At 40.7% G+C, this 66537-nt stretch overlaps 1 protein-coding gene across 2 annotated transcripts; it reads right to left on the bottom strand.

Annotated features, from left to right (window-relative positions):
- Positions 1–29870: 29870 nt before the first annotated feature.
- RIC8B (RIC8 guanine nucleotide exchange factor B) lies at positions 29871–52266 on the bottom strand. 2 transcript variants are annotated; one of them, XM_029085503.1, is made up of 8 exons: positions 51652–52266; positions 48659–48753; positions 43981–44134; positions 43547–43642; positions 40415–40559; positions 40134–40278; positions 37904–38023; positions 29871–30183 (listed from the first exon to the last, which is right to left on the bottom strand). In XM_029085503.1, exons 1-8 carry the CDS (start codon positions 52126–52128, stop codon positions 30072–30074), a joined length of 1344 nt encoding a protein of 447 aa, XP_028941336.1. In that variant the 5' UTR covers positions 52129–52266; the 3' UTR covers positions 29871–30071. The 2 variants fall into 2 exon arrangements, with proteins under 2 accessions (XP_028941336.1, XP_028941337.1); XM_029085504.1 differs by lacking the exon at positions 37904–38023 and having other exon boundaries at positions 30072–30183; positions 51652–52254.
- Between the last annotated feature and the right edge of the window lie 14271 nt (positions 52267–66537).

Below are 66537 nucleotides of genomic sequence, written 5' to 3'. Positions count from 1 at the left end.
CCTGTACAGATAAACAGTCTGAAGAAAACTGATGTTAGAGGAATTCCCGGCATACCCAGCTGCGTTTTTCCCCTGGGATCATCCTCGACACTGTACTTTTCCCTTAGTGTGTGGACACACCCATTTTCTGATTTTTAGTTACCTCCAGCAATTACTCCACACTCTAGTAACTGAAAATGAAAGGGATTGCAGAGATTAAAATTGCTTTGGGGATGAATAGTGACTTTCAAGTTTGTTAGACAGGGAAGTGTTCAGAGACATGCTTAATTTTTCAAACTCTGAAAGACTTAGGATGGCACTGAAGAACTTGGGTTGGTGAAGTGGTTTGCCAAGCAAATGGAAAGAGCCAACTTCCTCCTAAAACCACAGCCATTGGCGGTGGAGTCTCACTGGCAGGTGTAACAACTGAAATAACTTCAGGCTGACATCCCTGCAAACAACAGAAAACAAATGAGGGGCGTCCCTATTACTTTGCTAAACCAATGTTGCAGCTGAGGAAAAGGTTTTGGTCACAGAGGTGTCATCATTGTGACTATTTTTGCTCTCATTTAATTTTGGAAGCATTGAACGTTTCCTTCATAAATAGTCTCAAAGATGGTCCGCTGTTGGTATATTCAGTAAAGCCTCCTTTAATATTATAATCTTTATGAGAAATAAGAAACCTTGTTTCACTGGAAATAGCATATAAGCAGCTTCTTAGCAATTTTAAAGTGGAAAGAATACAACATTCAGTCTTCCCTCGTGGAGGAGTGGTTCCTTCATTTAGATTATAGGTTTTGAGATTTTGACAGTGAATGCACTATGATTACAGATGCAGAAAATAATTGAAGTAAGGTCAAAATATATACATTTCATATTCCATTATGATGATTGTGGTGACTTCTACTGCTGTAGGAGCCCTGGGGGATTGAAGCCACGGTTGGAGTTTCACTGTGTTGGATTCAATGAAGACCTAAGGAACAGCCCCGAAAGGAGTCCTCTTTCAGTGCAGTACTTAATTTAAAATGTGATGTGTGTCTCCTGAGCTCCTAGGCCTTGCACTTTCATTTTTCCCATAGTAGATAGGCATTTTGAAAAGTCAGGGCTGTAGGGAGAGTGGAGTGGGGTCTATAGGCATGTGAGTGGACAGCAAACTCCAGCTGAACTCCAGCTCAACAGGAGACCTGAACAAGGAGTGCAACAAGAAAGCATGTGAGGTACTGCATGTGCTGTTTTATTTGGTTAATTTCTAGAGATAATGAAGTGGAGCAGCCAAGGGTGAAGGCCGGGGCTGGACTTTATGGGGTGCCATCTCCTAATTTGTATGCCGTGGATGTGAATACCTCCCCATCACAGATCCACGCCCACGGTGTAGTGGAGAGAGATTTAGGCAAGAACCATGCTTTGCAAATTAGAAATGTAAGTCTACCTCGGGGCTTAAAAATGGGTTCCCTGAGTAGATAACCCAGGTTAATAGTGTGCTGGAAGGAAGGAAGGAAGGAAGGAAGGAAGGAAGGAAGGAAGGAAGGAAGGAAGGAAGGAAGGAAGGAAGGAAGGAAGGAAGGAAGGAAAAGGAAGGAAGGAAGGAAGGAAGGAAGGAAGGGATGGAGATTAATATTCAACATTTGTTGGTAGTGAGGCCACTGGCCATTGCTACCTTACTCACAAAACCAGGTTGGAATGAAAGAGCAGTGTACTGCACTCAATCGTATATAAAGTCTTCACTGCATACAAAGAGACATGCTTAATTAAGTGTGATGTCTTACCTGCAGATGCATCTCATTTCATAGAAAATGAAACTGTCTGTCTGATAGGAGTACTGGGTGACTGTATCATGCAAGGGAAGAAAGTCAGAGACATGGGTTGGTTGTACATGTTTGGTTGATGGTTGAGAAACAGATCAAACATACTACTGAATTACCACTACCGTGCTGAGTACCAACAGAAAAGCCAGAGTATCCTCATTCCTTTTTATAATACAGCTGACTGCAGAGTTATACCAATACAAATCTTACTTACGGTGAGGGTGACAGAGCACTGGAACAGGCTGCCCAGGGAGGTTGTGGAGTCTCCTTCTCTGGAGACATTCAAAACCCGCCTGGACGCCTTCCTGTGTAATTTTGTTTAGGTTCCTGCTCCGGCAGGGGGATTGGACTGGATGATCTTTTGAGGTCCCTTCCAATCCCCAACATTCTGTGATTCTGTGAAATCGGGAATAAGCAAGAACAGATTTAAGTCTTAGGCTATTAATTGTTTGGAGATGTCATTTTTTGTTACATATACACACACAAGTTCAAGCCATTGTCACAATATATAATTATATACTTTAAAAAATTATCAAGAACCATAGTTTTGCAGATTGTAGTCAGCTCATTACTGAGCCATTAAAAAACTGGTTCCAGCAGCAGAAATATTAATGAGCGTGTTTCAAGTAGCATGTGCTTTGTGATTACTTGGCACTCTGCCTCAGTTTGATTAAGATTTTAAATTTACATACTGCTATTCAACCATATGTTGCACTAGTGTTTACAAAGGTGAATAGATTTATTGTCCTCATTTTATAGGTCAGGACACGGTGTCATTTTGGGGTCAAGTGACAAGGCTGAAGCCACCCAACCCCTGAAGCAGTCCATATCTCTTGCTCAACCTGCTGGGTGGCATTTCCTCCATACAACTGAGAGAATGATTGGGTGGATGTTGACAAACCTGGAACAAAATAATTACGAGGATATTATTTGGTAGAACTATAGAAACCAGTTTAATGTATTCATTAAGATTTGTTACAAAGATCACAGAAAAGCTTCATATTTGTGGAAGTGCAGCAGCCAATTAAAAATGTACCTTCAATAGGAAAGTGATCAAAATAATTGAAGTGATTTCTCAGAGTCTTAAAGAAAAAAAAAGATAATTGCATAATAAGAAACAGTATTGTTCCTCCTATCACACTTTCTTTGTATTATCAGCAATTATTTGATGTTCCAATCTTGCAAGTCTTATGAATATGAGCAGTCATGAGTAGCACGAACAAAGTTTGCTGAAACAAATGAGCCTGGAAAGGTCAGATCCCTGCCTTGAATAAATAGGTATGGATGGTAATATTGCTGTTTAGCCTCCTAGGGGTGGTGTGCTGCACAGAAGTGCAACAACTTTTCTGTGATGGTTTGGGTTTTTTGTCCAGTTTTAAATAAAATGTCCTTCTTGGTGTTTCCCAGCTGTGTGCTCTACTTATTAGTATATTTCTGTAGGCTTTTTGCTCTGTTTTATGAGGGTGGAAGGTTGACGGAGTTATGGGTTGGGTGTGTGTTCGCCCACTTTCATAGCGTCTAACCTCTGAAGGAAATTGTTGGCATGGGAACCTCCCCCAAGAGATCGACATTTAAAATAACAAGCTGTGCTAAGCTTGAAGTCAATCCTCAAGTCTATCTCTACCATGCCTCCATTTTTGTTATGGAATAAAACATTAACATTTGTAGATTTACAGGTCTACACAGCAAGAAGTCCTTCCATGTTTTTGAGGTTACAAACAAAGGGAAGATAACGCCAGGCCTGAGGGCATGGAGCACCTCTTCCCTTGCCTCCCAAGGGGTCTCTGCAGAGCTGAGTACATACCTCCCTTCAGTTTAATTAGATGTTCCACTCCCTGCTGTGCTTCCTTATTCTCCTCAGTGGACTGATGAGACACCCAAGCATTTGGAAGATCGGGCAGGTATCTCCATAGTTTGTTACAGCTATTTAATTACAGGGTTATAGATAAGCAATGCTTTCATGTACTCTTGGTAACTTCCAGAGGTTGCAGTGTAACAGTAAAACATTCCACAGTCTGTCTTAAGGTCTAGTAAATGGTCTGATCATTGCTAACTGTTAATTAGGAAAGCCAGCAGATTGCCACTGGTCCTCAAGGTGTGCCTATTGCAGTAGTGACGTGCCAGAGACTCTTTTTGCTGTTATTGTGGTTATTCCTACAAATGAAAAGACAAATATGAAAAAAGACTTGTAAAACAGGTTTGGGAATACACAGAAAAAGTACTTTAATTTCAGTTCTGAACTACAAATCACTTACTTCAAATAAGAAGTAAGGTAATATTGACACTGCTAAGAAGTGACCTTAGTCAACCCTGTGGCTTTGTAATGCTGTGTCTGATCTCTTCCTGATCGTTCCCTCCCTATAGCTGGCATATTGCAGGCCTAAAGGAACAGTGAGAAGTAAAGGCAGCCACATGGTTTCACAAACCCTGGACCCAGCCCTCTGGGCACTGTCAAATACAATCCCGTACACAAGTAGATCTAAATTCTGCACAATGGTTTTGTACCCTTCTCTATCATAGAATCATAGAATGGTTTGGATTGGAAGGGACCTTAAAGATCATTGAGTCCCACCCCCCCTGCCATCAGCAGGGACACCTTCCACTAGACCAGGTTACTCAAAGCCTCATCCAGCCTGGCCTTGAACACTTCCAGGGATGGGGCATCCACAACTTCCTTGGGCAACCTGTTCCAGTGTCTGACCACCCTCACAGTGAAGAACTTCTTCCTAATATCCAATCTAAACCTGCCCTCTTTCAGCTTAAACCCATTTCCCCTTGTTTTGTCATTAACTGCCCTTATGTGGAAGAGAGAGTTCTATGTGGAAGAGAGAGTTCCTTCTTACTGTTTTTTTAATCAAACCCTGTACTTCCTTTAATTCCTTTTTCTCTTCAAGAAAAAAATAAAAATAATAACAATGCTGATGATGGTGTAGTTAATTACTTGCATTTTATAGCACTGACTCACTTCTGTAATGCAGTTAACAGTCTGTAGAAGACACAGAACTCCTTTTGCAGAAAGAAGTGATGGGATTGCTGTCCTTGCTTAGGGGACATCCCAGTACAACTCTCTGACATCCCGTGGACCAGACAGAGGCTGGGTGCCAGAGGTGGTGTGTGCGATTGGCCTGAACTCTCGTGGTGGGAGCTGCGGCTTTGCAAGGTCCTGCTATGGCTGGTTTGGCAATTCTTGCTTTGCTCCAGGAAGGGGAGTGGAAGCACAAAAAGGGGGTTGTAGGCTTGGGCTTACAAGGACTGACAGAGTTTTTATCTGCCATGCAGTGCACTCCGTGACTTTGCAGTTCTGCAGTCCTTTTCCCTTCATTAGTCATAGGCCATCATTGACTCATCATCGACTCATCATCAACCACTTCCCATCATTAGCTACAGGTGGGCTCTGACCCTGTTTTAGAGTTGAGGCAATAAATAACGACAGCCTTCTCAGCTTGCTTGGCTGTGGGTCACTTCTGAACAACATGAGGTACCTAGAATAAAAAAAAAGAATAAATTTTTCTGAGTAGAACCATTGAGCAGGTAAAAACCTTACAAGCACGAATTATCCGTGGAAAAATATAGTGTGTCATATTCGCTGTGCATTACAGAGACAGGGAGTGGGAGATGGTGCCATTTGTTAATATGTAGACCCAAGAGAATTAATCAAACCTAAAAAGGGAATGTTCTGACTGCTCAATGGAGTATGAAATGACAATATGGTAATTTTGGTTATAAACTGTAAACATACTCACTAAAAACACCCTAATATTTCTAAGCAAAAGCACCTGAGTCAGTCCCATCTCTATACAAATAAAATTACACACCCTGGTCAGTGCTGTTGCATCCATCTGGAGCAATGCTGTGGACAGAGAATGAGTGGTCTGTAAAGCTTAATAGCTCAGGAGCCAGAAGGCATGTAAGGGCAAGTTAAAGTCACTCAACATTTGGTATTTTTTTAAGTCCTGTGAATTTGGAGGTCTGTGTGAAATTTGGAAAGGTTGTGCCTTGCACAGCTCAGGAGAGAAGGACAAGCAATAGTGAGGACCCATACTTAGTTTTAATTCCTGATTCTTTGGCCCATCACTGTAAGGGTAGATGAGTTACGAGTCTGTGCCACCACTTAAACAAGACATGGGCTTGCCTGTATTCATAAAGAGATCCCCTCTTAGCATCATACTCCAGGGTGAATTATCAGTTTCTGTAGGAGTGTGCTGAGAAGACAGACCCTAAATTATAAACAGAATATTTCTGAAATTCATACTGGTTTAACCCTTGCAAATGATTTGACTCTAGAAAATTACATAGTCTATGGTATAATTTAAAAACACATGGGTTTTGTTGTTCTTTGCTCTTTCAGCCCTAAGGAGAAGTTCACAGAGACTGATCCCTGTAGCCTGTACGAGCTATACAAGCTCCTGCAGAGATGTGGGTTCCTCTGTGCCTGGTTGGGTTGCTCTGTGTTTTACCCCCAGGCCCTCCTGAGCAGCTCATTCTCTCCAGACTCCCTTCCAGAGCAAGCCAGATCGTTGCCCTCAAAAGTAGACCTGGTTTCTCTCAGGTACATTTGACAGGGTAGTTCACTGCAGGATCCACTCCTCACAGACTGTGATGTGACCTGTTCTAACTGTGGCTTAAATCCTAGCCTGGCAGACTTGACATCCTCCAGTGCCTTCATCCCACACCTTGGGGCACACCACGCACCCTTGGCTGTGAAACCATTGCTCTGTCAGGCCATGACAGAGCCCTCAGTACCACAGGCCTTTTGGACTCACAAAATTGGCTAGGTCGAAGCTGGCTTTGCTGTGCAGAGCCCCTTCTGTGCAGCGTTGCATGTATCACCTAAAACTGTAGTCTGTCTAATGGGTGTAAATTTACGTGAGGATTAGTACATGTGAACGTGATGCTCAGCAAAACTACAGACACAGATGCCCTTTTTTTTCCTTGTCTAACTAAGCTCTGATAACATAAAGCATTAAACAAACCTAGTGCGCCAGCACAGACATACACATTAAGGCAGCTTTGGTTTATATATTCTCAGCCTGATTTTTCTTCTATTGACAAGAGTTTAGAGATGGAATAATCTGGCCTTCCGCATCCATCTTCAAAGACAGCAGCAGCAGTTGCTGGAGGGTCATATTTTTTAATCAAGCCAGCAGATGGCATTCATACACTTCGGGCTTCCCTGCTCCACACCTCCTGTTGCAGCAACACAGGATGTTTTCCCTTTATTAGGGGAGACGAGTCCCTTGCACAAGAATATCTCCCAAATTGGTAAAGAACTTTGTTTTTATAAAGGTAGGAGCATTTCCTGTACATTGTCCAACCTGGTAAATTACTGGACTATGAGGATTAGATATATTACCCCAGAGATTTTAAATTAGATCTCACAGAAATAAGCTACTACATACGGTCTGTCATTCCCAAAACACTTTGATGAAAGTTGGGAGGTTTCCAAGCAGCTGCTGTCTCTTATTCTTCCATATTACTTTTTCAAAGCCATTTCATTATTCTGAGTTCTTTGGATTGAGCAGAATAAACACACTATCTAGAAACAGAAAGATTTTGCAAACTGAATAACTGCTTCATTTATCAAATATTACCATGGGCAGTTTTCTCAGAGGAAAGCAGCACGAAGGTGCATTAGAAGTAGTTTTTCAAGCATGAGTGTGAGACCAGAAAAGACACTGCTATGCCCCTAGTTTTTCAAGACTCACCGAAAACAGTAGGAAATACCTGAGGCTTGCCTGTCCAGGTCATTTTAGCTTGCACAGCAATGAATCTCAACAGGAGGAATTAAATACCAAAACAATTCTGACATGACAAGGAATGCTGGTACATACTCAAAGGCAAAATGATTCATGAGCCTCACAGAAACCAAACAAACAGATGCCAAATGCCAAACCAAGGATTTAAAATACTTTCAAAGGAAATACAAGCATACATGTATTTCTGCCTTCTGTTCACCTTCTAAAAGGTATGGTAATGGGGGAGACCTAAGTTTTATAGTAATATTGAACCTAAACTATTCCTGGGTTTGGGACTGGAGATTTTCTGAATGTTAGTGAGTTCAGGATTAGACTTTTTGGAAGCACAGGTCAGAGAATCAAACGACAGACTGGGGGAAGACAAAAGCTCCCTCAAACTTTCAGACGTGTTGGTAAACCCAGTATTATTTGAAAAGCTTTCAATGGAAAACCTGTGACAGAAATGAAACTGAAGTGCAGTACTTGCCTATATAGCTAGATGGCTGCAATGACTCACCAAGAATGTCCAGATCTGCTAATTCATTGCAGCTTCTACTTTTGGTTTATATTTTGCTTCATAAAAAACAATCTTTTCTGTCTTCATTTTCCTGACACTTTTATTATGTACAAACTCCATCTACTTTTGTCATCTGATTCTTCTAAATAAAGTTAATCGGCTTTAAGATTTGCATCAAATTATTTTGGGCAATGGCAATTTTAAGCTGAGATCGTATTTCATTTTTAAGTAAAATGTTCAGTCTTTATTTCCTCTACACATCTGCTGCTTTAACTACAGAAATAAAACAAGACATTAAAAAAAGAATTTAAGGTAACTACACATATTTAGAAAAATATCTTTTTCTAAAATAAATTTTCTGTCAGGCAACCTGTTTTTACCATCATTTTCTAACCTTACATAATATTGTATCTTAGGAACTCTCGCATTACCTTTAGGCAGTAAATTGGCACAAAAGAAAACTCTAGAAGCTGAGAGAAGCATTGGTGGGCGTGGGAGGGGGAACACATCTTAGTAGCTCACACAGGCGTTTCAGAACTTTTTGGGGGGCGGTTCTGTGAGTGTGTTAGTTTAAAAGATTAAAGTTTGCAATCTGCACTGAGAGGAGAGTTCTTGCTAAACTCTGTATACCAAAGCTGGCTGTGAATTGAAGAACTGTTGTAATTAGATTACTGTAAATACAATAAGAAACTCACTCCTGGTGGTCTGGGGAGGGGTGTCATAGGGCACTGGAGAATTGTGTTGGCAGGATTTGGGACAGTTTGACTGAAAGCAGAGAACACAATCTCAAAATCCTTTTAATCTTCCCCCCCCCAGTTCTTTGGGGATTTGTTTGTCATTAAGTAACAGTCAAAAGATTAAGGAAGTATAAAATGACATTAAAGCTCCCAAGTACTTCTATAAAATTATCAGTGCCAGTGTAGTCTTCAGCAGGGATCGCTTCTGCCAAGGCTCTCTAGAGCCAGGCAAAATTAGAGAAAAGAGGCAAGCAGGCACAAAAGCACACCCCAGAAACGTGGGCTGGAACACCGCTTCTCTGCTAGCGCCTCGAGCGCACGGCCTTCCACGGCGCGGCGGCTGTTGCTATGTGTCTGGGCTCAACAAGCTTAAACTTCGCATGGCCCATGCTAAACTAATTTGAGTCAATTTGTCTACATCATTTCAACAATCGTTCTGTGCGTTTTGAATCGTACATACAACACTGCATGATAAAGGCCCACCGAGCAGATGCCGACTGCTCATTCTGCCGTGGTCTAGCGGTTGCTAGTTCTTCACCATGGTTTCTCCATATCCTAGTGACAATGTTAGTTTTTCGATGGTGAGGTTAAGTCTGTGCCTGGCTAGTTAAGACTTTTCTTTACAGAGGACAGCTCCTATAACAACTGCCAGCTCTAAGCATGACCTTTAAAAATGAAATGAGGCAGTGTTAACTGGAGTATTTTTTTTTTTTTAATCTCCCAAGGGAGTTCAAAGGAATACAAGGAGATTTTCAAGTAAAGTTTTAAGCCTGCACAAGAAAGAGACACTAATATCAGAAGCTCTTATCACAAGAAAGCTGATCTAACCTGCTTACAGTTAAATAGTTTCAGTGTAATGGGTTTTGACTCGTTCGTAAACATGCACTTGGTAAGACAGTTTTATTTTGGAAACTGATATCAAACAAGAATAAAGAATTCAAGCAGCTCCACTCTGCACGTAGGTGATATAACGGGGCTGATCTGCAGCTGGTGCAAATCAGTATAGCTGCAGAGGGAATTAGCTGCATTATCCCATTTTCTACCAGCTAAGGATTTAGTCTCTGAGAGTGAAGCATCATGTTTGGAAAACTCCAGTATTTAATGAGTAAAAGAGCAAGAAGGAGCAGTAAAAAAATATACCACATTCTCATGTATGCTAAATCCCTGCAAGGGGCATTAAAATCCGTGTGTTCCGTAGGGAGAGAAAGCCTATAATTAATGTTTTTATTATTCTTGGATTGGCTTGATAGTTTCTCTGCAAGCCACTGCTGAAAAAGGATTACCTGCTGAGTATTGCCAATTTGGAGTCCTGTACAATTCCAGGGACAGGCTGGCTGTTTTCCTCTCTCTCTGACAAACTATTGAGAATTTTTTGCTAAACCCACTACACGTGGCAGCTGTTTTCCTATAGCAAACTCTGAGCTAACTTTCAGTTTTGACTGTGTTTCCAGAACAATAAAACTCTGCACAAAATGTCAAAAACTGAGCTGAGAGTTAAACCTTAGTGTTTTAGGGTTTCCCCCCCTCCCTGTTTTTCCTTCTTTTCTTTTCTTTTTTTTTAAACCTAAGAAAGTTAGGGTAGCCCCTCTGTGTTAATGAAAATTTTATTTTTATGAAAAGCAAACAAGGTTATTGCCTAAAGAGTCACTTTTTTCCTATCACAGGAAAACATCAGTGAAAATCTCTCAGTGAAGTCCAGGTTTTGGGAGATGTTTCAATGCAGAATCTTTTTTTTTTGCTCTCCAGATGGTAAAACTGGAGCAGTAGGAACCATGAGCAGCTCTGCTTACTATTGCTTAGTGGCTCTTTCTTAAATTCACATTCACCAGGCTTGTGTTCATCGCACTCTGATTTGAATTTTAAGGCTCAAAATAAACTTCAGTACTTTATTCAAATTCAAATGAACTGTGCTACACTCTGGCAGCCTCTAAGGATGTGGCAGGCCTGCGACCCCTCAGAAAGTGGAGGGTGTGGCAGGAGCTTGCAGACTAAATCCTAGCTGCCCCAGTGCAAAGATACTCTAAAAATCTCTTTCTGGGGCAAGTTGAGCAGAGCAAAGCCATGCATGAAGACCTGAGCTGGTCCTTCCTGCAGCACTAACAGCTAATAAAGATGCTCTCTGAGTTAATGTGGCAGAGGTCTGGGCGTTAGAAAAGGTGGGTCTGAGTTTTTTTTTTTCCTGCTGATGATGGTGCTGTGGGAGTGCTACAGCATTTTGGTAGTTCCTGAATTTTGGAGGAGGATGGACATGCTGGATGTAAATGCTGCTCCAAAGAGCTGAGCTCTCCTGTGAATCACAGAACTGCCTGGATTGGAAAAGACCTTTAGGACCATCAAGTTCAATCATTAACCTCACACTGACAAGTCCTGGACTAAACCATGTCCCTCAGCACTATGTCTACACCACTCTTAAATACCTCCAGGGATGGGGACTCCACCACTGCCCTGGGCGACTTGTTCCAGTGCCTGAGAACCCTTTCAGTAAAGAAATTCTTCCTAAAAATGAGATTCAGGGGAACAAAGTAGCTGCCACTGTTGATATAGTCGGTCACGCAAATGAAAACAAGCCGATTGCAGCAAGATTTATCAAGGCTTTGAAAAATATCAGGAATAAATCTGAATTTAAACAACATGGGTTTAGAAGATAAATGGGGGAAGTGGTGAGTGCTCAGAGCTAAAACAGGAGCTGGATGCTGCAACAACTGTTGGACACCTCAGCTCAAAGTGTCACCTGCAGCTTTGGCCTAAGCCTCAACTCCCTTTGTAAAGCCTCCAAGGGTGCTTGCCAGTTGAAGAACTGGAGTCACAAAAAAAGGGGATCTGCCTACATTTTTCAGCAGGGTAACTGAAGAGAGAAAGCTGTGTTAAATCCCACCCTCTCCTGGCCACAGGTGCCACGAGAAGTAGAAGTTGTCTCATGGTAGGGTGGCATTAGCTGAGGCCACTTTTGGCCCCACATGTACGATGCAGCTCAGCACTGCCAAAACAAGTCTCCTTCCAGCCAGGTATTCTAAAACAGGCGCTTTTCTTTCAAACTATTACTTAATAAACAAATGACTTCTCAGTAAGCACTCCCTTTCAAACAACTGATACCCTTGGAGTCAGTAAAGGTGTTCATGTCAATAATTAGAAAAGTCATCTGGGCAACCTTCCCCTCCAAGAGCTACCTGGCCATAATTTTTACCTTATACATAACGCTCTTTCCCCTAGCTGGATTTCACAGACAATAGACACACAGAAAGGAGAGCAAAAGTAGGTTAACGTAACAGGAGTTTGTCATTAATTATCAATCAACCCACAAATTAGACAACATCCAGAAAACTTCTTGAGGGAAAGGTGTCTGGTGGTCAGTGCTCTGCTGGGAACCTGCGGGACCCAACTCGCTCAGTCCCCGACTCACCCCTTGTCACATGGGAACAGTCGCAAACGTCAGGGTGGAAAAAGCGAACGTTTGCCAGGTTTTTCTCAGAAATGGGAGAGATCCCCACAGGGAGCCGTGGGCCGCCAAAGCCACTCTCAAACAGTGCTTTGTTCCAGGGGCTCCAACGAGAGCAGCCCTGCCAGAGCGCCAGGGCAGCGCTGGCCTTGCTCTCTGCTCTGGGGCTCAGCCTCTTCGGCGGGCTGGGAATGCAAAATGTGACAGGGCAAATCTATCCCTGGTTAACACAGTAAAAGTAAGTAACTGAGACTAGACAAGGTTAAAGGGACAGGTTTTCAGCTCTTAATTGCAAGTAGAGATGCAGCTGATAGAGGCATCTAAAAAAGACACTTAAAGCATTTTAAATGGACATGGTGAGGGCAGCCAGGGTTGGGTCACACACAGACACGGAGCTCCTCAGCTTAATAAGTGGCCTGAGTGGAGACACAAGATCCCCAGATAAAAATGCTTTGGATCTGGAGGAGCCCACCGCCACCACTGGAGTAGGGAGAACAGACCTCATCCAAGGCACTGAGATGTTTGCTGCAAACACAGATTTCAGCGGTGAGGCCTCCCTGTAGGCTGGCAAGGTTCTTGGAGTGTTCTTCCTCCAGTGCCAGAGCCAGCTTGCTGCAGGCCAGGCTGACATTTAGAGGGCACAGGGGGATCAGGAACCAGGATGAGGGAGAGGGATGAGAGTCTCCAAACTGTAGCCACCTTACCACAGGGCTGACGTGTGAGCGCTGTTGTTGAGGTCTCCAGTGAGGAAGCTCTCCTGACTGGGACAAGGTCATCCATCTCTTGGGCATCTCGGCTGCCTGCCACGTGGAGCATGGGCAGAAGCCTCCTAGGAGCTCCTGGCACAAGTCCTCATGGGAGGGATGGTCCAGCACCAAAAGAAGATGGGACATCAGCCCTCGAACTGCATTCTTTGGAGGCATCCTGGTCACAGGGCAAGTGGAGATGGTTCCCCTTTCTGCCAAAAAATGAAAATGTGATGAGCACCTATGTGAAGGGAATTTGTTTTCACAGGATATTGCTCTTCTACATGAAAATGCCCACTCTGAAATTCTCACAGAAGATTGTTTTTTCATCAAAGTTGTTCCCCTTGCTCAACCTAGTACCCTCACTGTGACCCCCACCATGAATAGCCACTTGTTACATGAGTAGTACTACCATCTCCGAAGGTACAACCACAAAGAACAGATGGTGCTGTTTTGGGTAAATCAAGTTGCCAGAATCTGGTTTTATAAAACTTTGGACCAACAATTTAACTGGTTGGTGCCACTCCCTTTTTGTCTTGCAATGAGCATAAAGCCATGCAGTTCTTGCATAACAAGGCTACAGTGCTAAGATCATCAATATTTTTAAGATGCTTGGGACTGGGCTAAATGTGAGACTGCACCTGATCTGGGAAGCAAAGCAGTCCTAACTCTTCCCAGGACTGGCAGAGCAAAGTCATTGCTCTTGCGTTGAAAGTCACAGACTAACCAAAGAATTGCAGATGTAGGTTTAGTGATGACCAAAGTCAGGAAACCAAACAAGGTGGAAAGCTTCAGCACATGCTCCATGTTTGCTGCTGGGGGGATCAGGGAAGATGGGGGAAGGATGATACTGCCGTGCGGTTGTTTTAACCTGTCTGGTAGCCAAACACCACACAGCCACTCGCTCATCCTCCCCCCACCTGGGAGATGGGGGAGAGAATCAGAAGGGTAAAAGTGAGAAAACTCGTGGTTTGAGCTAAAAACAATATAATAATTGAAATAAAATAATGACAATAATAATGATAATAACAGTAATACTTTAATATATCAAATGAGTGATGTACGGTGTAATTGCTCACCACCTGCTGACTGATGCCCAGCCCATTCCCTGGCCAGCAATCCTGAAGCAGAGACAATCCCAGAACTGAAAACCGCAATCCCAGAAGAGAGAGAGTCTGAGAAATCCCCGGGTTTCCTGCCCCACCCTCATTTATATACTGAACATGATGTTATATGATATGGAATATTCCATTGGCATACCCAAATGCCAGTTTGGGTTTTATAAATTACTACGCTCTCCCCAAGTTTCTTTTGCACCTGCAGACTAACAAAACATGGAAAGCTGGAAAAATCCTTGATTTCCCAGCAACAACTAAAAACATCAGTATATTATCAACATCCTTCTCATACCAAATCCCACGCTGAAACCAAAACACAGTGCTGTTCTAGCTACTAAGACGAAAATTAGCTCCAGGCCCAACCAAAACCAGGACATGCCTCAAGGCTGCTAGAAGGGAAAGCAACACTATTTTGCCCCCCAAAATGGTGAAAGCCTGGGGCTTTTACTGGCCACTGCCACTGCCTTGTCCTGGTACAGCAGTCTTAAGGAAGTTTTTATAAAAAATATATTAGTGGCATTTGAAATTCCCCTTGGCATCCCATGCTCTTAATGCAAAGTTCTGGCAGGGTGCAATGCTGTGTTCCCAAGCGCTGGCCGGAGCACGGCCAGTGTGCTACAGCAAATGTGTTTTCTGTGCTCCATGCTGAGCACGAGCGCTGCTCTTATTAACGCACGCAACCCCTCATATTTGAACTGTGTAAACTGCTTCTAACAGCTCCTTTCCCCTCTTTGTTCAAACAAACAATGGCCTTTGGAAACTTATTTTAATGTTGCTGAAACAAAATTGCTATTTAATTTAAAAAATGAATAATTCTCCCTTCCAAATCCCCTTTAGCTCTGCGTGTATATTACTTAATAGCTTATCTATACACCTATTAAATTCTTGCTTCTCTGAAAGAACACAGCAAACGACCCTTTGCTTGTACAGCAGATTAGGAGAGGGGTAGGGGGATATGGCTCCTCTCTTCATCTTGCCATACAGAGAAAGAATGTACTTTGTTTTTCTATGAATGGGCTTGCCAGCTTTTTTGGCCATGAGATACCAAAGTTGGACCTGCCTCTGGGAAGACATTTGTTGATAAGGAATGCAACACAGGAAACATGTTTGCATTAATAAGCCCTGCTGATAGAATAAATTATAAAAATATTTTGTATCATTTGACTTAAAAGTTATTCCATTCCCTTTTTCCTTGTTTTATGCATTCGGGATTCGTGTTGATGAGAAATGGTTAACTCTCTAAAGGCCATCACACTGCAGCGTTTGCATACCTGAGGAGCTACCTAGGGGAGCTGTAGAAGACAGTTTGCTCAGGACCTCCTATTTTAGGAGCCGACCTTACCTTTTTCCACTGCATTGCATGACACTGCCCTCAGCCAGAGCTTCAAGTTTGCCCAGGGACCTGCCCATCTTCCTGCAGGTAATGAACAGCCCTGGCAGCGCAAGCTGAACATGAAAGCTGAGCGCTTAGCTCCAACGGAGAAAAGAAACTCCACGGGTGCTGTCCCTGCAGCCCTCCCAGCTGCTGTGAGGGTCCCCTCCTTGGGAGCCATCGTGAAGCGCATGGACAGGCAGACATGGAAGGAGCAGAGGGGTGTGGGATGCAGAGCACCCTCATGGGCATCAGACACCCTTGTCACAGACGGGAACACGTCGTCCCGGCTTTTTGCAAACCTGGACGTCACAGCATGCACTGCCACGCGTCACATTTCCAGGGCTTTTTCAAAGCCAGCGATGGCACCTGCCCCTCACATCACGAGGCTTTTGAAAGCCCTTCACTTTCATGATTTCTCCAAGAAATTTCTTGACAGCTTTCTTCAGGATCAAGCAGGGATAGCTTTTGTGTATGTATATATGTGTATATATAGATATATACACATATATACACACACGCACAAATATATATATATGTATATTATATATATTATTATAGATACCATGATTATCAAAACCAATATTTTCACTGCAAACCAGGAAGGTGCAGGCTCTCCACAGCAATGAGCACTGTGAGCTGCTGGACCTTGCCGTGTGCTCTCTTTTGCTGTGGCACCATGACTGCACGTCACCAGCACAGGAGCACTTCTCTTTCCCAGAGGACCCATGTGCTTCTTCCACCACCTTCCTGCCACAGCAAAAGTGGGTGCCCAGGTTCACCTGCTCTCACCTAATGGGGCCTGGTCAGATGCCCACACTGGCCAGTGGGACTCCATGGACTTTGAGTTGGGCTCCTGTGATGACAGTAAGCAGGAGGGGATGGCAGTGCTGGCCCAGCTGAGTAACATCTCTGCCTGCCTGGAGGGGAAAAAAACTGGTTATTAGGAAATTAATAGTGTGAGTGGAGAGTGTGGACAACCCAGCTCAGCTTGGTTCCACTGAATATGGAGCCTGCGTAGCTGTGGGGGCTTCTCTTAGTGATGGGTCAGGAATCCTGCATCTTCCTTGGCTTTACAAAAATTACCTGTGTGGCTGAGGGCAGTGGAAAGCAGCAGCTGCTGGGCTGTTCTGCAGGTCTTTCAGGTACTTTTAACCTTGAGAACATGAGAAGGTATCTATGTGGGACCAGAGAACAGGCAGGATCAGGGGAGCCTGATGGACTTCAGCCTCTGAATTGCAGAGTTTCCTTATCCATTCTCTTTCGCCTCTCCAGCTTCTCTTTGGTCTCAGGCTGATTTCTGGATTCTTTCAGCCTCTTTCCCCAAATCCTCAGATCTACAGAAAACATTTTCTAAGGCTTCTGCCCTTTTAATTTGTAATTTTTAAAAGGGACTTTCAAATAAATAAAGCCATTAAATAATACTAGAGGTTATACAGTAGCACCTACCATGTCAAATTATAAATAAACTGAAAACATTTAACTTTGAGAACAAACCCCCCCATCACCCCCCCCCCCCTCCCTTCACCCTGCAAAAGGCAGCATTAGAAACATTCTTGTATTTAGGTAAAAATGTGAGGCCTAAGCAGTTAAAAGGCAATGTGCTCTAAAGCTTCCCTAATCTATTTTCCTCCAATTCTTTCCACCTCTAAGAAGCTTGTGGAGTTAGTTGCCGATTAACATTCAGGAAGATTGTACTCTGTCTCCAGTTCATTGCTCTCTTGTTGGCTTATTGTTATTCAGAGCCCATTTATTGTAGATGAGCCATTCATTTTCCTCTAATTGGATGGGATTGGATTTCACTTTCATTGTTGGAAGCATTGAAAACCCGGGAGGGGCTGCGGGGATCAGCCCAGGGCTGGGGAGATTTAACTCAGCACAAAGTTTAGGTTGCAGCTAAAATAAGCTGCAATTATTTTATTTTTATTATTTTTTTTACATGCAGATACCTCATGGCTAGATTTGCAGAGTCTCTCTTGTGATTCCAAACATCTTCTTGTGTAACTTATATTTTTGGTATTTGTATATAGTTCCTCACCAAAGCACTCATCACACGGGGATTGCTAGAAAGATTTCTGCAAGTCAGAAACCCAGTAAGGGCTTTGCACCAATATCCTGACAGGATGCAACTGGCTTTCTGACTCTCAAACGTTTGGTTTAAATCCTTTCACAGTGCCCAGGTCCTGCACATAATGTCCTCCCCTGCAAGCCTGCTCAGATTCATTTGGGGTAATACAAGGGTTCACATGCAGAAGGTGATTTGGAGACTGCGCTCTGCAGTTATTCGCACCACAAAATGCTCCAGCAGCTGCTGCGTCCCCACAGGGGCAGGCTGAAGGCTGAAGAGCTGCCTGGCGCTGAACCACAGCCCGGTTTTGTGGTAAAGCCACAAGCCTGGACCAAACCCATCTCTCCCAGCCATCTCCTAACTCACGCTGAAGCGCTGGCAGCAGAGCTAAACACACGTGTGGGCCTTGCTCAGCCAGCAAGTCTCTGTGCCGCATGGGAGCCCCCTTCCCAGTCAGAAACACGGCACAGCCGCCGTCATGGTGTGGGCAGGGGTGGCACAGACACTCCGGCCTCCTTGGCTGTAGCATCTCACACCTCACCAGACAGCCCAGGGGCAGCAGCCAGGCAAAACAGCCCTCCTCGTTCCTGTGGAAATACACTGCTCAGAGCAGGTCTGAGGATTTAACTCTCTGAATTAAAGGCAGCATTAAAACTAAATTCAAGGATTTAATTGTCTGAAAAATAAGTGTCTGATCCGCTACAGATTCCTCTGGAATCAGTGGAGAGACAGGCACCCCTGGAGAGTGAGTAATACCTCCCAAGATGGGTCTCATGGGTGGGACAAGCTTCCCTGTGGAGCAGAGAAGCAAGGAGATGTCTACCTTAGAAGCAGTCCTGAGCTCTAGCACATCCCCTAAATGTCCCCTAGGCATCCCTAAACTCACCTCTAAACGTCAGCTGGCAAGGTAAAGGCAGGGGCTGTCTGTTTTGAGAGAGAAGGTGGAGGGAGAGGAAAAGGAGCAGGGAGGCAGCACAAGGCAGTACAGCAAAACTACCGCAGTGTGTTGGAAGGGTTAACATCTGACCTCCTGCAGATGTTGGTCTGATGGGGACCTGAGGGCTGGCTGAGCTGGGGTATTTACTTGGGAAATTCTCCAGCAAACTGCAAGCAGTATTGCAGCTTTTCCCTGGCAGGAGCCCATTTTACACCTCTCTCTTCTAGGGCACATATTTTCATTAACTGTGTAGGAGAGTCATATCTCTGACACCCGTACTGCACTGACAGATACGTCTGAAACTGGACAGCAGGTTTAGAAGCTCCCAGAGAGGGGACAGGGAAAGGAAAGAAACACATGTGTGCCTACACACAGTGACAGTGTGACCAGAAAGCAGGTTATTAGAAGGATTAAACAGTTATCAAAGAAATTGTTGAGAAAGACTCTGCTTGTGCACATTAGAACCAGCAAAGCCCATTTCCTACAGATCTGTGCCCAGCTGCTGATAGCACCTTAGAAGGTGCCAGCTTGGCCTAAAACCCTTCCTGCAGTAGGATATTTATTAATTTATTTTTCATGTGGATCCTCCAGTGCTTTATAAAGGCTGAGCACACACTTGGACCCTTCTCTCCCTGCCCCTTGCTTCCTTTAGTTAAATTTTAGGTGACTTGATACCTCTAAGAAATCCACCCATTCATTGCCTACACTTGCTGGAAGGACACCAGCAGACACAACAAGAGCCTGGGCAGGAGGCAGAGGGACCCATGCACCAGCTGGGTTGCAAATAAGAGAATTAACACCAGCCCCAGAGATCAGGCTTTGGCTGAGACACAAGATATTTGAGACATTAACCATTAAAACTGATAGACCAAGCAATGCGGACAACGTGAAAAGGCACTTGAAATTTAAAAAAATATTTTAAAAAATAGGTAAATCTGACCTGTTGCTTGCTGGGAATTTTTTGTTTAAAAGGACTATGGGAGACCCTCTACCTAAAAGGCTTTGACATGAAGACTTGCATTACAAGTAACTGGTACAAAGCACAGACACTTTGCGGGCCTGCAGCCCCACGATAGCACAGGAAACACCAATGGCAGCAAGCCTGCCTGTCCAGATCTGAAGACGAGCTGACCAACCAAAGAGCTTCAGGTGAGAGCAAGCCCATTAGACCTCACAGTCTGTCACTTCAATGCCAAATTACGCACATAAAATATTATTTTTAGGGGTTTTGGCTTCATTAAATAAATAAAAATTTTATATACCTTCTTCCTATGGAGATATTTGGTGGTTGTCAACCTCCGGCTCTTGGTGGTTCCTAGGGTCTCCAGGCCACTATTAAACAGTCTGTGAATGATAATTAAACAAAGCAAGCCAATGAGCTCAACAGCTACTATCCCAGGTTTGCACCTCCCCTGGAAAATTGTGGTGGTCAAAAATTACAAAACCCATCTGCTCTGGCTCCCACACAGCCTCCCTTTTGCCTTCCCCCGAGTGTGCTAAGCAGCACAATCATAAATCATCTCACTGGGTTCTTCAGGCCTCTGCAGGTACATGGGTTATGGGCATTGAAGCTGGCCACACTCATGGTCTCACCAGCACTGTGGGGAGGGGATCAACTTGTGGCTAACGGCGCTTTCCCACATTCCCTGTGCAGGGGTTATTGAGGGTCTGCATAACTCATTGGCTTTGACCATTACACACCATCTCTGTGCTATCATCTTCAACACTTTCTGGTTGTTTTCCAAATCATGGATATAGATATTGAGTCCCCCAGGGCCCCAGGTCTTCCAGGAACCTGTTGGGCATTTTCTTTTGGACAACATTCTCCATCAGCAGTTGCAGCTCAGATACTGCTGAGCTACTTACAGTCATGCTATATACACTGCATCAACTTTAGCACTATTTTTTCTCATAACATTACTTCTTACTTAAGCAGGGACCATGCATTTCCACCTTTAACCAAACTTCAGGAGAACCTTTGTCTGTGAAATCATATCAACCCACATCACTGAACATCTCAGTTGTATCATGCACTCAAGAGTTCGGGTATTTTTCTCTCGGTTTTCTGATTTTTTTCAAACTATCAACTACAAAGAGGCAGTGGGACTCATATAGTGAGTCACCACCACAGTGAAGGAAGTTTGCTTCCCAGAGTCAGTGAAACCAAAGTGTGGGTGAGGGATCTCTTACCTCTTCTGTCCCAGGGCTTTAGAAAAGACTGGAGTTTGGTGTTGCTGATATGCAAGAGGAAAAACTGAAAGGTAGCTGTGCCCAAGGACAGAGGAAGTAAGAGATGCCAAACTGCTCATCCCACAGACACGGAAACTCTGGGATGTATTGATTGCTACTGGTGCAAGGGATTTTCCAAGTGAAATCTAGCAGGAACAGTAAAAATTATAGCCTTTTAAAACTCTTCCAAGCAATTACAGAGGAAATGAGAACTTTCTGTGCCATTTTAACATCCTGCTGTTTTACTAAAAACTTGACATGACTGTTTTATTTCATTTCAGGATTTTTGCAGATTTCCTGATTTTGCCTTGTCTTTGGTTACTTATTTTTCCTTCCTCCCATTCTTGGAGAATTTGCAGAGGTTCAAAGGAACACATGCACAGCAAAATTGGGAATCTGAGAAAAGATAACCCTTTTTTCCATCTGACTCCCTTTTCCAGATGATTTTGAATGGAAGTAACCAAGCAGGCAAAAAAGACCTTGAACGAAAAATTTTAAAAAAGAAAAGTTGGGGATTGGGGAATGACAGAAGTGGGAAGGTAAAAGAGAAGAGCAGACAGTTCCTAAAAGTAGGACATCCTACTCCATATTGCACCTCCTCACCCTCCAAATGCAGAAGCAGAGGTTATTTGGAGGCTGACTGGCTCTCCTGGCCTCACCTGTTGCCAAGCCTTTATTTCCCAAAAAGCCTCTTTCCAGGCCTAAAACAGGAACTGTCTGGACCCTGGTTCTCTCCAGGCGGATACAGGAGATACGGTGTCATTGATGCAGCCTTACCCGTACTTTTGGCATGCCTCTGGGAAACACAAGACATATTTACAAAGGCATTTTGCCTTAGGCTGGGAAAAACTGTCCTCATCTTCCATAGTTGTCCAAGAAATGACAATGAACAAATGGCTCCCTGTCACTCATTATTTTATTATGGGTTTGCCTCCATGCAAACAAGCTGTGTCATGACCTAGGGAATGGAAACCGCCTGATTCTTGCAGGTTTACACCCAATATTCCCATTTCCTCACTGCAGTAATTCAAGCTCCCCATCCCTATGCCTCTTACAATGTTGTTGCTTCTCTCGCCGCGCCTCAGGAAGGGCTCTAAGCCTTTCCGTGGTGTGCCCAGGTCATCTGTGGCCGGCTGGGCAGGATCTGCCACAGCCCCTCGCAGGGACAGCCCAGGGGTTTTCTGCCTCCCGGCTGGGCATCAAAGACATCATTTCTACCTGAAGAACAGGGCTAGGCCCTAACTTACATTGCTGTGAATGAAAAAAGACAGGTCACTAGTTAACAAAAAACAAACCCACCACAATCAAAACATCTGCTACATCCTTGGGGTATACCATATCTCCATAGAGGATACGCCTCGCTTGCTGTCACCTCGGCTGTAGCACTGCCAGGGTGGCCAGAACAGCGATGGCCCTTCTCCCTCTGCCATCCCTGGCCTGCTGGGGCATGGCACCCGCTGTCTTTCCCCACCCCAGGGCTTGGGTAGAGCGGTCGGTCGCTGCTGGCATTACTTCTTGCTTGTACAGGTGGGCCCTTGAAGGGCCATGTCTGCCATGTTGTGTTGGCCGCTGGGGCCTGGCTCACTGCAGTCAATGGTGGGAGGCCTGGCAGGGCTGCCAGGACACAAAATGGCATTTCCTCCTATAGCTGCTGTCCCCAGAAGGTGAAAGGCATAATTTTTTTCCACGGTGCCTCCCAAAGGCCAGAGAGACTCGTACTAGAGCATCCATCCCAGGGAAAAACGCCCTCAGAGCGGGGTGCGCCCGGCCGCAGGGCGCGGCTGTGCCAGGCAGGAGCTGCGGGGGCAGCCGGCCCGGCTCCCCAGGAGCAACATTCACCAGTGCCCCGACGGCCGCTGTGTCCTGCTCTTAGTTATTCGTTATGAGTAATTACAGCTGCCATTCCCCCTCCCCTCGGGCCTGGGCACAAAGCAGCCCGCTCCCCAAAAGGCAGCAGCATGTAAAAGTTTGTTGTCGCATCTCCATTAAACTGTACGCTCTCCGCCCGCCAGTGATAATGCACTTCAGATAATTCGTTGACGCAATATATTTTCCAGGATAGGCTTTTGTTTTCTTTCTTGGCTGCTCACCCTCTCTCTGTGGTCAGTTTTGCTCATTTCTCTTGTAAGCTGTCTAGAGGCAGAGAAAAGGCTTTCAGTTTTAAGCAGTTTCCTTTTCAGTCCCCCTTTATTGAATTCCGACCTCCATTTTTTTTTTTTTTTTAAGCATAGGGACATCATTTATCTTGGACTTTACGTTGCAGGGGCCTTCAAGGGGCTTCTTTTTTTCTTTCCCAGCTGCATTTGTTGACACACAGTCAATCTGTTTTTTGCCTTCATTCCCCCTCTTCCCCCCAGCAGGCCATAAAGTATCGACAGCTGTGCCCTTTATTAGCATAGCCATTTTAAGCACAACAAGGGGGAAGAGACTAAATATATTACAGCCATTACCTCTGTCAAAAAGTGACAATTTTAAAACATTTTAGCTTTTCACTGGGAAAGACAGCAGCACAAAAGAAAGTGCTATAATTTTATTGTAAATGCTTTTTAAATATGGGTCACTTGGCCATAATCAATAGAAAGGATGGAAAAGTTCAAAGCTTGAGAACAGTTCAGGCAGATAGCAGAATGATTTTTTTTTTTTTTTAAAGCTTGTCTTTAAAATATGCTAATTGGAGCAAAAATACAACAGTGAGAAGCATGCAAAATAAGATCTTGTTCCCAGCGGTTTTGTTTTCTGTACAGCTCTGTTCATGCTTTTCCCATCTACTTATAAGTGTGTTTTACAACTTGGATGGGAATTATTCCTCCCCAACAGGGTGTTATGAACATTTGGGGACTGAGAAAACAGGAGGGAATCCAAGCAGTCACTACTCTCTTCTCAAAAAGGAAAAAGAAAAAAAACCTACTGCTTTTCCAAATGCCTTTGGAAGTGTGATGTGTTGCAGAACTGTGATTTACCGGGCAAGAACACTTCTTGAGCATAAAATAATACTGAAGCCTTAAAATCCTGGTAGTTTATGTTCAGGTTTGGATTCTTACACTTACTGGGTTTTATACGGCAGAAACTTGTGTTTTAAGCTTCCAGAATGAAGAATTGGTCTTTTCATTAGACAAGGACTAACGCCCACAGGCAGCATCTGTTACCAGCTCTGAAAGGTAAAAGAGGGCTCACAGATGCCCTGGAGCCTGTGGATCTTGGCTACTTTTGTTTTAATTTGTAATGGGTTTATCAGGCAAAGAGGAAGGGGCAATCTCAGCAAGGTTTATTTTGAATGGCTTCACGTTCCCCTCCCATCTGTAACATCTGGAGAGAACTTACAAGTCCTTTCTCTCTGTTATCTGTACCTCCCTAATTACAATTTTTGCTCGAGGTCTCACTTTGTTTTTTAAACTTCAGAACATATGTAAAACTTGGCTTATACGAAAGCAAGTTGTTAAACAGGCTCCCAAAAGCAAAGCTGCTTTAAAGGAGCTATTTAAGCATAAGTCCATGAAATCCTACACACAATATACAGTACCTATCAACCGTTGCAACGCAGCAACATGAGTTGTTTGTCTTGTGGTGGCTCCCGGGGGCCTGTATCCCACTGCACTAAGCACTCTCCAAATTTGCAGGAGAGAGCAAGCGAGCATCTTGCTGTGGGAAGAGTGTGGTCCATGGCAAAGGGGAAACCAGAAGGAATTCTCACCACCCATCTTTTGGCAACCAATTTAGCAGTTAAATGTAACCAGCTGGTCTCCCCAGGCTCCCTCTGTAGTCGAGGGAGGGAAAGCAAAGCTCCTGCAGAGGGTCATTCAGTGCACCCAAATTAGCCTTACTCTGAATTGTCCTCTCTCTCATCCGTGACTGGAGAAGGAGTTTGAAGAGACTACTCGGGTAATTTAGCCAGCTAAGATGGGTGGTCTGAATAATTCCTTCCCCACCAGCCTCTAAAAGCCTGCCTAGGTACCCCACAGAGATTGGCATGCCGTCGGAGGAATCGATTCCCAAGCACGTCAGCAGTTCAGTGATCTGTGCTCATGCCTGCTCTGGAGAAAGCTGGGATGCTTGAGGAGCTTACTTGATCCTGTTCAGCCCTGTAGCTCCCAGCCAGAATAGGGAGCTGGCCCAAGCCACGTGCTGTCAGATGATGATTATGTTGGACCAGTTGTGGTGATGATCAGGTTTGGGGGATTTTTTTTTCCCCACCTGTCAGGCTGCATCTGCTGTCCTCAAGCCTATCCAGAGGCCACTGAGATGGGAGTAACTGTGGGACAGCCTGGCCCTTAGAGGTGTCTAATGGTAGAATTGAAAGTTGCTCCAGCACTGCATAGACAGGAGACAAGGCTGCTCCTACCTCCTTCCCAACAAATGAGTTTGGTCCCTTCTTGTGGGACCCCGTTTTCCTCATCCTCAGTTGTACAGAGTGAGGAACGGGGTCTCGCTCTCAAGAAGGAAAGCAAGTCACACAAGTATGGTGCACCTCCAAAATGAGAGACAGACATGCAACAGCCAAAGCATTACTGATTCTTGCAACCAAAGGCAATACCCTACTGAAGGCACAGCCTTCCACGGGGCCAAGTAACAGGTAAAAGCAGAGGATTAACCAGACTCACCTGCAGACAATGGTGCTGGTGGTGGGAGGAGCCCTGGAAAACACCCAGCTTTACTGCAAGGAGGCAATTACCACCATTTTCTGTGCCACACAGCCGCTTGCATCTCCTTCATCCACCTGGCCGCCCTGCAGACTGTGCCAGCCCTGGTTACCCACAAGCAGTAGGAGATAGACAGGGTGGCCTCCCAGGTCCCTCCTCTGCCCTCAGGTCACCCCCAGGTAGCTGGCTGGCCAGGAAGGAGTGACAGCATACCTTTCCAGGTTCTTCCATCTGCCCTTCAGCACTGAGCTGCCAACACTAGAGCTGCTTTCACATTCCCAGGCACACCCAGCTGGAAGGTACACGGCAAAGCTAAAAGAGTATCGCCTTCCTGCAAAATTTCTGGTCTAAATACTGCATCACCAGCGTGAGAACATGGATTTTGGAGAGAATCAACTTCAAGATGAGCAAAAGTTTTTGCAAGAAGAAACCAGGAATTGTTCCTTATCACTTTTCATAAGAGCTAGATCCATCCAAGATCTTAATACAACAAAGACTTGCATTTGCTAAATTAAATTGTTCCTCCCCTCCTGCCCCCTTCTCCTTTCTGAAAGTGAGCTACATCTTTGCACTACCACTAAATCATCATTTTTCCATGCTTGGCCAAAAAAAGAATCTGACCTGGGCAGCTGTTTAACTTGCTGCTCATCAAAGACCGGCAAAGTCTGGCTCTCAATTGTTTGAACAGTTGAACAGTCTTTTACAGCCAGCCTTATTAAAGCTCAGGATTTTATTAGCTGTTTTGTGGTAATAAGGTGAAGGACAATGTTGTGGAATGCTCCTTCAGGAGGTTTGGGACCCTGTGTACTTCAGGGTTTACTTTCCTCTTTCGGACTAAGATGCTTGGCAACAAGCTAATAGGACAGCTTCATTGTAAAATTATCTTCCTTACAGTCACCTTTGACAACCAATTTTTCACCCAGGTAGAGGAAAATTATTCCTTGAAGCACTATAAGAGAAATATACTATTGCCCAGTTGTTTTCTTTTTTAATTATTATTTTTTTAAGCCACTGCAGATTTTCAGGTACTTAGAAAAACAGCTAAGTCCAGTTATAGGGTGAAAAATATATTTTGGCCACACACAATATACAGCAATGTTGTATACTCAAAACATCGAAGCTAATGTGGTTTTCCTCTTTGGCAAATTTCTTTAAAGTTCTGGTAATTTTCTCACAACAACATTTTTAACAGATTGTAAATGTCCCTTTTTCCTGAAAACCACTTTTGGGGCACATAAAGTTTCAATTAGCATTTGAGAATACCTGCCAGGAAGTTTTCATGAACATTTAAACAAATACGTCTGAGCTATCTTGCAAAAGAACAAAGTATTCTGACAAATTTCAGCAATTTCCCATCATCTTTTGTTTCATAACTCCAATGGGAAACAAAGAAAAGCAAAGCTTCCAAATCACTGATGAGCTTTAATGAGAACTGTGTTACTTTGGATGCCAAAATAAAGATTGAAACACAAGTTTTTGTGTTTGGGACTGACTGTGAAAGGCTGTTTGAGAATGAAAGGTACACATCCCTGAAACCCACTGGCTAACACCTTGACAGTCACCACCAGAAAATCTGTTGACATTTTACTCAGAAGAGTTCCTTTTTCCAATTACAGTATCTCTTAGTCAACTATACTCGAGTGTTTTGGAGAAACATGAAAGTATGCATTTATATAATCTCATATGGTTATTTCATATAACACAGAATAGCTCATATCATGTGGAATGTAATGAGTTAGTCAAATACACACACAATGATTCTACCAGAGCTACTGCTAACAGAGGCAGCAAACCTTTCATGGCTCTCCAGGCTTGAGACTACCAGGTACTAAAACGTTGAAGGTCGCAGCAGATTCTCACAGTCATGTTGGACAGGAACTTTGGACACTCGTTCAAATGCAGATGTAGCACCTCGATGTTCTGTTGGGGACAAAAGATACAACATTCCCCAAACTGGCCAGGCTCACTGCCCAGTTTGGTGATTTAAATAAGGTTCAGTTGCCCAAGCTTCCAACTTTGGAGGTTCGACATTGAAAATAAACTCAGGAGCAGATCATAAAGATCATAACTTCACAGTAAACAATTAAAGGGAGATTTGGTTTTGTTCGTGTGTTTTGGGGTTGTTTTTTTGAGTTTTTTGGGGTTTTTTTTTAAACCATCAAATACTCACTTTACTTTTCTCCAGATTCCCAATCCAAGAGAAACCATAACACATGCATTGTTACTTTGAAGAGAAAGCAAATGCCATACAGCACACAGGAAGCAGAAGGAATGTTGTGTTGGAGGAACTTTGTCCCAAGGCTTTCCCAGATCTCCAGCTGGTGCAGCCAAGGACAGACCTACATTACATCTCAGATAAAAACCAACAATCTCACAGCACCGCTTCCACAGACTATCTTGGAACAAGACAGGCTTTGAGATACTGCACTAGTGGCAGTTAATAATTTAACTAGATCAACCTGCGCTCCCACTACAGACAAGCCAATTATGAAAATCACTCTTGAGCCAGAGGATTCAGGCAGAACCTTCTGTGCTTGATCTTCATTATTTTCTTTTCAATTGAAGCAGCATCTCACGTCTGTAAAACCTACTACGAGCATGTTATTTTCCAAGATAAACTAAACAGAACTGTTTATTGCGACTATTGTTGCCCTGTTGCAATTGGCAGGAGCCAGACCACAAAAGCCTCATGGTATACCATTTGTAACGAGGTCCCCAGAGCCATTATTGTTTTATCAATCTCTTTGCCTACAGCTAACTGTAGGAGCATATTCTACAGTTTGTAAAGCAACAAATTGAGATTTTGCTCTTTTTCATGCTCTGTATCCACCCCAGTATAGCAACCTGTACAGCCCATTACTGAAATAACTGCTGCACCAGCCCCAAGGAATAGCCTCAGCTGATACCAAGACAATACGCAAGTCCTCATTAACAGAGCTAGTTAAGTTTTGCTCCTCAGGGAGGGTTCACAAATTCTTTGTACCTGCAGTGCACTTAATACTTGCCTGTGCTGGGCTCAGAGCAGTCAGTGGATGATGTTAAACATTTTTGAGACCCAGCTTAGATGGAGCCAAGCACATTTTTTGCTCCTGGACAATTCCTCCCTCTCCCTTTTGGATTCATTGTGGTGGTCTGTCCTAGCAAAACCAGGACATTCATACAGAATAGGTATGATTACAAGATTATCAATACATTGACAGGTTTTGCTGCAGCTATTGCTGTGTAGGAACAGCAGCTGGCTTAATTTTCCCCTTATGCAAGTTGTGTTGCTCCATGTGGATGCAGCAGACAATACAGCTCAAGTCATAAGCCAAAACACTGACGATTTTAACATTCAGACAGGTCCCAGCATACAGAAACGTATAGAATTCATGTCCCTAAGGCATTGCTATGGCTTCAGGAAAACAAACTCCACTGCTGACAGGACAGCAGTGCATTGTTTCTTTTTAGCCCCTTTTGGAAGATGAAGGAGAGCTGTGGAAGCTCCTCACATGGGAAACAGCAGCATGACTTCATCCCAAGTCCCCCCCTTTACAGCTAACTTCCTTAATTCAGGGAACCAGTGTCAAGGCACAGGAAACAAAGACAAACTGGAGAACCTTCACCAACCTCTGAAAGGTTCACAAAGATGGCACTTGTACGCTCTGGAGTTGGGGAGGGTGGGGGAAGGAATTGCAAACTCGGACGTGGATTATTTTTCATGTCATTCATGCTGAGAGAAACTCACAAAGAAACCAAGCAGGCAAAGAGGCAACGACAGCAGGGCAGCACACCTAAAACTTTAATCTTTGTTTTTCAAGAGTACAGAGTTGAAAGCGGCTTTCTTCTCCTTCCCACCTTCCCCTTCTATATCCCATCACTTCCTAAAGGAAGTGATTTCCCTAAAAGGAAATATTTTTTGTTGATTAGTTTGACTTCTCCAAGTGAGGCCTTCCCCGTTAATCTCCCAAAGTAGGCCTTGATTCAGCAAAACACTTGCACATGCACTTCACTTCAGTCCACTCCCATTCACAGCAACATTAAGCGTACATACTTGAATGCTGTTTTGAATAGGGATGGTCTCACTTAACCAAAGATGGGGACTGGGGTATATTTGTGTGGTCTTAAGGTTGGGGGGGAGGACAGGACATACATGACCTTGTTACCAATTTAAAGGTAGTTTTAGCAGCAGTCAGTGACTGACATACTGGAAAAATCTTAAGAAGCAGAAGTGTGCAGCAGTAAGAAATCCAATGACATTTTACAAAGAGTAGCTCTGAAATCACTGCTGAATGCATGCCAGTTAAAGCAACTTCACAAGGGTCAGTCAGATATCTAAGCTTAAACACTCTCTGCTCTTAACGTTGTTGAGCAAACACACTTCTTTAGTTACAATTATATAAAGGGAGAGACTGGCAAAACAATATAAAAAAATATCAAGAATGGGAAAAACTACAGAGTTCAGAAAACAGGATTCTGGAAAATTTAAGTATTTGTATTTTATTTTACATTGTAAGCTTTCATTTTTTATCCCTCTGAAATACATTTAGTTTTAAATTAATAAAAGGCAACCAACTAATAAACTGATATGTTCTTTAAACGGTCATAATAAAAATTCAGACATTACACCACAGGACCCATCATTTAAATACCTCAATAATAGAACAGTTAAAGGGATGCTGGCTAGTATGAGGATAAAATGCCTAGATAAAAGATGATGTGGCTCTAAGGAAAAGTGTGGATCAGAGGAGAATGGAGAGTGAAGCAGGTGATGCTTTAGTCTGAATCTGAACTGTCTTGTTTGTTGGTATGGTACTGGCTGACTGCTTCTTCCAAAGGAGCCATTGTGCCGTCCGGCCGCACTCCCATTGGTTTTATCAGTTCATCTCTGGAAGAGATTTTAAAAAACAATATATATTAGCATATGCACACATATCAATTCACATGTGTATAATACAGTCGTATATAGTATATGCTTTAGTACACAACAAGCCTTTAAAAGGAAGTTTTTTCTACTAAAGCTCTCTGTTTTGAAGAAAGACGAACAGAAAAACTTCAAAATAGGTGGGAGGGGAGGAGCAAGACAGATAAAGACTTCATTCATGTAGGCCAAACCTACTTAGCCAATTAAAGACACCATGAAAAGTCAGTGCCAAATAGGCTCAAGACAAGGAGCAGGTTCACTGTTTTAGCTACACAAACTAGCTTTTCTTCTAAGAGTTCTATGACAGCCATTTCTTCCTAAAATTTATCCTGCCATTCTGGCCAATATATGCCCAGGCAATTAAACCAATGATTTCACACATACTCATCTTGTTGAAGGAAATAAATCAGTTATGAGAACAGATTCTGCCTACCCCACTACTAGGGGTGTGTAAGTACTTGTTGATTCATTTAAAAAAAGCTGACTGATTCCAATACTATTGCTTTTGTTTGTGGCAGTTTAATTACAGGATTGACAGCCATTTTAATCTCTTCAAAGCTCCAAAGGCCTCTCAGCAGCTAATCCAATTATATCTACTCCACAAGCTACAGCCTCATCTAAGAGATGATTAATTATTGATTAAGCCAATCAAAAAGTATTAGCAAAGATTTGTTTAATCCTTACTTTTATCACCTCATTTATATGTGGATTACGGCAAAAGCTGTAAGGGCAAAGATAACATTTTGATTTTCTGCTAGAAAAAAAAAAAATCATGGAGAATACCTCTAAATATTGAGGAGTCACCTTAAAAAAAGGAGCGGAGGCTCGATGTCAATTTACCCCTGGCTTGAAAGACAGCCCAGTAAAACTGCCGATTTAACACACATATAGCACCCTCCCGAGCCACAGACAATAAAACTCCATCACTCAATGGGGAAGCAAAGGCATTTCACCAGCGCTCTGCCTCGTCTGCACTGCTACCTTGGCTGAAAAAAGAGACAAAAATTGCTTGTACACAGCTGGCAATCTAACCTTAACACAACCACAGGAACAAGCAGGAAAGGCAACATCTGAATTAGATGGCATGTGTACACTAGATACTGTACAGCCAAGCAGCAGTTAAATTAAGCCTCCAAGAGCCTTTTTTGCTCAGAAGAGCAGAGACCAGGAAGAGAAATGCAGCTATTTGCTCACGTGTGGCAATCAGATACTACGGTGATAAGCTCACAAATCCCAGTGCCTGCAGCATTTCACAACACAAGAAACTGATCCTGGAGAAACTGCTGTGGTTTGGCTAACCATGTCTGAGCAGGAAGCTGGGGACCAGGGCAGGAGGTTTGTAATGACCACACTCAAAGAGCACAGGCTGGACTCTGCCCCTGTGTGTGTGTGTGTAAGAGTAGGATCTATATTTAAATAAATTGGAGATAGCTTGCTATACTTGAAAACTGATACCAAATTCTCTTCCTTCAGGCAATATATGTGACCCATGGCACGCAGATTCTGCCCGAATGAGAGCACTATTGTGTCACTTAATTTTTCAAGCATCTGATGGAGATGTGTGGAGAAGAGATCAAAAGAATACTCAAAATCACATTTGAAAGGGCTCAAAAATGAAGGCTGCAGATCTAGTGTCCAAAGAGGATCAGAACCCTCTCTGCCTGCTGTAAGGGTCCCTCAAAGGCAAAGCCAGAGTGCTCTGGAGTTGCATCTAATAGCAAAGACTTTTCACAGAAAAAACCCTATGCATCTGAGGCCTTTTTGGCTTTTAAACTTTAAACACCATAATACAAAACAAGTGTCCTTTGAAATTTGTAATCAGTCTTGCAACAAGTCTTCAGTGCCACTCACTCAAGTTCAAGCCTCAGTAGTGATCTATTACGCTTATTTTTGGAGTGAAGAGTAAGTCCTTGCTCATATTTTTTAAGTCCTAAACAGCCACAAAGAATGAAATCACCTTTGCTTGCCCTCAAGGATCCTAGATTTGTCTAAAAAAACCAGAGAACACACACTCTTAGGCTGCATCACTTAACATTGTAGCCAGAGGTCATAGAATCACATTATTTACTAGTAATTTACAATTTATTATTGGTAATAAATAAATTATAATGGCTAGTAAAGGATAAAGAAACAGTTCAAGAGAAAGGAAAGAAAAATGTGGGAAAACAAAGTCCTGAGGTCCCTTTATGTGGGGACCTCTGCTCACATAAGGATACTTATATCTGTAAATACTGTCAAGTCCTGTCTCATCATTTGTCAATTATAAAGAAATAGCTCTTTTTCTGCAACTTCCCTTTCATGCTTCACTTTTACAATCTCCCACACACTCCAGAAGCTGATAGAAACTTTTCTGTAAGTCATCTGCAGAGACACTGAACACCAGATACAACAGACAAGACACACGAGTCTTGATCTGTGGTTTTTGTGGGGGCCTTTCGGAAATATGCACTGACTTTTGCATTACAATGTAATGTAGAAGTCTGAGTCACTGACATGCATTTGTATCTTCTTTAGTGATGCTCAAATGTCTGTTTCTCAGCTCACTGTACCCATTTCAAAGTGCACCATTATGAACTGTGCTGTAGTGCATCTGAGGTTCATTCCCAGTGCATTTCCTTCTCTCTAGGCTTTAACTATGAGCTAGGTGGAGCTCACATTTCATAGAATAACAAGGATGTTTAACAATTCCGTTCCTGCATGAGCTTCCTGCTTTGCAAGTCCCTGAACAGGATGAATGATGGTTGTTACAAGTTAGCTGTTCTCTCTCTGCATTAGGAGGCTGAACTCCATACATCCTTCCTCAGACAAAAGCTACCCAGTAAAACTGAACTGAATGAAGATGGAAAGATTCTAGGCCACCAAAAGAAGAGGTAAGACAAGAAGCAGGGATCAGCCTATTTTTTTCCTAACCATAATCTAGACCTAAAATGGTGTAAAACATGGCATCCTTTCACCAGCGAAGACTTGACTGCAAGCTCCAAACACTACACAGGCTTCTTCCTGTTTTTCAAAGAGGAGAAATACAGAGGAAGACAAACAGATTAAAATATCTGGGCTGCCTACAAAGCTGGCTTCAAAATTTGGAACAACTATCTGTTAAATAATAGAATTTTGGGTAGGACTGCAAGAGGCATCACTCAGCTAACTTCAGTACCATATGAGAGCCCAAAGACCTGATCTTTACTCAGTGTGAATGGTCTCAGCTCTGCCAGCCTCAGCAATTTGCCCACTTAGCACTGGCTGCTTAGAGACCTCAACTGAGCTTTGACAACTTGGGCTAGCTGAGGATGCGCTTACTGTTTAAGGTGAGATACAAGGTGACAAGGGAAGCACCAGAAACTGGCATGTATAGCCTCAGAAGACACTTCAATATCCAGAAACTAGATGCTTATGGTCCAACTACAGGGGAGAAGAGATGGCTTCAGCCCAGTAGGTGGCAGTGGGAAAACTTCTGTATCCATGAAGACATACACAAGTACACGATGTGCATATTAATACATATTTAAACATCCCTATGTGACCTCCCATATACTCAAATACACCTTCTTGCAACATTCATTTTTCTAATGCAAACAAAGCATTCTATTCAAGTGTACTTAGAAACACACCATAATTAAACAGTTGGTAAAAGGCATTCTCTTTTTGCACTTCCAGATCTCCAAAGAGTCCCTTCAAATATCTCTATACAAGTTCTAGCTTCCTGCTTGCCATTTAGCTTGATAACGACTCAAAAATCATTCTCTTGTTTTGAAGGGTAACTCTTTCTTGTCTGCTCTATGTGCTATAGGGCAGTATTGACACATGAAATTAATGACGGTGTCTGTAATGAAACAGCCATCATGTAAACACCAGTCTGCTCCTTTGATAAAACGGTATGTTAGGGACCTATTCACCTCCTTATAATTGGGTACGACATAATAGTTCCGATCCTTTCATGTAACATTATTTTGTTCTATGATTAGAAAGGGAAGGAAAAAAAAAAAGTCTATGTAATATTGCCTTCTTTATTCATCCTATGATTAATTTTGTGTTTTTAATGAGTATGGTTGCTTATTTAGACAGGTTCTCTTACATACTCGTTTTGTTGACTTCTGTTCAATGTACAACAAAACCCAAGCTGTGATAATTGGAGACCATGTCATCAGCAAAAGGATTCTTGCTATTAATACAAGGTTGGCTTGGAAAAAGCATCCTGACATTTTAAATTAGTCAATTAATATACAATTCTACCTACCATTTATAATAGAAAAAAATGTTAGCATTTTTTCCAGACATTTTAATTAGCACAGAGTATTTCCAATAATCTATGACATAGGCAGAATATCATACAACACTGAGTTAAAATGGCTAGCTTGATACTTTGCAAAAATGAAAAGTTGAATTGAATCTTTTTGCAGATTTGGGGAGTTTTTCGAAGCTCAAAGATGTGCATCACATACAGAAGACGCTCATTTCCGGTCACCAAACAATTTTCAATGAATCAACAAGATCGTATTGACCTTTACTGCAGACAAAGCCCATAGAGTTGCTTCAGGACCAAGTTCAGGTATCCAGCAAACTACCTAAGTAACAACTACATCTCCCAAGAGCTGCAGTAATCAATATTTTTCATCTTCATTTACACTTATAATTTTTATACATATAATGACATTAAAAAGTAATCTCATCCAGCCAAATTTAAGCAAAATATTAATTTTTATAAAAGCTTTACTAGAACCCAAGTCTATGTTAAAATATTGGGGCAGATGAAATGGGTTCACAAACAATATTCAGCTTTCCTCCATACATTTTGATAAAACAATACTGTGTGATTGATTTTAATTTAGCCTTGTCAGTGGTCAATTACCCCATGAACAGGCCTAAACACCAATAACCTAACAGAAAACAGAAAAACTTTGGAAGTAAGACCTGAAATGACCGAAGCATGGATCAGTTTTACGTCACCTCAAAGCAATTTCAATTCTTCAGTGCCAATGCTGAAAATTAAGAGAAACATGGAGAGCAAAAATACACTGGCATCTTACAAAACAAGAGAAAAAATGCCCCTTTATTACTTATAGTTTCAATAAACCTGTACAAAGGGTACAGGTTAAACAGCAGCCATTTAAGAAGGCTATAACTTTTCAATGATGTAGAACTGTTTTGCAATTTTCTTTTCTGGGTTCAATCTGTCATCAGTCAGGAAGGGAAGCAAGATTGTCAGTCCTTCAACTTGTTTTGTTTTGGGTTTTTTTTCATACCTTTCTCCAGTAAAAGCATCCAAGCTCTTCAAAGCTCAGCTTCCATTACTGGGACAATAGAAGTGAACTAAGCAAACTAGTTTTGCTGTACTTCACACAAGTTCACTCTAAGCTCTTGTTCAAGTTACACAGATAAAGTTACATAAACTCAATCAAGATTAGGAGCTGTTGGTTCCTTGTCCAACTTCCTCCCCTCTTATAAGCAAAGCACTGCACCAAACTGAAACTGCTCAGTTCATGGTATACGTCCTCTCCTATGGTGACAACAAAGAGCAGCAGAAGTAGGAAACCTGCCACCAGCAGTCTGCCGCAAAGAAAAATTCAAAACCCAGAATCAACTGAAGACTCCTATCAAAGCAACCTCCAGTTTAAATCTGTAGGTTGCAAACCAAGGGAAAAAAAATGCATTCCACTGGTAGATTTGAGTCTCTGAAAACTCCCAGCACTGAAGGGGCCAAGCAGGAGGAAGAAGTGTTCAATTCCAAAAACATGGAGGGACTCCCACTACTATTAGCATGTTACTAACACTTTCTTCTTGTATACAAGACTGGCAGCTTCCCACTTTATTTAACACCTGCAAAATCCACAACTGCGCTCAATGTCATTCATTAAAAACATCCCACAGCCTCCCCAAACCAAGTCTTACTATTTTTTTTCCTTCCTGCCAGCATTTCCGCCCCCCACCAATTTTCAGTAAAACAAAAAGGGTGGGAAGAACAGTCAAGTGATTTTATTTGTGTTATCACAACACCTACAGGGGTCACATCAACAACACTGTCTCACAGTAATCACTATACTAAAAAAAACAACCAAACAAAAACCTCACAACAAAAAGAGTTCCAGCCCTGAAGAGTTTGCAGTCTAAGTGTTACAGAAGAAACTGCAGGTGGATGTAACTGACACAGAAAACCCAAGGTGAAAGTAATGCTACTGGCCAAGAGGACAAGTAGTGACATGGGGCACCAGCTGCTTAGTTATTGTCAGTTTGTAGCAGGCAGCACAGCAGGTGTCTCCAAGCCTCCAAACCGAAAGGCTCTTATACTGCAGTGATGCCATTTGGAGTTTTTGTGTAACTGCTATAGCGAGAGCAACTGACTTAGCTTCAGCCTGAGTTTATCTCCCGTCTCGATTTTCCTTTTAAAAAAGGTTTAGAGCCTTTAGTCATTTTATTGTGGTACCCCTCACCCTCAGCATCTTAATGCTTTAGCTTACATGGCAATCGTTCCGTTTCACACAGTACTTCAATGAAGATCACACGTGCGTTGCATTTTTTCTCTTCGTTAAAAAGACTGCAACATGCTACACTCGCTTTCCATGCAAATAACGGGAAAAAGTATCCAATTACTTCACTGACAGTCTCGGCTCAGTTGTTCTTAGATCCTTCCCTGCTTCCGCTCCTGCTTATAATTCAGTCTTTGTCATCTAATATAAAATCCAGATTCTCCCAAACCTTTTGCTGTATTCCTAATCTTTAGTAGAGATGAAAAACACTTGGTTTGCTGAATTTCTGTCAGTAGATCTTGTTATTTGAATATCTATAGACTGGTGCAAAACACGAACACATTTCTAGCTGCTGACTTTTCCCATGTTTGAAGAATGATCCACTTATATATTTACCTAAATTCCTACAGCTCAGTTCAATGGTAAATTAGTATTACATTAAGTGGTTCTCAAGAATATAAAACTTTGCTTATACAGAAAACAAACTACAAGCAATCACTCCAATATGGCTACAATCATGGGGGAAGAAAAACCAGCAAACTCTAGGCATATTGAGTCAAAGAGAAAAAGAGCTATGGCTAACAGCACAGGACTGTTCCCTTTTTGTATGCAGAAAGTAATAATAACAACAAACTTCCTGTATCAATAATGTACACCTTTATGTCACATGACGTACCATTTTCTTTTATGGCATTACCTCCGTCATTTAAAACAAATTATAAAGGCTTATTTGTAATCCAGTCCACACTTATTCTAATAAATCCATAATAATTCTTAATTGTAAATTCCCTTTTAATTGCTTCATCATATAATTTATTGCTTCTGGTGACAACTATTTTCATACTGTATTTGTTCTTCATATAAGCAGCAGACAGTAGTTACCACAAGATGCAGCTCATTGACTTGGGGAAAATGAGTACATTTGCCTTGGGCTTGGATTGTGTCCCACACTTTAAAAGGATAAGTTATTTTCATCATTATCAGCCTATCCATTCAGGAGGCAGGTCCCCTCACCACCAGATCACTCTGATTCTGTTCAATCCTCTCCAAAAGGGGTTTCCTCTGATGTCCTGCTACATATCACTCTTTTCTTTGAAGTGCTAAACATTTTTCTCTGCAGTTAAAGTGGTCCTAGTCCTGCAACGAAGTTGATTATAGCACTAGACCTTAGTAAAGAAAGAGGATATGAGCTGCCTCCCTCAAAAGCAGCTATAATACAATACCTGGAAAGTTTATCAAACATGTTGACAAGCTTCATAGCTTCATATTCTTTCTGCTCTTCTGTCATTTCATCCATTGGATTGGGCATCGGTTCTTCTAAGTGACCAGTGATAAGGTTAATGCTGGAGGTGGAAAAACAATACAGTTTATACTTCTATAGAAATATGTATATAAATTGTCTGTCTTCTTGACCAGAGGAAAGAACACCACACTACCAGAAACCACCAAGACTAAAACTGTCTGAACTGCACAAGAAAGTTTTTACTATAAATAGCCAACCTTCATATTTATACCTTTTTTGTAGCCTTTTCCCGTGAATCGTGATATTAACTTATTTGCAACTAATTCTGTACAGGCTTAGTTTTAAAAATATAAACAGATTCCACTTACATTTTCTTATTCACAAAAACTTGTTGAGTTAGTTTACTATTCCTCTCCCATGATGCTTTTTGCTCAAACCAAATTAGGATTACTTTACTTCGAGAATTTACAATGCCAATTTTATTTCCACTGTTAAAAGAAGTGCATGGCAATGCAGAAATGGTAACAAAAGCACAGAAGTAGTTTTAAAGAACACTTTCACAGTGAATTACCTTTTAAAGTAGTTTAATCACAAACATTTAACAGCAATATAGAAAATCAGATGCATAAAGCAATGTCTTAAATGTTTGTCAGCTTTTAACTAAATAGATGTTATAGTTTTACTTATATGCACGACTGGGTGTTAGGCTTTTGAAAGAAGAGCAGAGACAAAAGAAAAAACCCATGAAGTGCAGAAATAAAAAAGTAACCTCCCATTTTAGAGTTTGTTTTTTTAGCATAGAAGCAATATAATTCCCATAACTTCTCATACATTTAATCCTGTCTTTCATTCATGCTCCTTAATAAGAATCTTCCAATAAGCCACAACCCCCTCCCATCATAATCATGTTTGTGTGATTCAAGGAAAACAAAGTGGAAAAATAAGATGCTTCAGATGCCCACTATCAACAATTTCAGAACTTACTTAAAATGACATCAAATCACAGATCTAACATGACAAACTGAAACAGAGCTCTAACACCAAATCAGTTACAGTTAGTAAAAATCAACGGATGAAGCTTATATATGATCATTGAATCCTTCAAACACATATATTTGATCCTGATGCATGACTTCTACAGAAGTTATTTTGCTCCTTCCATTTATCTATGTGACCTACTCAATTCTTTAGGAAAAATTTAGTACCAGGCAATTTGACTGAAACTAGACCTACTGTTTTTTTTCTTTTTTACAAAGTCCCACTTAAAACCTTAAGCCACATTTGACACCTCTATTTTCTCTCTGACAGAGATATACCCCACAAACAACAGTTAGTACTATTTGGCAACTTCATGTGAGTTCCTGGAAAATGTGGGGCAAAAGCCATCCTTGCTAAGTTTTTTACTATATTTTTTTTCTAAAATTTGCTCAATTTGTTAAAAAAAAAAAATCTCTTCGCACTTGAATTTTAAATAGTTATTCAGACTCGCAGTCTGTAAAGACAGGGTCCCACCTGAGAACCCCTTCAAACTTCCTCACAGTTACAATGATGCAAAGAATTCCTTTAGCTTTTTTTGCTATGGACTTTCCCCCTTTCTCTGCCTACTGACATCTGAACCATCTAACGATCACATACACACTGCAGGCTTCCCACTTCTGATGAACCTGTGAAGAAGGCACTCTTTATTCTTAATGCCTCCAGTAAGCTGCTCTTCAAAATCTTTTTGGCCTGCTTGGTTACTCTTTTACAGTATCATCTCTAATAGCCCCCATTACACTCATTTAACAATTTCACCTTTTTCAGTATCCGTTTGAATGGACAATACACGTACTCTGAACGTCTAATACGCATCTTGAAACTGCTCCTAGGCCATCCACAAACATTTTGCATTTTTCTTCCTTATTCCATTTGACACGTATTTCACTTTTACATAGTCCCCTCCACTGAAGTTAAATCATTCTCATAGTGGGTTGGGGTTTTGGGGTTTTTTCGGGTTTTTTTTTTTGAGCCATCTGACTATATGATGGTGACTATTAGAGGCTGGTTTCTCAATAGAAGCCATCAGAACATGAAGTCAACAGGAGACAGTAGTTAATATAAGCACATGTAAGTTCAAAACTGGACCTCTGAGGAAAAGGTGAAACAAAAAAAAAATATGTCAAAACATCTAACTTGCAACAGAATATGCAGAATTGAAAACAATACTATACTTTGGCTTTGCAGATTTGTATTCTTCTGTATCTGTATCTTCATCATCTGAGTACCAATGATCTCCTCTTCCGCCTGCTAACAGGCCCCTTGCTGCCAGCAATCCTGCCGCATTACCGTAGCCTGTGTATTTTAACAAGCTGTCAACTGCAAAGAGTGATACAGAAAATTACTCAGCCATAGTCAGCTACAAAATAAGAAAAAGCAGAGTGTTAAAAGAATCGAGAGTTATAGCAAGAGGCAAGTACACTAATTACAGCAAGACCTTACACAAAAGATTTACCTCTCTCTTTACAAAGGACAAAAAGAAATTCTGCTGCAATTTGCTTTACTCCAAGGTCAACATGTGTCATAAGGCGCACAAGTTTGTTTCTCACTGTTGTGCCAACTTCTGGACGGTTTGATACATCTCGTAACGGAGGCAATACCTAGCAGCACAAAAAGGGAAAAACAGCATAGAATGCACGGCAATACTTACCCAACCCTTGCAGAAACACACACAGCCAACAGAACAAGAAAATACTGTAAGCTCTGCTCCTTCAAAAAAAGGAATAAAATCAACCCAACTACGCTTACACGCACTAGTAATGACTCTTGCTTCTTAACATACTCAGGCCTTCTGGTCTGCCATCCTGGGCAGAAGAGAACTCAGTCCCAAACGTAGACTTTTTTTTTAAAAAAAGACAACTATTAGGAGTTTAAAAGCACAAATAAGTGTCCCAAAATAGTTGGCCAACAAGCAGCAGTAATCTCATGTTCTTTGTTTCTTCTGTTTTGCTCAGCTATCTGGCGAAAGCATTAAAAATGCCAGCTTAAGGAAACTTACAATATTAATATGATGTATAATTTATACAGAACAATATACTTATAATGAAAAAACAGGAAAATAAGTCACACTGCAAGTTCCACTACCATAAATTTCAGAAATTAGCTCTCCATGTAGAGAGGAAATACATACTTCTCCCAGAAAACACCCTTTTAAAAGCTCAAGCTATATTTCAAAAAGATTTTGGTGAAAACACTATTTAACATATCCACAAACACACTATTTTCTCATTAAATGTCATTAATATTGTTAACTTCAACCCTCAAGAAAAGCAGGAGGTGCCTGAAAGAGAGCTGTTTTTCAACCTAACTCCTGCCTCCTTGTGCATATGCCTTCAGACTCAGAACCTATATTAGTTTTTTCACATTCACAGGATATGATATGATCTGCAAACAACTCTGGGCCATAACATGAGATATTTAATGATCTGAAGACTTCTGAAAGGATTATGGATCTTCAGTGTTTTACTAAGGAATGAAACCAAAGATGTCACTAATTGTCATAAAAAATTACAGGTCCTTTGTCTTCTAGGTGCCTAATGTAAAATGTCATGTTCTGTGCAAAATTACTGCACAATTACTACTGAAATCAGACTCACTGGGAACTGATACTTAAAAAATTAACGAATGCTACATTATTGACTACTTTGGGAAAAAAAAAAAAAAAAAAGACCCTGTCTTTTTCAAACTAAGTACTCAAACAATTAGCAAACCATTTTACTTTGTCCCTGCTTACTTTCCCCAGTGGGGATAGTACCATGACTGCCATTTCACAGAGTGTTGTAAGAATGAATTAATGTTTTTAGAGTACTCTAATACTAATACAGCGATGAGTGCCATAGGACAGTCCATGAGGAAATTAATCATTCTGTCTTCAGATCAGAATTTGAATAGTGCACAATAAAAAAAGCCTAGGGCCAACACTTAACAATGAGGGTAATTCAAAATATCAAATATCCAGTCATGCAGTTAGCAGTATCCATCCATTCTGTGCACTATATGAGGCAGTGGTCCTGTGGTAGGAGACAGCATGAAATTATATCCTGACATCAAGATGCCGAGATGTCGTAAAAACATGCAGACAACTTCATTTTCTAACTTATGAACATTTGTCTCTGCAACTTTTTTTTTTTGTTGGTTTTACTTAACAGATTAGAAGAGTATCCTCAGCAAGAACTGCTGCTAACAAAAACAATAAACGGCAAGAATGAGTTTCTTAAATTCCTCAAAAACACTTTTCTGGTACAGATGAAAGAGGCAGAAGATACATGCTCTTCTCCATTATCAACTCAATTTATGAATTCAGGCGTGGCTTTGATCTGGGAGCAGCTTAGGAAAAAGAACATTTCTCAGCTGGTTTCAGCTGTCTTTTCATTGCTCATCTTTTAACTTCTCTCCACTGGGCTTCAGGAAAAGCAGCAAAACAAACAGAAAACACCACACCCAACCACCAAGCCACAGAGATCCTTTACATTTTTAACCATGGCATGGAAATCTGTTTTCCTGTAAAGAGCCAACCCACAGTCTATACTGTATTAAACAGTATTAAAATACTGTATTTTAAGAGACCAGCTGATGAAGTCCTCCTCTGTTCAGAGACTGAGTTTTACTCTGACTGAACAATTGATGCACCCTGGTACACAAGTTTCAATTCCAACAACTCCTGCCTGCTAATGTCAAACTAAAGCTCAAGCAGAACCCATCAAAACACCTGCAGCCACACTGGCTATCACGCAACTTTGCAAAGTTTTATTAATTGCACTGAAATTTCTTTGATAGGCTGAACAGACCACACGGAGTTCTTTGCTGCTGTGATGCCCCACATAATGCACGGTGACCTACATTTACACAGCCTTACAATACTCCTAATGTTATTATTTAACAGCTCTACAAAATCACAGAATCACAGAATGTTGGGGATTGGAAGGGATCTCAAAAGATCATCTAGTCCAATCCCCCTGCCGGAGCAGGAACCTAAACGAGATCACACAGGAAGGCGTCCAGGCGGGTTTTGAACATCTCCAGAGAAGGAGACTCCACAACCTCCCTGGGCAGCCTGTTCCAGGGCTCTGTCACCCTCACCGTAAAGAAGTTTCTTCTCAAGTTTAAGCGGAACCTCCTGTGTTCCAGCTTACACTCATTTCCCCTTGTCCTACCATTGGACCTCACTGAGAAGAGCCTGGCTCCATCCTCATGACATTCACCCTTTACATATTTATAAACATTAATTAGGTCTCCCCTCAGTCTCCTCTTCTTCCAGCTAAAGAGACCCAGCTCCCTCAGCCTTTCCTCATAAGGGAGATGCTCCACTCCCTTAATCATCTTGGTGGCTCTGTGCTGGTCTCACTCAAGCAGTTCCCTGTCATGGAACTTAGGTCCTAATATCTATTGATTTACATGACTGAAAAATTATGTCTATAGCTGACAGTTTCCAGAGACCTAACAGAAAAAAATACTGCAGAGAACTCTGTGGGTAATTTAAAATGAAATAATTCAGATTTTTAAAGTATCAGTATCTTGCACTGAGGTACAAACCTCAGGAAGTACATCATTAGCTTCATATTAAAATTTAGACAAATATTTTACTTACCTGAGCTTTGATAAACTTCCTGATATTTCTATGAGTTCGGCAGCATCCAGTTAATAAACTGAGAACTGGAGTCAGACCTTCTCTATAGCTGCTTCCCTAAAACAAAACCAAATACAAATAAAACATTTTTAAGAGCAAATTTTCCTTTTCAAATCCTATGAACCCTTAAATAGTCCTATAAGACAGCCAAAACATGAACTTCACATAGATATAAACAAAGAGCCAAATGTTCATCCTCACACAGACACAAGCAAGTATGCTTCAGGTATTCACAGGAATTTGTTCTCAAGTTTGAGGTGTTACACAATCTAGAAGCAAGGACATCCATATTTGTGCTAAATACTGTCTGAAAGGTTTGTAAGGAGCTTTACATATGTGCACTTTTTGCTTTAATGAAAAAGGCCCCTTTTGTGAAGAATCTTTGCAGCCCATACCTTGTCTATTCTCTTCTCCATAAAATCCAGTAAAATTTGAATTGCTCCCATATTCATACCATTGTATTTTATATCTGTTTCTTCTTGGGATGATGGACTAATAAGAACATCCAAGCAAGAAACTGGAACATTGCTTAAGAGGTTGATTGCATTGCTGAAAGAGATTTTAAAAATTCATTACTCATTTGGAAAAAAGAATTAAAAACAGAGTACAACTTACCATAAACTCTTTGTACAACTGCAACCAAAAAGAGGCCCTGCAACTCAAACAATGCTTTATTTTCTACTCTCTGGGTTTCAAAGAAGGTGGTGGCACACATTATCGCCTGAGTGCTGGCTCTTGGAACAAACAAGGAAAAAGACAGACAAAAACTGCAAAAGCTATACTGCAGCAGTGCATTATTACTTCCAGCCCCCACAGTATCCTATCCCATAGCTAAGGCACAGCTTCCAGCAGTGTGCTACAGCAGCTCATCTTGCAGGACAGCAGGGGGAACTCTCACATTGATTAGCAGCACTCAGAGCTTTTTCCTTCCTTGAAACATTTTACAACACATTCATATTACCATCATTAATGTGACAAAGTACACCACAGAAAACATTTCCTCTTCCTATAACAGTGGGTGTGGTGGCAATTTCTCAGGTGCCCCGAAATATTTTCATTTTTACTTAACTTGCAGCGTATAGGAAATACAGAAGGCTTTTAACACATTAAAAAAAGATTCAGGTTTATTTACCAAGCACTACTTTCCAGTAACTGGCAGTCTTTACATTCTACTTCACAAATATCCATAAGTTATTTAAATTAGACCACAGGGTCCCTCTCTCCTCTTTAATGGGGTAAGATGGAATTTACTTTGCAAGGGTCTCTTGTATGGTACACATCCCTTGAGTCTGCTATCTATCCCGTTCTCATTATACAGACTTGAGTTTGTACTCTTCCTGAATATGGGGCTAAATTACACAGATGCTGCAAAAATTGGGATTCCGTCATTATTTACTTGCTGATGCCCAACTAACCTTATAAATGTATTTATTTAGAAAGACTGCAGAATTATTTACGCTTACATATGCGGATCTCAAAGCTATCAACAAAACTACGAGCACCGATGCTTCAAGGATTGGCAACTGTTAGAAGAATAGAGAAAACTTTTCAAAAAACTTCATTTAACACTTTTAATAACGTCAACTTAGAAGTTGCCCTCACTTGTTACGCTATTAATACAATTTTAACAAAGAATTAGTAAGAGAAAGCAAGTCATGGCAATCAAACATAGCAGGATTTCTAACAAATATGCTGGTTTTGGTCTGATCAGACCGGGTGGCTGTTCCACATTGTGCCATCCCCTTTTTGCTCTTTTAGCAATTGAAATTCAGACAACTTCTACATTTGGAAAGCTTGTTCTCTTTGTTTTGTTTCTAATTCCTGTTTAAGATACATGTTTTATATCATGGAGGTTATTCCTCTTTAATAATTCAGGAATAGTCAGAGAGAAAACAGACTGAAATTCAACAAATATTTGGTGGCTTCAGGCCTTTCATCAAAAGTTCTCTTTTTACCAGTTTCTTATTAAACAACCAAGTTCCCAAACACCTACAAAATTAATTTTCTGGATCACTGTGTCTGAGCTATTCTTTTCAACAAATGAAGCTCGGCTTTCTGATCTTTGTCACTCCACTGACAGTTTTATTTGTGGCAGAGGAGTGTATGAAATTCTCCAGCTACCAGGAAGTTGGTGACTATGCACAGATCTGCACAATAGTGTTTGCATTCCTACTCCAGGGGGTAGAAATACTGCGTATATTACTCTCCCCTTTTCGGCTTCCTAGAGATCATTAATCACTGGGACATGACATCCACCCACTCATGCTCCCAGCCCCCTCCTGATATGCAAATTCAGAAGCAAAGGCCTATTTAGAGCTGCTGAATGCCTTGATTAAAACCTTGTTAGTGGGCAAAAATGGCACTCACTCTAATATGTGGTGCTTTAAGCTGTTCATATTCAAACATTAAGTAATGACACGACAGAACCACAATAATGACAACAATACCAGGTACTAAATTAGTTAGATTTTTTTATAGGTAACTTCTGCTTATTTATTAGAAATAGAGTCACACTGACAATCAGTACATCACAGCTTAGGGCATGTATTCAACACCTGATGCTCACAAAAAATAAATCCTCATCTTACACATTCAGAGCACAAGCATTCATACAATGTGCTTTAACAAGCTGCCCAAACCCTTCATTTAAGCATCTTACTTTCTACAGATGTAAAAACTTAGAGAAGTGCAAGTGATCAGCAGTTCTAAGAAATATACTTATGCCTCCCTGATGCTTCATTAAGTTTATTCTGCATCTAACACTGCTTATATTTTATTCCATTTTTAACATTATTTTCGTAATTGCCTTACTGATAGGCTCCAGGTGAAAAGCAGAGCGGGAAGTTGCACTCTGCTCTCCACGCCTCACCTCTAGCAATAAAGATTGCACGGTCAGAGTCCAGCACACTGAACAGCCCAAACGACACCATGGCCCCATTGTTTCTAGCTATGCTATGTTAGCTTACAGACTGCTAACACAAGTTTACTCATTCATTATTGAAGCTCCTATCGGGAATGAAAGTTTTGCTTAACCAAATACATCAGGGGACTGAAGTGGAGCCCTCTGAGGATTTGCAGGGGCATTACTTCTAACTATACTTTTTCTATTCCAGAGCTGCCTTGTGATGAATAGTCTTGGTGGAAAAGCATATTAGACTATTCAGTGTTTACTGCATCCTCTACCATTTTAAGACAAAAATCAGGCTCTGCAAAGAGGCTGAAATATTTGAATCACAAAAGTCAAAACCTGTGCAGTGCTCTTCTAGCATGTTAAAAGAAACCCTAAATATGACATAAATCAAGATTGAATCTACATGCAGCAATTCCTTGCAAATACTTGCACTCCTTCTATCAACTTGAGCTAAAAAACTAGCTATAGTTAGCTAGGAGAGGGAAAAAGCTGTTCTCTCAGCATAACAGAAAGACCAACTATATTGAGTCTGATGGAGAAGGGGAAACAAGTCAAGTGACACAAGGCAGTGATAACCATCCTCATTTCTTTTCTGCTTCCCCCTCTCAGAATTATGGAGAATCCTTGCCTTGACTTGGTGTTGCTATAAGGTCCATGTGGGCAGTATCTCTATACAAAATATCCCTCCTGACTGAAAAAAGCAAGGACAGAAATCACACCAATACTACATATTCTCCACAGCTGCCTACTTATGTATGTAAAGCCCTTTTTGGATCTCATCTGCAAGTGTTTGCAAAAGCTAAAAGCAAAAGGACTTGCATAACTTGCATTCTTTTGCAACAGCACAAGACAATTAAGTTTTACAGGGTGATATATTTTACAGGGTGATTAGACTAGTCAGACTCCTGGACAAGGAAAAAGAACATGTTTTCACAGGAAGAGCATCAGCTGTATTCACCAATATATCAGGTAGTCGTGCTGACTATGTACGAGCTTAAATGCTAAAGGCCGATCTCTGCTTTCTTGTAGCTGTTGAATTTATCCATATCTGTTCAATCTTCCTAGTAATGGGGAATTTATTCTCATCAGTCCCTCCCTCAAAAGATTATGAGAGCACAAAACACCCACCATAAGCAGCAGTAAAGAGAAAACACTGACTGCCTTTTAGGACACACTCAGCACTAACTTTAGTCATGGCAACTACTGCAGCAGTATCCTAAATAACTCCAAACTTGTCTGCACCAACTGAGAAGGGCTCTGATGTAGGATTTTAGGGTTCACCTACTAAGACTGTTGATCTCTAAGAGCTTTCCAAGATTTTAATCAAGTTCATTTAACACTTTCAAGATTGCTGGGTGTGAAAAGCTATATCCTTCTTCCTGGGGACTGCTGGATCAGAAGATGATCTTCAAAAGATCCTACACTTAGATATACGGACATCTCTGAAGGAGAAAATGTCAACACTAATTTCCATTGCCAAGAGATAACATGTGTTTGATAGCTTTGGAAGCTACCATAGTTTAATACTGTTTGAAGCTACCATACTGCCAGGCCCTGTGAACAGATGATCTACTTGGATAAAAATAAGGGTGTCATGGGAAAGAAAAAAAAAAAAAGAAAAAAAAAAAGAGAAAAAAAGAAAAAAAAAAGAGAGAGAGATTATTACCATGGAACTGATATTTGTACTTTTAATAAAGCAGCCTAGAACTACCGGAGATAAAATGAACTTATTTCTTCCATCCCAATCCATGAGAATTGCAAAAGTTACATACAAAAATCTCAAAATGCAGTTTTTCCATCACCTTCTGTGCAAAACAGAAGTTGCATTCTACTTCAATTTGCACTTAGAACTTTCACATATATTTCCGTTCTCAGTCACACATACACACACACACACAAGGATTTTGAAAAACTCAGCTTCATTATTATTGATCAAAAATAACAATCTGGCCAGCCACTCTGTCTCTGGAATAGTGGGCATGCTTGAACAATATTTCAGGCAAATAACTTTCATCAAAACGATTAATAATATTTTACTAAAAGTTAATAGTTTCCATTGTTTCTCAGATTTCCACTTTAGATTTTAGGCAAAGTAATTTTTTTTCTATTTTAAAAATAATGAATAACCTTTGAAAATAGATTGGCTTTGCAATTCTACCAACCTGTGCAACTCTTCAGTTTTGTCTTCAGTAGGGCCCATAGTTAATAAGCAGTGTCGAAGGATGGCAGCCATGTAACGAAATTGATGAGATTCATTCTATATAAATATAAATTATGAAGATATTTTTTCATTTTGAAGATTGCAAGTGGGGGTTTCAGGTCACTAGAATAATAAAAATTAAAGATGAAAAATACCTATTAGATCATAACATCCATCCCTATCAATAAAAGGACTGTACCTTAGAGTTCACTGAATGCTTAACGCAACATAACGGTCATATGCCAGCCTTTTAACTAGGCTAGTTGCTAGGATCTTTTTTCCTGTTAAATGAGCCTTCACTACCAGAAAACTCTGTTGCTAGCATTTGCTCAATTCCACACCACTATTCCTAATATACCACTACTATTATCCTTCCCTTATTTACATCCAGCCGCCTCTACATCCATTTAGGTTACATATGTTCTTCATTTAATTGGCCTCTTCCTCATTTAGATGTTTTGCTGCCAAGTTTCATTCCCCCACCCAGTCTGTTTCTTTTTCTAATTCACTTGCTTCTGTTCCCTTGATACCTTTTCTCCATTTCATTAATAACTCCTCTACTCTCAGCAACCTTATTTGCCCTACTTTTGCTCCCTCCAAGCAATTCCCCCTTCCAATCTCCCACCAGACATGAGCCACACAAAAGTACACCAGTAACTGCAATCATTTAACTGTGTGTATCATTGTCCTCGTCCTTTTTCATCAGCTCTTCTTGGCATCCATCGTATGTTCTGGTGTGTTTGACCTAGCACAAAGTGCCCCAATGCATCTTTTGTAACATCAGCATCCAAATCTGCCAACTGTACCACCTGTGGCTCTTGTCTGGTTTTGCTACTTTGGAACCATCTCTAGTCATTACATACCGGCATTTCAAATGGTTCTTGCCCCCTTAGGAAGATCTAATTTAGTTTTCTACCCACATGCCTAACCTCTCTACTCTCCTTTTATTTTCTATTTTGTCTACTGTTTGTAATCTCTTCAAATTCTGCATCTTCAGCCCACTTAATTAACATGCTGTTTACTCTTCTTACAGATCATTAAAATTTCCACAGGGACACTTGCCAAGCAAAATGTCACCTAATGTATCTGGCTAAAAAAAAGGTTTCTAACATTGGAATTTCCTCCAGTCTGAAGGAAATTTTCCTGACAACTGCATTTTTGGGCTCCTTCAGGAAGAAAGGTTTTGTGGGACAAAACCTCCATCATTCCACAGACAGTGACTACATGAAACCTCCTCAGGTAACGTCACAGCTGCATGCCATCTCCTGCCCACCTTCCAGAAGTAAACCGGGGTTGTCATCTCAAGATTCCCAGTATTTTGGAAGAGTATACCAACTTCAAGATCCAGATTTCAGGAGCTTACTTCTCAAGAGGTGACCATGTATTATAGCTTCATTTTCTAACTGAACACCTGACATTACTTCCTCCACACAGAAGAACTTAATCACAAAGATGATACTTAAACTTGGAACTTGCAAGTGTTCATAGAGCTGTGTTACATACTTGACTTTGGGCAATGTTTCTTCACTCAAGTTTCTACCTCCAAGACAATCACTTGCCTATACATAGAACATTCTCTGACAAAGTTAAAGGTATTTTTAATAAAGGTCTAAGTTGGGAATATAAACAAGAGGAAAGTCCTTTACTTTCTTTGTATTTCCTTGATATTCAAAGTATTAGCTTCTCTGATTCCGCTCACACACACACTCATTCAATCTTAAATGTCAGTATTTCTTATTCAGTGTATTCTTGTGACATTAAAGCAAAGAATGAGCTTCAGAATTTTCTCAAGTTTTACATTCCTTAATGTTATAATTAATGTCTTATTGCTGCTTAGTCCAATGCACTAAAGAGAACAATTATTTGTCAATTTTAACTAATGTAACTTCTGCTTAGCTTTATATGCTTCATATTTACAATGCCCAGTGAAAAGTTAACAACACTGTTTTAGAGACAATATGATGTGCACTAAAAAGAAAGACTCCATATATATACATATTACTGTAGCACAGACTTAGGTTATTCAACAAAAACCATTATCCTTATTTCTGTTTATAAATTTAGGGATGCAACACATAGGAAGTATATTTGTCTAAAAAAAAAAAAAGTAATGTTATAATAAAAAACCAAGACAAATCCTATTCATAAGACATAACAATGAAAGTGTGTTTGGTTCTTGAACTTGACCTCATCTTAAAAGATCATGTTTAAGTACAAATCTGGTGTTGGGAAGACAGGAGATAAAGATATTAAAACAGTACTACTCTTTCTTCAGAGGTATTTGTTAAAAATCAGAGTTGATGTGCTTATCATCATGCCCAGAAAAACAGAAGAAAACTCGGGAGACTTCTCAGCTCTAATTATTACCCTATTACTATAATCCACAATCCCCAGAGATGTAGCCATCTGATATATTTACATTAAAAAGTTTTTCCTAGGCAGCTAATTAGTACTGAACAGCACTTATTTTCTTTTGGAAATCTAAGACTCTTACGAAATAGTCATCTTTGCATTTTTTATCTGAAAACATACAGTTCTAACTTGCTTTATATAATCCAAGGTATTCTCCCAGTACACAGAATATGTATGGATTGGATTTTTTTGCCAAATAACTAGAACAAAAAGTTATTTGGGTATTCAAAGCAATGAGCATTAATGACTCAACACCTCTTGAAAGCCCAAGATCATTAATACATGACACAATCAGAATTCAGGCAAATTTTCTCAGACTGATTTTGCACACAAAGAAATTATGGTGCAAAATTTTAAGACCACCTTAACTGCTATTTTGAAAAATGCAATCATATTCCATCAAAATCATAGTAGCAAAAGTTAAGTATTAAAATCCTTCCTATGGGGCTTGGACAACAACTGTCTCTTGTGTATCTACCTGATGGTTCTGGCTCTTACAGGCTATACAAAATCAATTTAAAAAACACTTCAGCTAAGCCTTACCTCGCTGTGGACATTCCAACTGTCAAGCGTTACATTAAAAAGAGCCTTTAGTGCCTCAATGGCACAATCTGTCTCTTGCAAGGACAGAGGAGGCCTGTCACGATCTTCTGCTGCTTTATATTCTTCTGTCCATCTTACACTCAGGGAACTTTCCAAAGCCCGAGTCAAAACTTGCACCCCTTGTAGTTCCTGACGCAACTGTGATCTAATATCTGTGTGCAGAAGTGACAAGAGGAAGAGGAGACGCAAAGCAAAACATTTAATGTCATCAGCAAACTGTTGGTCTTTGCATTTTTCCAGGAGACTGCAGAGCATAGCTGCAAGATTCAGTTCCAAACTGAGCTCCTGTGCAACAGCACTATTAAAAATTATGTTGCAGAGACATTTTAAAGCTTCTACTATAACAGGAAATTCAGACGCTCTCTCCAAAGGATCTTCCACAGTGTCCAGTTTTGCTAGCCTCATAAGGATCTGCATGTTCCTCTTTGTGGTTACAGGCACTAAAACCTTCTTGTCCCTGGAGAGAATCCTGAGGGCCTCCAGGCAGGCAACTTGACATGAAGTTTTTGTGTCTTTTTCAAGGATGTTTAGAATTCCCTCACACAGTTTCTATGCAAACACAAACAAACAAAAAAGGAACAGTTTTAGCATCAAAATATTGGTTGCAATGAGAAACTAAGCTAAGCTTCCATATAACTTTTTAGATTTCAGCTCACTTGACTTGAAAAAAACTAGGTATTCTGTATTAGCTCTTCAAAATATAAACTATTGCAAAAGACCTGCAAAGATCACCAAAAACAGTTTTCCTCATGGATACGATCCAAATACATCAACATTAGCAAAAGCACTATGCCAAAATGGCAGATGCTATCCATCGTTGCCAGTTACGAAGTTTTCTCAGTATCATGACCAAAAACTTGAGTAGTCAGAGTAACAAGGCTAGAGAGAAGTGGAAAGTTTTAAAAATATGTTGAAGTAGAACAGTCACACCTAGAGTACCTGCAAAATTTTAAGTTGAGGTTGTTTCAGCCAGGAAGCTGGGAGAAAAGAAAGCAAACCAAAATAACCGCTGCTCAACATCCAAGTATTAGTACTCCACGTTTGGCAACAGCTATAATTTGTGTTGCCACTTCAACCTAATCTACAGACTTCTTCCATCTGAAGTAAGAGTCTTAGAAATGTTACCTCTGACACAGAAACATAATGCAGTTTTATTGGAAGACTTAGGCTGAAGCAGTTTTACCAAACTAGCAAAACTACTGCTTTGTCAACTCAGATTGTACTTGAAGTTGAAATACTTCACTTATACTTGATACCAACATGACTGAGGGGTAAACATTAATCATATAAACGTAGCACGAGAAAACTCAACACTCCAAGAACTTGCTGGGCAGAATAGTAACATCTGAATTACAGAAGAACTACTTTTTATAAGACAGAAACAGACAATCAGATGGTTAATCAAAAGGGAGAAAAGACAGGATAGAAGAATTGCTTGATGGAGGAGGACTCCACAGGGTTTTTATGCCTTAAGCTCAGGACAACACTACTACTCATGGGTTCTACTCAGAGCCAGAACTATAGTTACAAAGAAGTTCCCAGATAAGTGGCAATACAAACTGTGTTGTACCTCACAAGACACAGTTTCTCCCCTCTTCTCACCCCCCAAGCTTTGTGTCTTGACCACTGACACAAACAAATTGCCAAAGAAGCCAGAGTAGCAACTGAGTTGAATAGCCCTAGTACAGAAGTCTGCTTAGGACCTGAAATTCATATGATGATCTCTGGCTGTATATGTCAATAAGTGATTAAAAAAAGTATAGGAATACTAGTAAAGTAAAAAAAAATTCTTGGGGAACGGTCTCTGGAATTACACTTCTTGCCACCACAACAAAAAGGTGGGGAGCACAGCAGCCCAACACCCTGATCCAAAGTTGAAAACAAAAGTTCCACTTGGGATATCCAAGCAAGTTTTGTTACTGTGATCATTTACAATTAAAGCAAAAATAATAAAAAAAAGGTTAAGTGCAAAACAAATCTAGAACAGACACTCCAGAAGAATAAGGGAGAAAACAACTCAAGTCTTCAACAATGTTAAAAGACAATCTGTAAACAAAGTCAGACAGAAGGAACTCACAATATGATTTCTAGTATGCTTGTCCTGGGGTGAAGCCCACCCAAAAGCACCACCCCGACGACCAAGACCTTGACTACATCTCCACAGCCCTGACTAGATTAATCCAGTAAGAGTCTGAAAACAAGGAGTGAGCTCCACCTCTTACCATCACACAGGGAACGTGAGAAATCTTCGTCAGAATCTTACAGGCACTGCAACAGTGTAAAACCCACGTTTAACCACCTGTACAAGCATACAGGTACTTACTGTGACAATTTCATAGACAAATACCTGGAAAAAGCTACTGTACTACACAGTCTTCTGATTTCTTAACCATTAACCTAACACTGCTTTCACATATATGTACAACCCCCTGACTTGAGTATACAAGACCTGCACTAAATGTTTCTGAAAGTGGCATTTTTGAAACATTTTTTTTTTTAAATGCCTAGGAAACAAAAAATTACCAGTCTAGATCCACAGTCAAATTACCTGGTCACAGCTCAACGTCTTAGAAGAATTTTGTTTCTATTGTTAAGAGAGTTTTCCATACAACTAACTTTGCTTTGCAAGCTGAAGCAACAGTCATGAAGTCTGTTTGGTTTTGAGGAGTAACACAGAACACAGTTCAGAGAACTCCAGGAAAAGGTCAGTTTATTCTGTTCCCTGTTTAAGCACATTTCTATTAGACTTGGCAGTTACAGTCTTCCTTGTTGACATCAGCTGCTACAAGGTGGTCTGTAATAATTTACCCAAATTCAACAGCTGGTTCACCAACTGGACTCTCCCTCTCTCCAGGGACTGTGTAGCAGTTACCAGCCTTCCCCAAACCAAGATGCCAAATGAACGCTTCATACTGGGCCAGAGACACTACCTTATCAGTAAATAAATACAGCACAAAAACATATCTGATTTTACATTAATAGTGCTGAAGGCTTCTTCTAAGACTAAATACCAAGGATCACTTCATAAATTATCTGATCCAATCAATGCCCACTGAAACTAAGGGGCCTTTCCACTCATTTTTCTTAGCAGCAGAGCCTATACACATCTTGCATCTGGTGCTCTGGTCTTTAATCTCAGTCCGATAAAACCTGCACACTCATTTGAATACAAAGAGACCAATCCTCCCAAATCAGACTGATTTTTCTTCTTTTTTTTTTTTTTTTTCTCTCCCATAAGTTGCACATACCTGCTGCTATGGAAGTGTCACTGCAAAATGTTAAAAATACTGCAGAGGAGATCTCTCCAAGCAACTCACTGACTTCCCAAGGAAGGTGGAAGCCTAACCCTCCCTCCATCCATTTGGAGACTACCCTTGCAATTTAATTAAAGATTACAAAAAACAATCTCATGGCTTCACATCTTAGTGAAATGCAGCAATAGAAGATTCTGAACTCTGAATAGCTACACTAAAGATAGATACTAAATAGAACACAAGTTTGGTTTTTTTGGTTTTTTTTGGTTGGTTTTTTTTTGTTGTTTGTTTGGGTTTTTTTTGAGATTTAGCAACCTACTTAGAACTTAACAAAACCAAACCATTGGTGTGTTTGTAAGGCACTTCATTTCCCACATGTCCCTGAAGCCCTGGCTATATAAAAGATTTCACAACATAAACAAGGTTAGAGTTTATTTTTAAAAGCATTAATTATACAGTCTTATGCATACTACATTAACAACTGAGCCATCACACACTTAAGAACAGGTTACTAAGGTTCCTGGCCATCACAGCAAAATACAAATTTTTTAATATGCAAGACTCATGTAAGTGAAAAACATAAGAACTGCTGACAAAGTTTTCTGAAGTTAGACCCTGGTGAGCCATGAAGAGTGACTTTAAAGGAACCAGCATTCAGTTACAATACCACCACTTGCAATACTGTCGAAATTCATGACAGTGAACCACTGCTGGCTGATCTCAAGTGCCAATATGATCTTAGGAGAAAACAGAGCATCTAATTATAGTTGAAGAGTTATCCATGGAAAGTTTTGAAGCAAGGAAACAATATTCATCCTGTTAGGAAATTGCCTTGGAGACAACTAAAACCAAATGCCATACAGCTCATTTTCTGCTTTCCCCTTGACAGGGAGGGAATGATGCGCAGAGAGAAGAGAAACACGAAGGGATATGACCGCAAAAGCATTATTATCCTTTTCATTTTCTTTAAGCAGTGCTTTTTCAACCACCCTGTAGGCCATTAGCATGGCATAATCCACAGGGCACAGATGTTATTTATTTGGCTGGAAATTAAAGCAAGTGAAAGAATTCAGACAGCAAGGTACCTCCCTTTCACAAAATATATGATGAGTGTCCTACTTTGAGGATTTGGCCACTATCCCCTAAATTACTATATGAATTTAACATGGGTTTTTTTGATGTAACCTCTCAACATTCAGAAGGGATTTTGACTTTCATCAGTCAGGCTACAGCAAGAAGTGTTTTTCATGTACTTTTCCATAGAATCAAGGCAGTTTCTATTGTTTTAAAAATTTTTTAATTGTAAAATACATTCACTTTAAAATTCAGGAATTCTCAGCTGTCATGCTAATAGTAAGGGTAAGACAGAGCAATACATACCACTCTATCTATGCTATAGTGTCAGTAATGGTAAAACATTTTTAAAACTGTATTTAATAAAATTTATTTAAAATTTATTTAAATAAATAAAATGTATTTAAAATAAATAAGTTTATTTATTTTTAAACTGTATTTAACATAAAGCCCAGAAACATCCAGTTGTCATGTCATCTTGACAAGTAAAATACTGAGCCATTTTGGTCCTTTACCCTGATAGCATAAAGGTTTGATGCTATGAAGCAACACGGTCCTATAGAAAAAGCAATACCCTGAGATACAAGAGATCTACATTTTCTTCCTTGCTCAGTCACAGACTTATTGCACAGCTTTGAGCAAAAAAAAGTACAATCTCTTTACTTCCATTTTGTTTTGTCATCTTTTTTTACAGGCTACTTAGACTGGGGGGTGCGAGGGTGTAGAGGGAAGCGCTGTAAGTGCTTATTAGCAGATGATTATATTTCCCAGGCCCAACCTCAGACTGGGATACAAGGTGCTTATGAAAAACAGGGTACATGATGATCTTGCTCTTTGGTCCTGGGGTGCCTGCATGTGAGGTCCTTTTCCACCTCCTCCCTTTGTGTTTGGAGATGTTTAGAAAGCACACTTGACCTATATTCACTTTTTTCAACTCACAGACCGCTAAACTTTGTCTACATTATGTCAGCTGAATTTACTGTAGCTTCTCAACGCCACAGTAATAAATGTCTTGGCAAGAAAAGGAGACAATTTCCCTTTATTTGCTTCTTCCTCTTTGGCAAATCATCCTCTTTACTTATACAGGCCTTCAGGTTAGAGCAGGAACAAGAGAATATAGTCTCTATTTTGCAAGTATTCAAACCCAAGCAAACACCACTGCTTTACTGAATATAGCATTTAATTTAGACACAGATTATTCAGTGCTAGAGAAACTGCAATTGAAAAGTGAACAAGAAAAGTTCTGTTAAACATTACAGCAATAGAGTACATACTTTAACTCTTCTTTTCTGCACCTCCATTTTTTGATTTGTGCCATAGATGCTGTAAGTACTGGGAGAGGCACACTTCTTAGCAATCAAGTTTAAATTAAAGCAAGGGGGAAAAAAAAAACACAACCTGTTGTCAAATTGACTTGGAAACACATGTTGCTCCCTTTTCCACTTTTGTCAGTGACAGAGCATCTTAGTAACAAAACTGCCAGAACAGTCTCTCGAGAACAGAAATTCTACAAGAGCAGAAGACAGGAGGTGTGCTTGGTTTTGTATCTTCACTCATTTCTCAAGATGAATGTTCTTAAGACTTCTTTGTATATTTCAAGGCATAAATAGCTCCATCTTGACAGAACAGCAAGTGTTATTAGCACACAGGGAGCAATATGACTATGTTAGACTTATGAAATTCTTAACTACACTTGTTAGGCTTAAACTAAACAAAACCCTTTTTTTAAGAAGAACTGTGCACAAAAATCAGATGAGTCCTCTTCTTTAATAGCTGGGAAAGATAAATCACTGACTTCACAGCAAGTGCTTGCTCTCTCTCTTAGCGTAAGTAAACCAAAAGTCACCATGTCTTTGGCCTCATCAAGTATTATGTGCCAGAGCACATAATTTATTCAGAAGGGAAAGATGATAAGTGGTGCCACGTCATGCTTTACTTCTCCTTAAGTAAAGGAGAAGCCAGCCTTCTCCTGGCTTAAGTCCCTCTAGTTCACTTTGTCTTCTGACCCATGTTTTTCATAATTTTCAAATTTCAATTTTAATTAAATGGTCTCTAGGGGTTCAAGAGAAGTACATTCTTAATTTAATTCAACGTAGTTCTGCAGCTGTTCAGTGGTGAGACTCGTTTAGTGCCAAACACAAAGTTCACAAGAAACTATTTCCCCAACAGGTTGTACAGGTCTGCTATTGTTTACCCCATTTGTATCACTATCTGTTCCTCAAACTTAACTTCTACTTGCCTACAAACAGGAAGATTCATAGCAGACTCCATCTTCAGACAAATTAAAGAAATGTTAGTAGTAACAACAATAAACTGCACATGATTTTTTACAACAACTCTTAAGTTTCTATGGCTTTCAAAGTTACTCAGAAGCTTCTCTTAAAACAAAAGTCCCTCTCCATCTCATACAAGGCAAAATAAAGCATTTTACATTATTTCTTATATTTTCAGTAGACTACACAAATCAGTGCTGCAGAAAACCAAAGGGAAACTATGTTTTTGGCAAGTCAGAGATAAGAGATTCCAGGAGCAAAGAGGCATAACTTGGAACTGATGAGTAAGAACATTGGCTGATCATTTCTGCTAAAAGAAGCAGCATTAAACGAATAAAATAATTGTTTTATTCTGCTATTAGGTTTCAGAATTAAGCATCCAAGGCAGTAAGAAAGTAAGCCCAAGAGCATTTGAGACATTCATTTAAGCTTTCATTTTCTCTGGAAGTCAAGACAACATTTATATAACATTCATAATCAACTGTGCTGAATACTGGGACAATTGGATAACCTCCTCTGAAAAGGGCATGCCCAGTTTTTGCCTAGTCTTTGGGGACAGGCATGGGTGGGGAGGGAAGGTGTACATTTGTATTCCTTGAGGATTCAGTCTGTTTTACTTCTAAACTTCATTGTTGAGCCTGTATCAACAGCAGGAGGTTGGCCTCTTTGGCAGGAGCCTGCCAGCTCTGACGTAGCAGAGGTTCAAGTCACAAGTTTGAACATGCAAGAGCTCAGGGTAGACAGCAAGCTGCAGGTAAGGTGAAGAGCACGCACAGTAACCCGTGTTGTCAGAACCGGTGCAATAAACACCAGGTTCAGAGTCACAGGAAGGTGGCATTTGGCACAGCTGCACTCTCAGCAGGTCTCCTGGCCATCACCACTGAACAAGGAGAGGGAGAACCCTGTATAACCTCTGTAACCCAGTGGTGAAAGAAGGGTTTTAAAAAGAGAGATGTGTTTCACTGGCTTGACATAAACCTTAAGAGATGCAAAAACTGAAAAATGTTGGATGGAAGTGGGCAGGACCAGAGGGAATTAGAACAAATGCTCAGTATTAATGAAAGATACTTAGTAACTTTTCTTTTACAGACTGGTACTCCCTTAAGGGGTTTCAGTAAAGTCAGAACAATAACAACAACTGTTAATACCAAGATACCACACAGTGTGCCCACAGGAGCGCTTGAGCTTAATATTTTTATAGGACGCTCACTAACAGACTTTAAAAGCTTGCAACAAAGGTTCTGGGAGGAGAAAAGCTCTGTGCCTTCGTGGCTGCAGGAACCTTCAGACCTCCCAGAAGTGTCACACTGTCAACAGCACTATCTAATAACGAGGTTCTTCCGAGATTTAGAGCATGACAGCATCTTGCTCCAACAACATAGTTCACTGCTTCCATACTTCCAAAGTTCAAATATAGTACAGTCCACAGCCTTAAGAAGTTTCTCCACATCATGAATTTAATTAGGAAAGAAAGTCCCACTATACATTTGATATGATTTACCATCATCTATTTCAATACCTTTAAAACATTCAGCAATGCAGGGGAAAAGACTGTTTTGGTGATTTTCCGCCCACTAAAGAAGGTCTTGAATTTTAGATCCATTATGTTCAAATTGAACCTAAACAATAAATGAAGAAAACTGATCTCAGACTTTAGAGGTTTATATTACAGGACTGATCCGACACAGTAAGTCAGAGCCAGGAGAGCAGAAACCAGATGTTCTAAGTACTACAAAAGATGAAGCAGACAAAACATAAGAACTTGAAGAAGAAATACATCAATCATGAAGACCCTACCATTTCAGGTACGAATATGGCTTATGAGTAATATTCTTACATTTGGCTGCTGCTTCTTTTTTTCCTTCCTTCCTCTCCCAAACTCAGCATCTTCATCCAATTTTAGAAGTCAGTCTTGCTTGCTGTCTTGGACAGATTTACTTTTTCTGTTATATCACCTCTGCAAATGGTGCTGTAGCTCCTTCCAGTTGTGGAAGGCCACAGCTAACTAGGGAATCAGTACTCACAGACATTTCCAGGACACAAACAGTGCTGTGATTTTCTTACCATTTTAAGTCTGTGAACAGCACAAATGTATTGCTACTTCAGAAGCAGGATTTGGACTTGTAAAGGTATAAATAATGGAGAACAAAGCTAATACACCATGAGAAAGTAGTTCTAAAAAAACCACATCTTTCTTTTTTGTATTAGGACATGTGAGGCTTCAGCTAAAGTGCCTGCTGTGCCACACAGAGAGGCACTATGCCTGACACCCCTCTTCAAGGTGACTCTCCAGTCAAGTTACCAGATATTCATTTTCTTCAATTGATTCTAGCATAGACCTAAAGAACCAACTGTTTGTGTCAACCATGCCATGCTGCTGTGAAGTGTTGCAAAAAGACTTAACCTTTTCCAGCAGAACACCATCAAGAACTTCTTGGCTGGTTGATACAAACAAATATTTTAGACTTCTAAAAGCTAGTCCAGCTTCTCTGAAGCAACCACACTATTCCAGAACACATTTACCTCTGGTTGGCAATTTCTATGCTGTTTACACACACAAACTGAAAACAGGCTTTCAGAAATTCATATTTTTTATTAGTATATGACAAGTTAAGAAGGAATAGGATCTGCCTGGTATCCAAGTAGATCTTACAATACAACACAGATTGCCAACTGATTTATATCCATAGGACCCATTATATAGGCCAATGCAGACACACATTAAACAAAACAACTAGGACAAGTAACAGCTCACATTACAACCTTGGGGTTTTTATCATCCTGTGACATAGTAAAGTCCCGTGACTACGTCCAGACAGGAAAGCTTGATAGCATTACCCCTCTTCCTGCCTTCTAGAGGATACAGCCTGCTTTCTTCCTGGAGTTCAGCATTACAAACTCACTGCTGATTTAGTTAGCTTACAGCCCAAAACATCATGATTTGATAGCCACATTACAGCAGAACAACTTTTGCTGTCTGATTTACCCAGCTTCTGTAGTCAAGCCATAGTCTTGGCCTTTCCATCTTTCCTAATTTACAGCACATCATTGTTGTACACAGGTTGTCCCCTCCCTAACAGTATCCAACCTAGGAAAGCATAAAGCACAGTTATGCCTACATTACAATACAATTACACTATAGACACAGTCTTGCTGTAATTCTAAGGTCATGGCTGAAGCTGGGTGGTGAGGCAGACAAAAAACTCACGGTGCTACTGTTGATCTTTTACTTGCTCTCTTGCACAGACATGAAAGACTGACAAAGTCAGAGAGGTTTGGTGGAGTAAATAACTAAAAGCAAATTTACTCCTAGGCATGAACAAACCCAATACGCAGCAAGAGGCTACAAAGAAGTATGTATTGCATTCATCAGGTTACATGGCAAGTTTCCAGCAGCACCAGAAACCAAAGACAAAATCCTGAACTCACATTGTTATTTGCCCCCTACCTGAACTTAAAGTCTACTACATGACTGCACTACGGATCATGACCCTTTGTCTAAACTCCCTTTCACTGCAACTGGACTAAGCTAACAGCAGCAGGAAGGCAAACACTATAAACTCAGGTATATTTTGGCATTACTAAATAAAAAATTGAACTTGTTTCTGAATTAGCATGAGGCTACATCACACAGTCTTTGAGCAACCCCCATTAATTGTGGTGACAACTTCAGCAGTTTGCTCTCAGCAAGAACATGTACTATGTTGCTTTTCAATGTGAAGGCATTTTTATTTTTTACCTTAACTGAAGGATGAAAGGAAAGTGCTAATGTTTTACAGATACTAAGGATATCAGACACATGCAGTTGAGTATCTGTTACCAAAATAAAACCCAACAAAAAACACCACTCCCCAAAAAAATCAACCACACAGAGAAAATCCTACAGCCCCTCAACTTTCATTGTCTTTATTTAGCTTTTGCCAATTTGATTTCTGATCTATTTTCCTTTCTTATGTTCTATATTTAGCATTCAGTTTACCAGACTAGACACTTTCTCATCCTCAGTGTAAAGAGGTAGAAGGGATGGGGATGTAAGAGAGGGAAGAACACAAACACAGTAAGAAAACTAAATCAAGATCCCATCCGAGTTCTTCTACAGATCAAAAAGGACACATGCAGTCCATCACCACATTACTGAACATCAGCTTCGACTAAGGCCATAGATAAAACCTAAGCTAAGAGGTCTTTGAGTCATCTGCGTAACAAAGAATTGTAGTTTAAGATTACAGTACACATAAATGTTGGTTTTGTAAAAGCAAAGGACAGAGAGACCTATCATGCCACCCACTTATAGCAGAAAAAGACTTAATACCTGAAAATATTTAGATTTTGCACAAAATCATGGAATGCATCAATGTGTGTCAAATTTGAGACAAGCTATCCTTGCAGGAAACTTGCAATTCTGTTTTAAGCTATGAGTTTATCTTAGAAATAGTAGAAACTTGCAGCCTCATTCACTAACGAACATTTTCTGAATAAATATGGAAATCAGTCCAAAAACTAATTAGAGAAAAGAAAGGAAGTGCTTTGTCATTACATACTACACCATAAATCAATGGCAGTCTGAGCTTTAAATGCAAGGCTGTGGATGGATCTCAAGGGACCTGCTAGGCTGTGACACACCTGTATAGCTCCATGCTGTGACACACAAACATTTCCCATCTTGGAAACCTGACATGCACAGTACACACTCCACTGATTACATCTACCTTTGGATTAACAGGCTTCTGTAGCTCTGCCTCCCTTACAGCTCCATAGTCTTCTTCTGTACTTATCCCTTCATCTTAATCTAATATTCTTTAGGTATCTAACACAGACAGGAGATACATCTGTGATATTGCTACCTGCTGATAAGAGAGAAAATGGAAAAAAATGTATTGCTAAATTTTTATCTCAGTAGATACAAAAGACTATTTTTACTCTATTCCTCCACCCCATCCCAATTCTGTACCAAACAAAATTATTTACAAGCTTTACTGTTACTACTTTTATCCAATATATGGTTTTTTTGCTAGGGGAATCTGCTTTTCTCTTTCAGAAAAAAAGAGGAATGGGCAGTTGTCATGTCTCTTGCATCAAAGAAACAAAAATTAAAACAGAACTTTATAATCACTACTTGCACCACTCCACAATGGCAGCTAAGTTAAGAGACTGCTTTTACTTTTTGATGCTTCTAAATAGAGCAGGCATGCAGCTCAATAGCCTGTTTTACTTACCTTTCTTTTGTCTTCATCTGCTGAATCAAATTTGAAAGTGTTCCGATTCTGTAAAAAAAGAGAAGAGTTTGCATTTGTTACATGAGCACCAGCTGCTAAGTATATAACACCTGCTAAGCTATTGCAAAACTTTAGGAGTCTGGTTAAAACCAGCCTCAGGTAATGAAGCCATAACCAGGTCAACTCACATCCTTTTCCCATTCTACCCAACAGCAGGAGTTTCAGGAAGTGGTGCCAACAACAATTTCACCATCACTACTGGTGCAGAACAAGCTTTTACCTGTGGGCTGCGTTTCTGATGCGAGTTAACAACCTCACACACGGCACTTTACAGTGTGAAAAATGTTACCTATAGCCTTGTTTTACAAATACCTTACTACTCAGACTCCTCCCTGAGCAGTTCTTGTTTACAAGCTTTTGACTGCACTTTAAAGTGTCTCAAACCAGAACAACCATAGTATAATCTTGCCCAGAAAACAGGTGGCACAAATCAAATAAGCCTTACTACAAAAATTACCAGTTTCCATATTGTGGCAATATCCAAAACCCATTACCAAGGTATCTGTTTCTCTGGCACAGTCAAACACAAGACAGACATGGTCTAACAATGAGTACTTATTTCCTGTGGAATACTTCAAATAGTAATTGAGTCTAGTTCTATGTTAGTACCCTGAAGTACGTTACTAGTGAAATATTACTCATGTACACAAAGTTTATACTGCCAGTCAAAGAGAACAACAGTAATACCAGACAATTACTTCAATGACATTTTAAAACTTCCAAGTTAAATGATTAAGTATAGTGAATAGTTTCTAAAAAACCCCACGAATTTCAATTTCTATTGTTTTTAATACACAACTTGCTACATCATGCAAGTGACTGAAAAACAAAAGTGACCCTCCATAGCACATTAGTGGACCTCCTACCTCTCATGGCACAAGCTCACAACTACAGAGAAGGGCCTTGGACACCTATCCTAGCATCTAGTGTTACCAATATGAGTTCAATCCTTGACGATGGCAGGAAAGTAATTCCTTTCCTTTCTCTGCAGGGCCCCCAATAACACCATTGAACCACACAAGTTCAGCAAAATGCCAGCCAAAAGCAGGTGAACATTAAATCACGAGCAATTAATCAAGAGAAGGCACCTTTGCACTTGCAAACCAACATTTTTGGAAATTTACAAAAGAAATGTAGTGACAGTAAGGAGTCTAAGCACTGGAGGAACATAGATTTGGAATAATCATTGCAAATGGGACAGCACAGAGGAACAACAACAGATGTATTAATTTATTTCATTATAGTTATTCTGTAGTCACCTGCGCCTTAGAACTACACTTAATCCACCCTCTCTCGTCAATTAAAGCATATTTAATTTGTTATTTGGAAAAATCCTGAGGAAACCTACAGCCTTGAAGAGGCCTGGGTAAAGATCTGGAACCTGGAATACTCTGCCCAGTCTTTGCTGGCCCACAGGCAGTACATCTGAGTTAGTAACACACTGCACAGAAAGAGAGATGTAGGAAACATTAAGGCAAACTTCTTAACAAGAAACACAGTAAGAAAAATGTCATATTGAGACAGTATTAAAAGATTCCCATCCCACTTAAAAAAAAAAAAGTGTTTCACTACACATGTAACTCCAAGACTTAATTCAAAGACTTAAAATGCCAGAATAGAAACCACACCTGCTCTCACTCTGTCCTTGAGAATCCAGCTTAAGCCTAAATAATCCATCTGGGGAAGCTGCTGAGACAGCATAAAATCTCGTAGAGCAAAATTAAGGAATTATGTTTGTGTGTGCTTTTAGACTGAGGACATTTAACAAAGGGTCATCTTCAAAAGCAAAGACAGGAGATAAAATGTTCCCTCAATCAGAATCCTTCCTCTGTACCTTAGAGGTCAGTGAGTTAAAACAATTAGATGTGTCTAACGAACTCTAGAAATAACAACCCTTCAGAGAAAGTGCCTCGCAGCTGCATCCATCTCTACATCTGAATTTCACGTGCACAAAGGCAGCCTACGTCAAGATTGTTGCTCAAGCTTCTCCTAGAAGCTCAAGTTTGAGTGAAGATACCAGTTACTGCCATTGTTAGTTTTAAAACACATTGCATATAAGACTTCATGCAATCTCTTGGAGGCTGGAGAAGAACCATACACCCATCCACATTCATTTGTGTTTTCCCCTAATCACAGGGCTAGCAATCTTTAATGAAAACCTGAATGTTTGTTTCTGTAAGAGATTGTTACATTTCAGCAGATAGTTAGTTCAACAGAACTGCATTTAAATTACATCCAAAGCCAAACTATGAGTCAGTACCAGCTTCAGAGACTTGTGTATCAGTCACAGAAGTGTCTTAACAAAGGACAGGCATAGAATCATAGAATCATTTTGGTTGGAAAGACCTTTCAGATCATCAAGTCCAACTGTTACCCTAATGCTGCCAAGTCCACCACTAAACCATGTCCCTAAGCACCACATCTACACATATTTTACATACCTCTAAGGATGGTGACTCCACCACTTCCCTGGGCAGCCTGTTCTAATGCTTGACAACACTTTTAGTGAAGACTTTTTTTCCTAATAGATTTTTCCTAATATCTAATCTAAACCTTCCTGGCACAACCCCAGGAGACTTTGAGCATCTCCAGTGACAAACACCGTAGGAATGAGGAAGCTGTGGCACATCCAAAGCCAGGGCTGGTGGGATGGGATGATAGGTGATCTTTAGAAATTAATTATACTGTTATAATAAAATCTAGATGTCAAACTGTCCCTATCAGAGGAAGGAAAAAAAAAAATCCACCTGGTATTTATTTTTACTCCAACTTCTACTTCCCAACATTACCTGGAAATCCCTTCACTTCTTGACTCAGGACACACACCTCACCCTGTAACGGCAGCAGGTACTCCTTCACATCCGTCTGCATCAACAGCTCAGCCCGCTGTAACCCTGCCTTTAGCTGCCTCCCCTTTTCCCTCTGCTTGGCCACAAATGCAGAACAACC

The sequence above is a fragment of the Antrostomus carolinensis genome, unplaced genomic scaffold (assembly GCF_000700745.2).
Source record: "Antrostomus carolinensis isolate BGI_N321 unplaced genomic scaffold, ASM70074v2 scaffold4876, whole genome shotgun sequence".
NCBI classification, from domain to species: Eukaryota; Metazoa; Chordata; class Aves; order Caprimulgiformes; family Caprimulgidae; genus Antrostomus; species Antrostomus carolinensis.
The sequence above is the reverse complement of the archived record's forward strand: the minus strand, read 5'-3'. Positions and strand labels throughout refer to the sequence as shown.

Bases quoted from the DNA above. Each gene is read 5' to 3' on its own strand.
- RIC8B (XM_029085503.1), bottom strand. From the start codon at position 52,128: ATGCAGATCCTTATGAGGCTAGCAAAACTGGACACTGTGGAAGATCCT. The intron at 43,643-43,980 runs GTATGGGCTGCA...GTTTTGTTTTAG, and splicing joins TGGAGAAGAGAATAGACAAG to GGAAGCAGCTATAGAGAAGG. The intron at 30,184-37,903 runs GTATTGTATTAT...AATCTCTTCCAG, and splicing joins ATGTTTGATAAACTTTCCAG to AGATGAACTGATAAAACCAA.